Source organism: Miscanthus floridulus, chromosome 9, assembly GCF_019320115.1.
Source record: "Miscanthus floridulus cultivar M001 chromosome 9, ASM1932011v1, whole genome shotgun sequence".
NCBI lineage: Eukaryota > Viridiplantae > Streptophyta > Magnoliopsida > Poales > Poaceae > Miscanthus > Miscanthus floridulus.
This window is the reverse complement of record NC_089588.1, coordinates 138,669,551-138,741,179: the sequence shown is the minus strand read 5'-3', so window position 1 is coordinate 138,741,179 and position 71,629 is coordinate 138,669,551. Positions and strand designations below refer to the sequence as shown.

Below are 71,629 nucleotides of genomic sequence, written 5' to 3'. Positions count from 1 at the left end.
TAGACAGCCAGTTACCAAACATGTGGCTGATTGATCTAGGTTGAGTTAAACTAGTAGCAAAGAAGATAATCCTCCAAATCATTATGGCAATAGGGCAGTCCAGGAATAAGTGTTGAATAGTTTCATTCCCATTGCAACAAACGCAATTCTGACTCCCTTTCCAATTTTTCCTAGACAGGTTATCTTTGGTAAGAATGACACCTCTTTGTAGGAACCAGAGGAAAATTTTTATTTTTAGAGGAACTTTTATCTTCCAAATCTTCCTATGCCGAAAAGATGTATTTGTATCTATAAGGTTGAGATACATGGATCTGACTGAGAATGAACCTGAGCTGGTTAAACTCCATCTAAAATGATCAGATCCATTTATTAGTTCGACATGAGAAATACTTGCTACTAGACTAAGCCATTCTGTAAGTTTATTACCCACCAGAGCCCTCCTAAAAGAAATATTCAGAGGGCTAGTGCTCATTATCTTTGAGACTGTAGCGTGAGGATCTCTCACAATATTATATAAAGATGGATAACGAACTTTCAGAGGCCTAGCACCTACCCATACATCATCCCAAAATCTAGCCGTGGTTCCATCCTTAATATCGAAAGAACCTTTTGCCAGCACCTCATCCTTGATATGCATGAGGCCTCTCCAAAAATGTGAATCATTTGGCTTTGCCGTGACCTGGGATAAACTTTTTGAATTTAGGTATTTATTCTGTAATAGCGTTTGCCATATGCCTTCTGTGTTCATGAGATTCACTAGCCATTTTGCTAGTAGGCATTTATTTTGCAGTTGTAAATTCAGAATACCTAGTCCACCTTGATCCTTGGGACGACAAATGATATCCCATTTGGCAAGGCGGTATTTATGTTTCTCTGAGGATCCTTGCCAGAAGAACCTCGACCTAAAATGATTGAGTTTTTTGATAACTCCTTTTGGGATCTCAAAGAAAGACATCATAAACATGGGTAGGCTGCTTAATACAGAATTAAGCAGTACTAGACGTCCCCCATAGGATAAGTATTTCGCTTTCCAGCATGAGAGCTTTTGTTCGAATCGCTCTTCAACTTTTCTCCATTCAGAATTAAGGAGTTGCCGGTGGTGCATAGGGATGCCTAGATATCTGAAGGGGTATTCCCCTGCTTTACAGCCAAAGAGATCAGTGTAGAAGGATTCCATTTCTTTGGCTGCCCCAAAGCAAAAAATCTCACTCTTGTGGAAATTAATTTTGAGCCCAGATAATTGTTCAAAGGCGCATAGTAAAAGTTTGAGATTTTTCGCTTGTTCTTGATCGTGGTCTAGAAACATGATGGTGTCATCTGCATATTGTAGGATTGATAAACCATCATCAACCAGGTGGGGGATAATTCCACTTATCTGCCCATCCGCTTTTGCTCTATTAATAAGAATAGCTAGCATATCAGCGACGATGTTAAATAAGATAGGTGACATAGGATCACCCTGCCGGAGTCCCCTTCTGGTTTGGAAGTATGGGCCAATGTCATCATTAACTTTAATCCCCACACTTCCTCCAGAGACCATATTCTGAACCCACCTACACCATTTAGGTGAGAAACCTTTCATACGCAAAGTCTGTTGTAAGAACGACCACTTGACCTTGTCATATGCTTTTTCAAAGTCAATTTTGAAAATGACTCCGTTTCTTTTCTTAGAGTGTAATTCATGGATGGTTTCGTGGAGAATTACCACACCTTCCATAATATTCCTACCTGGCATAAAGGCCGACTGTGTTGGTTTCACCACTGTTTTGGCAACCGTATTCAGTCTATTTGTGCCCACTTTTGTGAATATCTTGAAACTCACATTGAGGACGCAAATTGGTCGATATTGCTGAATTTTTGTGGCATTTTGAATCTTTGGAATTAGAGTAATGACTCCAAAATTCAAACTGTAGAGATCGAGTGTCTCCAAATGTAGGTCTGCAAAGAGACAAAGAAGGTCCTCCTTGATAATTTCCCAAAAAACCTGATAGAATTCCGCAGGAAAACCATCTGGTCCTGGAGCTTTATTATGTTCCATCTGGAAGATTGCATCCCTCACCTCAGATTCGGTGAATGGACTAATTAAGATATCATTTTCTTCCGGGGGCACTTGAGGAATATCTACAATATGATCCTCCTCAAGAGTGATAGCAGATTGTTCGGGGGACCCAAAGAGATTCTTATAATAGTTTGTAATATGGCTTTTGAGGCAATCATCACCAATTACAGCACCTTGATCATTTTCAAGTTTGTAGATATGCTGCTTTCGGTGTTTCCCATTAGCCACTAGATGGAAGAAACGAGTGTTAGCATCACCTTCCAATAGTGTTTTCACCTTGGCACGCTCATACCACTTGAGTTCCTCCTCTCTCAGCAGATTAACTAGACGTTCTTTTAAATAATGTTTTAAATTAATTTCTTGATCAGATAACTGAGAAGTCTCAGTTTTCTTGTCAAGAATTTCTAAGCGTCCTAGTATAGTCTTCTTCTCTTTTTTATAAGACCCGGCAGTATGTTTAGCCCATCCCCTCAGATACTGTCTGAGTCTGCGGATTTTGGATTGCCACCGCTCCAGAGAATTTGATCCTGAACAAGGAGATTGCCAGATATTTGCAACCATACCATAAAACCCTTCCCTTAATAGCCACCCTCTCTCAAATTTGAAAGGGTGATTATTTAACTGGTGGGTCGAGTGGCCAGTGCTAAGAACGAGAGGGGTATGGTCAGAGATATTTCTATCTCTAGCCTCAACTGTAGTGAGTGGGAATTGATTCTCCCATTCAGTGGTCACAAGGACTCTGTCTAACTTTTCAAAAGTCGGGTCATCTCCAGGTCCTGCCCAAGTATATTGGCGGCCTGACATGACAATCTCTTTAAGATCCAGAGAATCAATGACAGCATTGAAAAGATTAGGCCACTTATAGTCAAAATCCCCTGAGCTCTTATCTTCTCGCTCTCGCATTATATTAAAATCCCCTCCTATTATATAAGGAAGAGATTCTTTAGAGCAAGTGTTAGCTAGTTCTACCAGGAAAGCATTCTTGTTTTGAATTTGGGCAGGTCCATATACTGTATATAGTACGAACTTGAAGTCATTAGATTTGCACCGTAGGGTGAATTTTACATAAAAATCTCCCTCATCTATTGCTCCAATATCAAAAAAATTCAGATCAACCCCTAAAAGAATGCCCCCTGATCTACCATGGGGGGCCATGGTGTGCCAAAGAAACTCATGTCCCGCACAAAGATCTTTGAGGACATGATCTGGAAAGGATTCACGTCCAGTCTCGGAAATTGCAATAAAATTGATTTGCTCTTCCTTAACTAGTTCCCTCAAGTACCTATGTTTAGCCAAGTCTGCAAGACCTCTGCTATTCCAGAAAACTCCCTTCATTTTATAATGATTTTAGAAGGGGTTTTGGCCTTTTTAAGAAGTTTGACTTTGCCACGAATTTTGGCATTGTTATAAATCTTCTTTGTACTGAGAGGTGGTGCATCAATGATGGAATCCAACTCAGCAACCGGCATATTCTCATTTAGATCTCCACAAGCGTGGCTGAGAATACCCTCAAGGTGGTCCTCTTTCTCAACATCACTCTCTATATCAGAGCACCTAGAGGAAGAACAACCTTTTTTTGTATTTTGACAAAGGCTGACCTAGCTACCTCAATATTTTTTAAAACTGCAACAGTAGAGGATTCTAGGTTGATGCCTACCCTACCAAGGTTTGAAATAATTTTCGAATCTGGAAAGGTATTAAAAGAGTTACCTGAGAATTCGAGGTTCTTTTTCGCCGTCAAACGTTCCGCCTTATGGAGTGTATGAACATCCGCTAAAGTTGCGTTTCTGGTGCTCCGTCGTAGTTCTTTGATGGGAACCACCACAGGTGTGGGATTGGAGGCTCCCTCAAGAGATGGTGAGGTAGCACCCGCTCCTTCCAACAATGCTGCCTCCAAGACGGCCTGAGATGCACCGGCTGGTGCCACCGCTGCCTCTCCCAAGGTCGTAGCAGGGGGAGAGGGTGCAGCAGGCAGTGGCGTCTCCACAGCCTCTCCAGGCTGGGTGGAGAGAGTAGCAGTGGCGGTAGTCCCCGCTACCTCTCCCCAGGTAGCAGAGGCCGGCACCACCACTGTCTCTCCCCCGGTCGGCGTGGACAGGGGGGCGAGTGGCGAAGTAGGGCCCCCCTCCTGAACCTCCGCAGCGGTGGACTCCATCACCTGAGCCACCTCAACATTGGGTGACGACGAGTCAAGCCGGAGCGTCTCCTCCGTCGATGTGGCCGAGCCACCTCCCTGTGCAGCCATCAGGGCGGTGACCTCCAGTGGTGGGGGTGCCGGGCCACGTCCCTGTGCAGCGGGGGCGTACTCTGGTTCCTCCACCGCTGCAGGGACCGACGTCATGATACCGGTCTCCACCGCTGTAGAAGTAGAAGAGAGGGCCGCCTCCGATGAGCCCCCAACGAGGCCGCACCCTATATCAATAGGGGCAGCAAGAGACACCAGCTCCAGCGGTGGCGAGGGGGAGGGCAATGGCGGAGTAAAGCCCTCTCCTCCCTCACCCGAAGCGTCGACAAATGTACTAGCAATCTTTGTCGAAGGTAGTGGCACAACAGCAGAAGAAAAAAGAGTATTATTAGAGTTAAAAAAACGCTAATTCTTCTTGTGTTGGTGGAGAGTAACTCTTCCTGGTAGTCCCCAGGTCAGACTCCAAAGCAACTTTAAGACTGATCTCATCCAAGAGTTGCTCACAGGCCAAGTCCAAAGCTTCATCTACTAGATTTGCCTGTTGCATAGGTGGGACATTTTGAGTATGCTGCGGTGCTTGTTGGGAAGACTTCCTATTATCCTGAGGGTTCTGCGGGTTAGGATCTTCCGCATCTTCCATTTCACGGTCTCCCTCCTCCAGATCTTTATCACTCAACAAGTCCTCATCAGACGGATCAGCACCGGTGTCGGCTTGTAAATCTTCCTCCGCCTTGAAAAATAGGCGGTAGATACTAGTGCCAACACAAACGTCCGCCATACCTGGTAACTTGACTAATGGTATATGCAATAAACATTTAAAGATGCTTTTTAGCAACATGGAACAAGGGGGCTAGAGCATTGGGCTGTTTTATGGTGCTCTAGATTCCTCTCCCTAAGGACTTATCTGTAAGTGATCATCCGGGACTTACAGTACAACTATGAGGGCTACATGGCTCTGGCTTTAGCTCTGTACGAGGACCTTTTCTAGCTTGTTAGTGGTTACCTTTATTGGCGTAAGAACGAATCGGGTATAGGATAGCCTCTGTCCCCTTGTGTATAGGCTGCGTGTCATTGTGCCATCGGGAAGGGGGTTCCTACATCTGTTTGCTGAGTGAATCTAATGGCCCTAACTTGTTAGATCAACCTTTGAAAGGCTTCATAGTGAACCCTGCCGACCTTCCTTGGAAGTGGGTCAAGAGATTAGGTACCTCAGACAAAAGGGTAAATCACGACTCACAGTGAAAGTGTACAACCTCTGCAGAATGTAAAACTGGTATATCAGCCATGCTCACGGTCACGAGCGGCCTTGGAACCCTAACGGAATAGATGATCACTAATGGTCCATGATGATGAACACAGATGATACGGATGATGAACATGCTCATTAATGGTTAATTGTTTATGCTATTCATTATTCATGTTTACCTGATCATGTGTTTATATGGGCTTGTGATAAACTTGTTGCTACTCAATTGCTAAAATCATGACTCATTAAAAGCTAATCGCAGTTAACCAGTGTCAGCCTTTGAGCCTCATGAACCTACTTACGCTTGCTTTATTTTTTCAATTATTTGGATAAAAATCCCGGATGGGTACCAGATTGCTAGAGTTTGGAGGAATTAGGCTTGTGATCAACCAGTCAATTGTCCCTATGGATTTGGAGTACTCGCCTGAAGATCGGAGTTGTCTTTCCGCTGTCTATACTCTGAGGCTATATTCTTTATACTAAGTACGTTATATATTGAACATTGTCTATTGATATTACCGTTATTTGTAGCTATATCTGAGATTTGACTTCCTGGGCTCTCATATGATGTGTATCTGGTTTTGTCCTTAAAACCGGGTGCTACAGCTTATTACTATCTTGGCCACTACCACACACTCCCTTTGTTCTGGATTACAATTCACTTTATTTTTGTGTAAAAGCAAGCTTGTCAAACTTTCAAAAAGTTTTACATAAATTTCGACAATAAAGATGCACTATCAAGACATATGCACTGAAGAATTCAATGAAACAAACTTGATGTTCAAGATTTTTAGTAATTTTTCTAGGAAATATATCAAAGTTAGGTAAGATTACCTTAGGGAAAAGCTAGAGCAAGTAATAAACTGGAGCGGAGGGCGTATATGTTGAACTCTACCACTTGATTCAAATAGATGTACATCTAATTTTCACTAAACTCATACTTAAATTATTTCCATATAGTTAGGACAATGATAAGTTTCAATCCACTTTTGTTCCTTCCACCATCTACGATATGAATCTTCCCTTCAATATACAGATGAAGAGGATCATGGCCAACCTCCTAGCCGTTCGAAAAAAAGTCGTTTGGGCTCAAAGGCATAGATCCATTCAAGAAAAAAAAACAACATGATCATTAACATAAACCATGCTCAGCTATGCTGCAAAAACTCAAGATAAAGGAGACTAAGATGGGGGTTGCATTGATTTTAGGCGAAAAAGACTCGGAGTTCCATGACAACGCACTCTTCCGTGGATTCGACACAAAGATATTTCGGATTTCCCTACACACGACCTGAATCTTGTCCAAAAGAATCTAAGTAACATTGGGATAATAACCTTAATCTCTAGGCCTGGACATTATTTTTAGGCTAAGGAAATTCAATATGGCTAAAAACATTTAAAAATAATAACTTCTGATGACACATAATCAGAGCGAGACCAACAAAATCTTCATAGCTTCATTTACTATGCCTTGTTCATTTACAAAGGAATGTATTTCATGATTCTATAATAATTTGCTTTATGGGTGCTCAAATAGATATGATAAGATATCTGTTCTACTTTTATATAACATGTGAGTTAAGGTTACATTGATTCTAGTGTTATGAGCTACGCCTAGTAAACCGTCATGTCAGTAGTAAACTTCTGGATTTGTTTAGTTTTAAGATTTTATAACATGAACTTTTTCGTATTCTACACATAGATGAAAACTGCAATCCATTGGACTAGGCTAGGTGTCAGAATAGCACTCCAAATGGGTTCTCTCTCTACAGAGAACTGTATGGCGGTGGACGGTTAGTACTTTAATCTCGGGACGTTACTTTTGGGTTTTGATAGCCCCACTCTAAATCATATTTTAGTCGGTGCGGTGCCCATCAGCAAACATCCCATCTTTGGTAATGCTGCCAAGCAGAAAAGTGAGCTACCGTGTTGAGTAGCCAATTTGACGCAAGTTTGGTGTCCCTCTGTAAAAATTTGCTCTAACATTTTCGTGGGATGTTAAACTTAAACGTTGATCTGATTCAAAGAACTGCACTTAGGCCCCCCTCTCATGAAACGGCTCTGCTGCAGTGGATGGCAGTTTGGTGCCGAGTTTTATACTTTGTTGTTATATAGTACTTCAAAATTGTTACTAATAGGGTCTAGTTGATTTAATGCCCTTGGCCTTGTCAAGTTCATGGGCTCTGATTATTTCCTTATTTTTCTACAATATTATGTTGTCTTGCACAATTTTGCTCCAAGATAAAAACACATGCAACAAATATTTACTAGAAACAATAATTAAGAGGTGTGACTTTGCATACCAGCTTTGCACGCACAAATATGTTTACTCATGAACTTCTATTATGTTTTCCTTTGTATACGTGCACCTGACTTGAAGGACAATGGTCAAAGCATATGTGCCCATGACTTTCTTAAAACAACATACAATAGATGCAAGTACTCAACTACACGCACGTACAGTTGCATCTATCTTATGAACACCCACGCACACAGCCAAATGAGACCATTCAAGAGGTCACGCTGGCACATCTTGATATTGATGATGTAATGTGGTATTGTCTACGTATTAATCAAGCATGTGGATGTAGTTATGATTCGATATTTTTCAATTGATTATGTAGGGAGTAAAATTAAGGAATAGACTCAGATAAATCTCAATCAATGTATTGATTATTTCTGGGAAGTTGAACACGGCGACACAAGAACATTGTTATCAAGTACAACTGATTTGTATTCTAGAAGATGGCACCTCCAACGATGGGTTGCTGCCACGACAAGGCAGGGTTCATCAAAGACATCTGGTTGAATGGCAGCAATTGTTGCTGCTGCAGGAAAGCGGCAGCCAATGGGTTAGCCCATGCCAATGGGTTAACTTGTAGCAGCTACTGTTGCTGATGGTAGGCAGCAGCGGTTGCAACAGCCGACTGGGTAAACGGAAGCGGCTGCTGCTGTTGCAGGTATGCAGCGGCGTTCGCCCCAGCCAGTTGGTTGAATGGAAGTAGCTGTTGCTGTTGCAAGTAGGCGGCAGGGTTCGCCACGGCTAGTTGACTGAGCGCTGGCAGGAACTGTTGTAACTGTTGTTGTTGCAGGTATGCAATGGCATTTGCCGCAGCCAGTGGGTTTGTAGGAAGCAGCTGTTGCAGCTGCAAGTAGGCGGCAGGGTTTGCCACAGATAGTTGACTGAGCGCTGGTAGGAACTGTTGCTGTTGCATTTGCGCTACGATGGTCTGAACTAGTAGGTGAGCCGAGGATTGCTGTTGCAATTGGGCAATTGGTTGTTCTAAGATGCTCGCCGCGAGCACCTGTTGTAACCTATAGGCCCGCACAATTGGGTGTTCATACCCCGCAGCAGTAACTGGTGAGCACTGCGGAATGATGAACGCAGTTGCAGCGCTCACCGAAAGAGCAAGGAGTGCAAGGAGGGCAAATATCTTGGCGGCCATTGTTGCTAAGATGTGGCTAGTGCGTTTCACTTGGCAAGTTTTTGATTGCTCTCAATGATACAGGTGCTGGATTAGCTATTGATTTGGGGCCTATTTATACAAGTGAGAGCTCATGTATATATGTTCAGATCTTGGATTTTGCCAAAAAACGGATGAGCTAGAGATGACATGGCACCTAGTCAACTTCGACTTTTAGTTATCGTTGGATTATATGGTATGTGTTGGCAAGATAGTGTCCACTACATGCTATAAAAATGTGCCCTTTTCTATAGGAGTTCTCTAGATACATGAGGAATGACATACGTGATAACTTCACCTTTACACATGACAAAGCTTTAGCCACATCATATTTGTTCCACTTTATAGACATGATGAGTATGTGAAGTTATGACTTGCTCATGTGAATCAACGCCTTTCTCAACGGAATTTATTGTAGCATCGTACTCATGGTTGAAGTATACACAGTAGTTATGTGATATGTTATGAAGCAGCGAGTGAACAAATGCTGCAAGACCGTGGCTAATTGAAGTCCCCGTATGTCTAAAATGCATGCACACACATCTCTACACCTAAAAAATACCTAGGGGTATCGTCAGCGCAAATACTCGCCCCGCTCGACTCTTCTCTCCGTTCCTACATGACTTCGTTTCCTACGTACGTCTGTTACCTACTTACCTACGTGACTCAACCTAGATCGAACAAGGGAGTCTAATATACAAATTGGTTACCTAAGTACGTCCTTTCCTAGGTGTGTCCGTTCATTGTCGCCAGGGGCATCGATCTCCAAGCCGTCGTGGTCGCGCTTATGGTGCTGGAGTCGCCCGTGTTGATGTACAGCATCGGCCATGGGCGGTTTGTTGCACCTGGCCAGGCTCATGGGTGCCGCGCGCACCAGCGCCGCACAGGGCCACATGCAACAAGCCGAACGCCGGCCGAGCTGGGCCATCCTTTGCGCCGCCGCCGGGTGCCATGCCGCTGGCAGCTCCGGTGACGTCCCGTAGGGTGCCATTCTGCTGGCAGCTCCTGCGACCAAGACGTCGAGAGTCCGGCCAGGCGCATTGCGCAGTTCCTTACACCACTTTCGCGCACGTGTGCGCGCAGCGGTGAACACCGGCCCAGCGGTGCCCGTGCTCTGCTCTGCTCTTTCATTTCCAAAAGATGATTTTACATCAATGTAATACATGAAGATGAATATGTCAGCGAAACAAGCACGCTTGGTGTCCCAGAGAATAATAATTAGAGAAGAATTTTGCGTGCACTATGATTTTGCAGTGTGTCCTTATGCTACGACCACTACTCTGCCTGGCGATGCTGGTGTCTTACGTCTTATAGAGGATTCATGTGTTGGGGTTAAGGGTTAATTAGAGAAGTGAAAAAGGCCTCGGGTTTAGAAATAATTTAGGGTTTCCAATAAAAAAATATTTAATAGCCGTGTGGGAAAAATTCATGGCCTCCATGCAATGCACGGGCATATATCTAGTAGAATATAAAAAATTGGCATGCTTATGTAACACCCCAAAATTTGTCACTTTTGAAAATAGAGTTAAAATGATTATTTGTGAATTTTTGTGCACATGAAAACATAGGAAAATAAAAAAATTCATTAATTCAAAATTTATCATAAGGTAGAAACCTGTTTGTTGCATTCATGCCGGTCGCACATCGTGTTTCTGTGTGCAAAGTGTGTGTGTTTTTATACGTTTAGGAGACAAATATCTATCTTCTTCCTGGAATTTAATTCCTGCCTCCTTCACCTTAATCTTTATGTTCCAAGTTCCCAACAATATTTTGTGAGCTCCAAATACTTTATTTGGGTTCATCATATTCCAAAGTGTCTCTAGGAATTATCCCCGAATTTTTAGAGTTTTCGGAGTATTTTTCGCGGCTTAAATTTCAATTCTGGACTTTCCTAGAATTATTTTATCCACGAAATTAATTAATTCTGAAAATAATAAATCTCTCATATTTCCCAAGGGGTCAAAGCCCATGTGCAATAATCCTAATAAATCCTAAAGACACACGTCTTTATTTACTAATGGGCTTTAGTGTTTATTTAGGCCCATTAGTAAATGTGGAGGGCGTGCAACATCAATTAGTACCATATTGCTAGTTGATGTAGATGTGGGGAGTTTTTCTTCCTATAAATTTGTACCAACCCCTTGGGCAAAGCACACCAAAACTACCGTAAGGGAAGCCCCTAGTTTGGGAAATCCCTCGTATAGTAAATCAGATTTTTCTCATCCTTCTCTCGCCGTCGCCGTTGCCGTCGCGCTGCCCGTTGCCGCCTCGTCGAGCTATACGTCATCGTTCTTCTCCTCATCGCTGGGTTTGCATGAAGGTTGGACAACGCCCTGGTGCATCTTGTTCCCTCTCAATTCCTTTAGGTTCTCTTTTTTTTGCTTCTCCTGATTGTTCCTATCGCAGTCCATGTCGAGCGTCGGCCTTTTCCTGCCGCAGTACGCCCAACCGAGAGCCCTGCTGCCATTCAGTCTCGCCTGCGCCCACTTTCCGTGCCTCTATGCCGCCCTGCCGTCGGCTAGCTCATCGTCTCTTCGCCTCAATCGCGAGCAACCATCGTCACTCTACCTGGATGAACTCGCCATCACGTAAGTCGCCCAGCTGTTGGAGTTGTTCACTTTGCTTTCCAAGCTTAGCGTCTCGTGCCTTCACTGGTCCAGACCACGCAAACCTCGCCTGCATCCTCGTCACAGAGCAAGCACCATGCACGGTCGATGCATGCCTAAGTGCAGATGAACATGCAAATCTGCACATATACATAGCACATCTGCCCCACACGTTTGCACGTACAGGTTTTTCTTGGTTTCTGTAATCTACATGTTAGTGACGTATGAGCTTATTAATTTAAATATTAAAATGACTAATATTCATGTAACTGAAACAAGTTTAACCTCGGTGTTTTCACAAGTCAAATGTCAATTCAATTAATACCAAATTAAACATTCTTTTAGCAATAATTCGCTTAGTTTAAACATGTTGCATATATGACAAACACGTTTAGATGCTTTCACATGCACTTTTCTTTTATAAAAGTTAAAGTTTAATCTGATTAAATTATATGATGACTAAAACATGATTAGCTATAACTCGACTTTTGAAAACTAAATATGCTTTGATTAATCAAAATTAATACTATTCATATAGTTTCTTAATTAAAATAAATCAAACCCGTCGTTGCTTCTTTTATAATATAAAACTCTTGATAGTCGTTTCTTTTTATCGATAGTTCCATTATCGGCGTTTCTTGCGTTCTCTCGATCGTAGCAGCGAGTTCTCTCTTAGCACGCTGTTTTAAAGCTCTTGCTCTGCTGTTCTTAGTTGCTTTTATTTGTTGCTTGTATGTTTGCCTATGTGTGGTGCTTGCTACGAGTAGAAACAAGATCCGTTTATGGGTGCTGAAGATCAGAAGGTGATGGCCAGAAGCAAAGTATGAGAAAAATGTGAGCAAGAGTAAAAGGCAAGTATAGCATGTGATCATCCTTGTTACCTATTCATCTTTAATCATTTAATTCATACTGCATGTGTCTACCTTGACTGGCACTAAGGATTTCCTAGTACTTTGTTACCCTGTACCTTGACGCCTTTGGGTTATTGCATTGGGTAGTATGATGCTAGTGCTCAACTACAACCATGATCTTGTAACTTGACTAATGGTATATGCAATAAACATTTAAAGATGCTTTTTTAGCAACCATGAACAAGGGGGCTAGAGCATTGGGCTGTTTTATGGTGTCTCTAGATTCCTCTCCCTAAGGACTTATCTGTAAGTGATCATCCGGGACTTACAGTACAACTGTGAGGGCTACATGGCTCTGGCTTTAGCTCAGTATGAGGACCTTTTCTAGCTTGTTAGTGGTTACCTTTATTGGCGTAAGAACGAATCGGGTATAGGATAGCCTCTGTCCCCTTGTGTATAGGCTGCGTGTCATTGTGCCATCGGGAAGGGGGTTCCTACATCTGTTTGCTGAGTGAATCTAATGGCCCTAACTTGTTAGATCAACCTTGAAAGGCTTCATAGTGAACCCTGCCGACCTTCCTTGGAAGTGGGTCAAGAGATTAGGTACCTCAGACAAAAGGGTAAATCACGACTCACAGTGAAAGTGTACAACCTCTGCAGAATGTAAAACTGGTATATCAGCCATGCTCACGGTCACGAGCGGCCTTGGAACCCTAACGGAATAGATGATCACTAATGGTCCATGATGATGAACACAGATGATACGGATGATGAACATGCTCATTAATGGTTAATTGTTTATGCTATTCATTATTCATGTTTACCTGATCATGTGTTTATATGTGCTTGTGATAAACTTGTTGCTACTCAATTGCTAAAATCATGACTCATTAAAAGCTAATCGCAGTTAACCAGTGTCAGCCTTTTGAGCCTCATGAACCCTACTTACGCTTGCTTTATTTTTTCAATTATTTGGATAAAAATCCCGGATGGGTACCAGATTGCTAGAGTTTGGAGGAATTAGGCTGTGATCAACCAGTCAATTGTCCCTATGGATTTGGAGTACTCGCCTGAAGATCGGAGTTGTCTTTCCGCTGTCTATACTCTGAGGCTATATTCTTTATACTAAGTACGTTATATATTGAACATTGTCTATTGATATTACCGTTATTTGTAGCTATATCTGAGATTTGACTTCCTGGGCTCCCATATGATGTGTATCTGGTTTTGTCCTTAAAACCGGGTGCTACAGCTTATTACTATCTTGGCCACTACCACACACTCCCTTTGTTCTGGATTACAATTCACTTTATTTTTGTGTAAAAGCAAGTTGTCAAACTTTCAAAAAGTTTTACATAAATTTCGACAACAAAGATGCACTATCAAGACATATGCACTGAAGAATTCAATGAAACAACTTGATGTTCAAGATTTTTAGTAATTTTTCTAGGAAATATATCAAAGTTAGGTAAGATTACCTTAGGGAAAAGCTAGAGCAAGTAATAAACTGGAGCGGAGGGCGTATATGTTGAACTCTACCACTTGATTCAAATAGATGTACATCTAATTTTCACTAAACTCATACTTAAATTATTTCCATATAGTTAGGACAATGATAAGTTTCAATCCACTTTTGTTCCTTCCACCATCTACGATATGAATCTTCCCTCAATATACAGATGAAGAGGATCATGGCCAACCTCCTAGCCGTTCGAAAAAAGTCGTTTGGGCTCAAAGGCATAGATCCATTCAAGAAAAAAAAAACAACATGATCATTAACATAAACCATGCTCAGCTATGCTGCAAAAACTCAAGATAAAGGAGACTAAGATGGGGGTTGCATTGATTTTAGGCGAAAAAGACTCGGAGTTCCATGACAACGCACTCTTCCGTGGATTCGACACAAAGATATTTCGGATTTCCCTACACACGACCTGAATCTTGTCCAAAAGAATCTAAGTAACATTGGGATAATAACCTTAATCTCTAGGCCTGGACATTATTTTTAGGCTAAGGAAATTCAATATGGCTAAAAACATTTAAAATAATAACTTCTGATGACACATAATCAGAGCGAGACCAACAAAATCTCATAGCTTCATTTACTATGCCTTGTTCATTACAAAGGAATGTATTTCCATGATTCTATAATAATTTGCTTTATGGGTGCTCAAATAGATATGATAAGATATCTGTTCTACTTTTATATAACATGTGAGTTAAGGTTACATTGATTCTAGTGTATGAGCGACGCCTAGTAAACCGTCATGTCAGTAGTAAACTTCGGTATTGTTTAGTTTTAAGATTTTATAACATGAACTTTTGCGTATTCTACACATAGATGAAAACTGCAATCCATTGGACTAGGCTAGGTGTCAGAATAGCACTCCAATGGGGTTTCTCTCTCTACAGAGAACTGTATGGCGGTGGGACGGTTAGACTTTAATCTCGGGGACGTTACTTTTGGGTTTTGATAGCCCCACCTCTAATCATATTTTAGTCGGTGCGGGTGCCCATCAGCAAAGATCCCATCTTTGGTAATGCTGCCAAGCAGAAAAGTGAGCTACCGTGTTGAGTAGCCAATTTGACGCAAGTTTGGTGTCCCTCTGTAAAAATTTGCTCTAACATATTCGTGGGATGTTAAACTTCACGTTGATCTGATTCAAAGAACTGCACTTAGGCCCCCCTCTCATGAAACGGCTCTGCTGCAGTGGATGGCAGTTTGGCGCGAGTTTTATACTTTGTTGTTATATAGTACTTCAAAATTGTTACTAATAGGGTCTAGTTGATTTAATGCCCTTGGCCTTGTCAAGTTCATGGGCTCTGATTATTTCCTTATTTTTCTACAATATTATGTTGTCTTGCACAATTTTGCTCCAAGATAAAAACACATGCACCAAATATTTACTAGAAACAATAATTAAGAGGTGTGACTTTGCATACCAGCTTTGCACGCACAAATACGTTTACTCATGAACTTCTATTATGTTTTCCTTTGTATACGTGCACCTGACTTGAAAGACAATGGTCAAAGCATATGTGCCCATGACTTTCTTAAAACAACATACAATAGATGCAAGTACTCAACTACACGCACGTACAGTCGCATCTATCTTATGAACACCCACGCACACAGCCAAATGAGACCATTCAAGAGGTCACGCTGGCACATCTTGATATTGATGATGTAATGTGGTATTGTCTACGTATTAATCAAGCATGTGGATGTAGTTATGATTCGATATTTTTCAATTGATTATGTAGAGAAAAATTAAGGAATAGACTCAGATAAATCTCAATCAATGTATTGATTATTTCTGGGAAGTTGCACACGGCGACACAAGAACATTGTTATCAAGTACAACTCATTTGTATTCTAGAAGATGGCACCTCCAACGATGGGTTGCTGCCACGACAAGGCAGGGTTCATCAAAGACATCTGGTTGAATGGCAGCAATTGTTGCTGCTGCAGGAAAGCGGCAGCCAATGGGTTAGCCCGTGCCAATGGGTTAACTGTAGCAGCTGCTGTTGCTGATGGTAGGCAGCAGCGGTTGCAACAGCCGACTGGGTAAACGGAAGCGGCTGCTGCTGTTGCAGGTATGCAGCGGCGTTCGCCCCAGCCAGTTGGTTGAATGGAAGTAGCTGTTGCTGTTGCAAGTAGGCGGCAGGGTTCGCCACGGCTAGTTGACTGAGCGCTGGCAGGAACTGTTGTAACTGTTGTTGTTGCAGGTATGCAATGGCATTCGCCGCAGCCAGTGGGTTTGTAGGAAGCAGCTGTTGCAGCTGCAAGTAGGCGGCAGGGTTTGCCACAGATAGTTGACTGAGCGCTGGTAGGAACTGTTGCTGTTGCAGTTGCGCTACGATGGTCTGAACTAGTAGGTGAGCCGAGGATTGCTGTTGCAATTGGGCAATTGGTTGTTCTAAGATGCTCGCCGCGAGCACCTGTTGTAACCTATAGGCCCGCACAATTGGGTGTTCATACCCCGCAGCAGTAACTGGTGAGCACTGCGGAATGATGAACGCAGTTGCAGCGCTCACCGAAAGAAGGAGTGCAAGGAGGGCAAATATCTTGGCGGCCATTGTTGCTAAGATGTGGCTAGTGCGTTTCACTTGGCAAGTTTTTGATTGCTCTCAATGATACATGGTGGATTAGCTATTGATTTGGGGCCTATTTATACAAGTGAGAGCTCATGTATATATGTTCAGATCTCGGATTTTGCCAAAAAACGGATGAGCTAGAGATGACATGGCACCTAGTCAACTTCGACTTTTAGTTATCGTTGGATTATATGGTATGTGTTGGCAAGATAGTGTCCACTACATGCTATAAAAAAGTGCCCTTTTCTATAGGAGTTCTCTAGATACATGAGGAATGACATACGTGATAACTTCACCTTTACACATGACAAAGCTTTAGCCACATCATATTTGTTCCACTTTATAGACATGATGAGTATGTGAAGTTATGACTTGCTCATGTGAATCAACGCCTTTATCAACGGAATTTATTGTAGCATCGTACTCATGGTTAAGTATACACAGTAGTTATGTGATAAGTTATGAAGCAGCGAGTGAACAAATGCTGCAAGACCGTGGCTAATTGAAGTCCCCGTATGTCTAAAATGCATGCACACGCATCTCTACACCTAAAAAATACCTAGGGGTATCGTCAGCGCAAATACTCGCCCCGCTCGACTCTTCTCTCCGTTCCTACATGACTTCGTTTCCTATGTAGTCTGTTACCTACTTACCTACGTGACTCAACCTAGATCGAACAAGGGAGTCTAATATACAAATTGGTTACCTATGTACGTCCTTTCCTAGGTATGTCCGTTCATTGTCGCCAGGGGCATCGATCTCCAAGCCGTCGTGGTCGCGCTTATGGTGCTGGAGTCGCCCGTGTTGATGTACAGCATCGGCCATGGGCGGTTTGTTGCGCCTGGCCAGGCTCATGGGTGCGCGCGCACCAGCGCCGCACAGGGCCACATGCACCAAGCCGAACGCCGGCCGAGCTGGGCTCCTTTGCGCCGCCGCCGGGTGCCATGCCGCTGGCAGCTCCGGTGACGTCCCGTAGGGTGCCATTCCGCTGGCAGCTCCTGCGACCAAGACGTCGAGAGTCCGGCCAGGCGCATTGCAGTTCCTTACACCACTTTCGCGCACGCGTGCGCGCAGCGGTGAACACCGGCCCAGCGGTGCCCGTGCTCTGCTCTGCTCTTTCATTTCCAAAAGTTGATTTTACATCAATGTAATACATGAAGATGAATATGTCAGCGAAACAAGCACGCTGGTGTCCCAGAGAATAATAATTAGAGAAGAATTTTTGCGTGCACTATGATTTTGCAGTGTGTCCTTATGCTACGACCACTGCTCTGCCTGGTGCTGGTGTCTTACGTCTTATAGAGGATTCATGTGTTGGGGTTAAGGGTTAATTAGAGAAGTGAAAAAGGCCCGGGTTTAGAAATAATTTAGGGTTTCCAATAAAAAATATTTAATAGCCGTGTGGGAAAAAATTCATGGCCTCCATGCAATGCACGGGCATATATCTAGTAGAATATAAAAAATTGGCATGCTTATTACTATCTTGGCCACTGCCACACACTCCCTTTGTTCTGGATTACAATTCACTTTATTTTTGTGTAAAAGCAAGCTTGTCAAATTTTGAAAAAGTTTTAAATAAATTTCGACAACAAAAATGCACTATCAAGACATATGCACTGAAGAATTCAATGAAACAAACTTGATGTTCAAGATTTTTAGTAAATTTTCTAGGAAATATATCAAAGTTAGGTAAGATTACCTTAGGGAAAAGCTAGAGCAAGTAATAAACTGGAGCGGAGGGCGTATATGTTGAACTCTACCTCTTGATTCAAATAGATGTACATCTAATTTTCACTAAACTCATACTTAAATTATTTCCATATAGTTTGGAGAATGATAAGTTTCATGCCACTTTTGTTCCTTCCACCATCTACGATATGAATCTTCCCTTCAATATACAGATGAAGAGGATCATGGCCAACCTCCTAGCTGTCCGAAAAAAAGTCGTTTGGGCTCAAAGGCATAGATCCATTCAAGAAAAAAAACAACATGATCATTAACATAAACCTTGCTCAGCTATGCTGCAAAAACTCAAGATAAAGGAGACTAAGATGGGGGTTGCATTGATTTTAGGCGAAAAAGACTCGAAGTTCCATGACAACGCACTCGTTCATATTCGTTTTAACTAGAACAGTGAGCACATAGGTACACATATTTAGTTCCGTGGATTCGACACAAAGATATTTCGGATTTCCCTACACACGACCTGAATCTTGTCTAAAACAATTTCAGTAACATTGGGATAAGAACCTTAATCTCTAGGACTGGACATTATTTTTAGGCTAAGGAAATTCAATATGGCTAAAAACATTTAAAAATAATAACTTCTGATGACACATAATCAGAGCGAGACCAACAAAATCTTCATAGCTTCATTTACTATGCCTTGTTCATTTACAAAGGAATGTATTTCATGATTCTATAATAATTTGCTTTATGGGTGCTCAAATAGATATGATAAGATATCTGTTCTACTTTTATATAACATGTGAGTTAAGGTTACATTGATTCTAGTGTTATGAGCTACCCCTAGTAAACCGTCATGTCAGTAGTAAACTTCTGGATTTGTTTAGTTTTAAGATTTTATAACATGAACTTTTTCGTATTCTACACATAGATGAAAACTGCAATCCATTGGACTAGGCTAGGTGTCAGAATAGCACTCCAAATGGGTTCTCTCTCTACAGAGAACTGTATGGCGGTGGACGGTTAGTACTTTAATCTCGGGACGTTACTTTTGGGTTTTGATAGCCCCACTCTAAATCATATTTTAGTCGGTGCGGTGCCCATCAGCAAAGATCCCATCTTTGGTAATGCTGCCAAGCAGAAAAGTGAGCTACCGTGTTGAGTAGCCAATTTGACGCAAGTTTGGTGTCCCTCTGTAAAAATTTGCTCTAACATATTCGTGGGATGTTAAACTTCACGTTGATCTGATTCAAAGAACTGCACTTAGGCCCCCCTCTCATGAAACGGCTCTGCTGCAGTGGATGGCAGTTTGGCGTCGAGTTTTATACTTTGTTGTTATATATGTACTTCAACATTGTTACTAAAAGGGTCTAGTTGATTTAATGCCCTTGGCCTTGCCAATGGGTTAACTTGTAGCAGCTGCTGTTGCTGATGGTAGGCAGCAGCGGTTGCAACAGCCGACTGGGTAAACAGAAGTGGCTGCTGCTGTTGCAGGTATGCAGCGGCGTTCGCCCCAGCCAGTTGGTTGAATGGAAGTAGCTGTTGCTGTTGCAAGTAGGCGGCAGGGTTTGCCACGGCTAGTTGACTGAGCGCTGGCAGGAACTATTGTAACTGTTGTTGTTGCAGGTATGCAATGGCATTCGCCGCAGCCAGTGGGTTTGTAGGAAGCAGCTGTTGCAGCTGCAAGTAGGCGGCAGGGTTTGCCACAGATAGTTGACTGAGCGCTGGTAGGAACTGTTGCTGTTGCAGTTGCGCTACGATGGTCTGAACTAGTAGGTGAGCCGAGGATTGCTGTTGCAATTGGGCAATTGGTTGTTCTAAGATGCTCGCCGCGAGCACCTGTTGTAACCTATAGGCCCGCACAATTGGGTGTTCATACCCCGCAGCAGTAACTGGTGAGCACTGTGGAATGATGAACGCAGTTGCAGCGCTCACCGAAAGAGCAAGGAGTGCAAGGAGGGCAAATATCTTGGCGGCCATTGTTGCTAAGATGTGGCTAATGCGTTTCACTTGGCAAGTTTTTGATTGCTCTCAATGATACAGGTGGTGGATTAGCTATTGATTTGGGGCCTATTTATACAAGTGAGAGCTCATGTATATATGTTCAGATCTTGGATTTTGCCAAAAAATGGATGAGCTAGAGATGACATGGCACCTAGTCAACTTGGACTTTTAGTTATCGTTGGATTATATGGTATGTGTTGGCAAGATAGTGTCCACTACATGCTATAAAAATGTGCCCTTTTCTATAGGAGTTCTCTAGATACATGAGGAATGACATACGTGACAACTTCACCTTTACACATGACAAAGCTTTAGCCACATCATATTTGTTCCACTTTATAGACATGATGAGTATGTGAAGTTATGACTTGCTCATGTGAATCAACACCTTTATCAACGGAATTTATTGTAGCATCGTACTCATGGTTAAAGTATACACAGTAGTTATGTGATAAGTTATGAAGCGCGAGTGAACAAATGCTGCAAGACCATGGCTAATTGAGTCCCCCGTATGTCTAAAATGCATGCACACGCATCTCTACACCTAAAAAATACCTAGGGGGTATCGTCAGCGCAAATACTCGCCCGCTCGACTCTTCCTCCAGTCCTACATGACTTCGTTTCCTACGTACGTCTGTTACCTACTTACCTACGTGACTCAACCTAGATCGAACAAGGGAGTGTAATACAACAAATTGTTACCTATGTACGTCCTTTCCTAGGTGTGTCCGTTCATTGTCGCCAGGGGGCAAATCGATCTCCAAGCCGTCGTGGTCGCGCTTATGGTGCTGGAGTCGCCCGTGTTGATGTAGCAGCATCGGCCATGGGCGGTTTGTTGCGCCTGGCCAGGCTCATGGGTGCGCGCGCACCAGCGCCGCACAGGGCCACATGCACCAAGCCGAACGCCGGCCGAGCTGGGCCGTCCTTTTGCGCCGCCGCCGGGTGCCATTCCGCTGGCAGCTCCTGCGACCAAGACGTCGAGAGTCCGGCCAGGCGCATTGGCGCATTTCCTTACAAACCACTTTCGCGCACGCATGCCCCGCAGCGGTGAACAGACACCCGGCCCAGCGGTGCCCGTGCTCTGCTCTGCTATTTCATTCCAAAAGTTGATTTTACATCAATGTAATACATGAAGATGAATATGTCAGCGAAACAAGCACGCTTGGTGTCCCAGAGAATAATAATTAGAGAAGAATTTTTGCGTGCACTATGATTTTGCAGTGTGTCCTTATGCTACGACCACTGCTCTGCCCTGGCGATGCTGGTGTCTTACGTCTTATAGAGGATTCATGTGTTGGGGTTAAGGGTTAATTAGAGAAGTGAAAAAGGCCTCGGGTTCAGAAATAATTTAGGGTTTCCAATAAAAAATATTTGATAGCCGTGTGGGAAAAATTCATGGCCTCCATGCAATGCACGGGCATATATCTAGTAGAATATAAAAAATTGGCATGCTTATGTAACACCCCAAAATTTGTCACTTTTGAAAATAGAGTTAAAATGATTTATTTGTGATTTTTGTGCACATGAAAACATAGGAAAAATAAAAAAATTCATTAATTCAAAATTTATCATAAGGTAGAAACCTGTTTGTTGCATTCATGCCGGTCGCACATCGTGTTTCTATGTGCAAAGTGTGTGTGTTTTTATACGTTTAGGAGACAAATATCTATCTTCTTCCTGGAATTTAATTCCTGCCTCCTTCACCTTAATCTTTATGTTCCAAGTTCCCAACAATATTTTTGTGAGCTCCAAATACTTTATTTGGGTTCATCATATTCCAAAGTGTCTCTAGGAATTTTCCCCGAATTTTTGGAGTTTTCGGAGTATTTTTCGCGGCTTAAATTTCAATTCTGGACTTTCCTAGAATTATTTTATCCACGAAATTAATTAATTCTGAAAATAATAAATCTCTCATATTTCCCAAGGGGTCAAAGCCCATGTGCAATAATCCTAATAAATCCTAAAGACACACGTCTTTATTTACTAATGAGCTTTAGTGTTTATTTAGGCCCATTAGTAAATGTGGAGGGCGTGCAACATCAATTAGTACCATATTGCTAGTTGATGTAGATGTGGGGAGTTTTTCTTCCTATAAATTTGTACCAACCCCTTGGGCAAAGCACACCAAAACTACCGTAAGGGAAGCCCCTAGTTTGGGAAATCCCTCGTATAGTAAATCAGATTTTTTCTCATCCTTCTCTCGCCGTCTCCGTTGCCGTCGCGCTGCCCGTTGCCGCCTCGTCGAGCTATACGTCATCGTTCTTCTCCTCATCGCTGGGTTTGCATGAAGGTTGGACAACGCCCTGGTGCATCTTGTTCCCTCTCAATTCCTTTAGGTTCTCTTTTTTTTGCTTCTCCTGATTGTTCCTATCGCAGTCCATGTCGAGCGTCGGCCTTTTCCTGCCGCAGTACGCCCAACCGAGAGCCCTGCTGCCATTCAGTCTCGCCTGCGCCCACTTTCCGTGCCTCTATGCCGCCCCTGCCGTCGGCTAGCTCATCGTCTCTTCGCCTCAATCGCGAGCAACCATCGTCACTCTACCTGGATGAACTCGCCATCACGTAAGTCGCCCAGCTGTTTTTTTTAGATAATGGATAAACATCCGGCCTCTACATCCGTAGATGTACACAGCCCAAAATTACAGAAAATGATAAAACCAAAAAGAAAGCCAAGGTCTTATAACATGACCAAGACGCTACTTAAACAATAAAATTGTTTCCATCCGTTATTGGATATCTCTAGAGCAATAACTTCTAATTTCTTGCTTATTGTCGAGAGCGCGTCCTTAGCTTGCTCTTCACGCTGCAGCTGGGCCCAGAAGCGTAACCAGTACGCTCCCCTGAAAATGACCTGCATAATAGAGTTAGATTTTATTTTATTAAAAACAACATCATTACGGCATCTCCAAATAGCCCAACACATAGCAGCCACTCCCACCCAAATCAAATTTCTAATCCTTTTATTTTGATTAGACAGCCAGTTACCAAACATGTGGCTGATTGATCTAGGTTGAGTTAAACTAGTAGCAAAGAAGATAATCCTCCAAATCATTATGGCAATAGGGCAGTCCAGGAATAAGTGTTGAATAGTTTCATTCCCATTGCAACAAACGCAATTCTGACTCCCTTTCCAATTTTTCCTAGACAGGTTATCTTTGGTAAGAATGACACCTCTTTGTAGGAACCAGAGGAAAATTTTTATTTTTAGAGGAACTTTTATCTTCCAAATCTTCCTATGCCGAAAAGATGTATTTGTATCTATAAGGTTGAGATACATGGATCTGACTGAGAATGAACCTGAGCTGGTTAAACTCCATCTAAAATGATCAGATCCATTTATTAGTTCGACATGAGAAATACTTGCTACTAGACTAAGCCATTCTGTAAGTTTATTACCCACCAGAGCCCTCCTAAAAGAAATATTCAGAGGGCTAGTGCTCATTATCTTTGAGACTGTAGCGTGAGGATCTCTCACAATATTATATAAAGATGGATAACGAACTTTCAGAGGCCTAGCACCTACCCATACATCATCCCAAAATCTAGCCGTGGTTCCATCCTTAATATCGAAAGAACCTTTTGCCAGCACCTCATCCTTGATATGCATGAGGCCTCTCCAAAAATGTGAATCATTTGGCTTTGCCGTGACCTGGGATAAACTTTTTGAATTTAGGTATTTATTCTGTAATAGCGTTTGCCATATGCCTTCTGTGTTCATGAGATTCACTAGCCATTTTGCTAGTAGGCATTTATTTTGCAGTTGTAAATTCAGAATACCTAGTCCACCTTGATCCTTGGGACGACAAATGATATCCCATTTGGCAAGGCGGTATTTATGTTTCTCTGAGGATCCTTGCCAGAAGAACCTCGACCTAAAATGATTGAGTTTTTTGATAACTCCTTTTGGGATCTCAAAGAAAGACATCATAAACATGGGTAGGCTGCTTAATACAGAATTAAGCAGTACTAGACGTCCCCCATAGGATAAGTATTTCGCTTTCCAGCATGAGAGCTTTTGTTCGAATCGCTCTTCAACTTTTCTCCATTCAGAATTAAGGAGTTGCCGGTGGTGCATAGGGATGCCTAGATATCTGAAGGGGTATTCCCCTGCTTTACAGCCAAAGAGATCAGTGTAGAAGGATTCCATTTCTTTGGCTGCCCCAAAGCAAAAAATCTCACTCTTGTGGAAATTAATTTTGAGCCCAGATAATTGTTCAAAGGCGCATAGTAAAAGTTTGAGATTTTTCGCTTGTTCTTGATCGTGGTCTAGAAACATGATGGTGTCATCTGCATATTGTAGGATTGATAAACCATCATCAACCAGGTGGGGGATAATTCCACTTATCTGCCCATCCGCTTTTGCTCTATTAATAAGAATAGCTAGCATATCAGCGACGATGTTAAATAAGATAGGTGACATAGGATCACCCTGCCGGAGTCCCCTTCTGGTTTGGAAGTATGGGCCAATGTCATCATTAACTTTAATCCCCACACTTCCTCCAGAGACCATATTCTGAACCCACCTACACCATTTAGGTGAGAAACCTTTCATACGCAAAGTCTGTTGTAAGAACGACCACTTGACCTTGTCATATGCTTTTTCAAAGTCAATTTTGAAAATGACTCCGTTTCTTTTCTTAGAGTGTAATTCATGGATGGTTTCGTGGAGAATTACCACACCTTCCATAATATTCCTACCTGGCATAAAGGCCGACTGTGTTGGTTTCACCACTGTTTTGGCAACCGTATTCAGTCTATTTGTGCCCACTTTTGTGAATATCTTGAAACTCACATTGAGGACGCAAATTGGTCGATATTGCTGAATTTTTGTGGCATTTTGAATCTTTGGAATTAGAGTAATGACTCCAAAATTCAAACTGTAGAGATCGAGTGTCTCCAAATGTAGGTCTGCAAAGAGACAAAGAAGGTCCTCCTTGATAATTTCCCAAAAAACCTGATAGAATTCCGCAGGAAAACCATCTGGTCCTGGAGCTTTATTATGTTCCATCTGGAAGATTGCATCCCTCACCTCAGATTCGGTGAATGGACTAATTAAGATATCATTTTCTTCCGGGGGCACTTGAGGAATATCTACAATATGATCCTCCTCAAGAGTGATAGCAGATTGTTCGGGGGACCCAAAGAGATTCTTATAATAGTTTGTAATATGGCTTTTGAGGCAATCATCACCAATTACAGCACCTTGATCATTTTCAAGTTTGTAGATATGCTGCTTTCGGTGTTTCCCATTAGCCACTAGATGGAAGAAACGAGTGTTAGCATCACCTTCCAATAGTGTTTTCACCTTGGCACGCTCATACCACTTGAGTTCCTCCTCTCTCAGCAGATTAACTAGACGTTCTTTTAAATAATGTTTTAAATTAATTTCTTGATCAGATAACTGAGAAGTCTCAGTTTTCTTGTCAAGAATTTCTAAGCGTCCTAGTATAGTCTTCTTCTCTTTTTTATAAGACCCGGCAGTATGTTTAGCCCATCCCCTCAGATACTGTCTGAGTCTGCGGATTTTGGATTGCCACCGCTCCAGAGAATTTGATCCTGAACAAGGAGATTGCCAGATATTTGCAACCATACCATAAAACCCTTCCCTTAATAGCCACCCTCTCTCAAATTTGAAAGGGTGATTATTTAACTGGTGGGTCGAGTGGCCAGTGCTAAGAACGAGAGGGGTATGGTCAGAGATATTTCTATCTCTAGCCTCAACTGTAGTGAGTGGGAATTGATTCTCCCATTCAGTGGTCACAAGGACTCTGTCTAACTTTTCAAAAGTCGGGTCATCTCCAGGTCCTGCCCAAGTATATTGGCGGCCTGACATGACAATCTCTTTAAGATCCAGAGAATCAATGACAGCATTGAAAAGATTAGGCCACTTATAGTCAAAATCCCCTGAGCTCTTATCTTCTCGCTCTCGCATTATATTAAAATCCCCTCCTATTATATAAGGAAGAGATTCTTTAGAGCAAGTGTTAGCTAGTTCTACCAGGAAAGCATTCTTGTTTTGAATTTGGGCAGGTCCATATACTGTATATAGTACGAACTTGAAGTCATTAGATTTGCACCGTAGGGTGAATTTTACATAAAAATCTCCCTCATCTATTGCTCCAATATCAAAAAAATTCAGATCAACCCCTAAAAGAATGCCCCCTGATCTACCATGGGGGGCCATGGTGTGCCAAAGAAACTCATGTCCCGCACAAAGATCTTTGAGGACATGATCTGGAAAGGATTCACGTCCAGTCTCGGAAATTGCAATAAAATTGATTTGCTCTTCCTTAACTAGTTCCCTCAAGTACCTATGTTTAGCCAAGTCTGCAAGACCTCTGCTATTCCAGAAAACTCCCTTCATTTTATAATGATTTTAGAAGGGGTTTTGGCCTTTTTAAGAAGTTTGACTTTGCCACGAATTTTGGCATTGTTATAAATCTTCTTTGTACTGAGAGGTGGTGCATCAATGATGGAATCCAACTCAGCAACCGGCATATTCTCATTTAGATCTCCACAAGCGTGGCTGAGAATACCCTCAAGGTGGTCCTCTTTCTCAACATCACTCTCTATATCAGAGCACCTAGAGGAAGAACAACCTTTTTTTGTATTTTGACAAAAGGCTGACCTAGCTACCTCAATATTTTTTAAAACTGCAACAGTAGAGGATTCTAGGTTGATGCCTACCCTACCAAGGTTTGAAATAATTTTCGAATCTGGAAAGGTATTAAAAGAGTTACCTGAGAATTCGAGGTTCTTTTTCGCCGTCAAACGTTCCGCCTTATGGAGTGTATGAACATCCGCTAAAGTTGCGTTTCTGGTGCTCCGTCGTAGTTCTTTGATGGGAACCACCACAGGTGTGGGATTGGAGGCTCCCTCAAGAGATGGTGAGGTAGCACCCGCTCCTTCCAACAATGCTGCCTCCAAGACGGCCTGAGATGCACCGGCTGGTGCCACCGCTGCCTCTCCCAAGGTCGTAGCAGGGGGAGAGGGTGCAGCAGGCAGTGGCGTCTCCACAGCCTCTCCAGGCTGGGTGGAGAGAGTAGCAGTGGCGGTAGTCCCCGCTACCTCTCCCCAGGTAGCAGAGGCCGGCACCACCACTGTCTCTCCCCCGGTCGGCGTGGACAGGGGGGCGAGTGGCGAAGTAGGGCCCCCCTCCTGAACCTCCGCAGCGGTGGACTCCATCACCTGAGCCACCTCAACATTGGGTGACGACGAGTCAAGCCGGAGCGTCTCCTCCGTCGATGTGGCCGAGCCACCTCCCTGTGCAGCCATCAGGGCGGTGACCTCCAGTGGTGGGGGTGCCGGGCCACGTCCCTGTGCAGCGGGGGCGTACTCTGGTTCCTCCACCGCTGCAGGGACCGACGTCATGATACCGGTCTCCACCGCTGTAGAAGTAGAAGAGAGGGCCGCCTCCGATGAGCCCCCAACGAGGCCGCACCCTATATCAATAGGGGCAGCAAGAGACACCAGCTCCAGCGGTGGCGAGGGGGAGGGCAATGGCGGAGTAAAGCCCTCTCCTCCCTCACCCGAAGCGTCGACAAATGTACTAGCAATCTTTGTCGAAGGTAGTGGCACAACAGCAGAAGAAAAAAGAGTATTATTAGAGTTAAAAAACGCTAATTCTTCTTGTGTTGGTGGAGAGTAACTCTTCCTGGTAGTCCCCAGGTCAGACTCCAAAGCAACTTTAAGACTGATCTCATCCAAGAGTTGCTCACAGGCCAAGTCCAAAGCTTCATCTACTAGATTTGCCTGTTGCATAGGTGGGACATTTTGAGTATGCTGCGGTGCTTGTTGGGAAGACTTCCTATTATCCTGAGGGTTCTGCGGGTTAGGATCTTCCGCATCTTCCATTTCACGGTCTCCCTCCTCCAGATCTTTATCACTCAACAAGTCCTCATCAGACGGATCAGCACCGGTGTCGGCTTGTAAATCTTCCTCCGCCTTGAAAAATAGGCGGTAGATACTAGTGCCAACACAAACGTCCGCCATACCTGGTAACTTGACTAATGGTATATGCAATAAACATTTAAAGATGCTTTTTAGCAACATGGAACAAGGGGGCTAGAGCATTGGGCTGTTTTATGGTGCTCTAGATTCCTCTCCCTAAGGACTTATCTGTAAGTGATCATCCGGGACTTACAGTACAACTATGAGGGCTACATGGCTCTGGCTTTAGCTCTGTACGAGGACCTTTTCTAGCTTGTTAGTGGTTACCTTTATTGGCGTAAGAACGAATCGGGTATAGGATAGCCTCTGTCCCCTTGTGTATAGGCTGCGTGTCATTGTGCCATCGGGAAGGGGGTTCCTACATCTGTTTGCTGAGTGAATCTAATGGCCCTAACTTGTTAGATCAACCTTTGAAAGGCTTCATAGTGAACCCTGCCGACCTTCCTTGGAAGTGGGTCAAGAGATTAGGTACCTCAGACAAAAGGGTAAATCACGACTCACAGTGAAAGTGTACAACCTCTGCAGAATGTAAAACTGGTATATCAGCCATGCTCACGGTCACGAGCGGCCTTGGAACCCTAACGGAATAGATGATCACTAATGGTCCATGATGATGAACACAGATGATACGGATGATGAACATGCTCATTAATGGTTAATTGTTTATGCTATTCATTATTCATGTTTACCTGATCATGTGTTTATATGGGCTTGTGATAAACTTGTTGCTACTCAATTGCTAAAATCATGACTCATTAAAAGCTAATCGCAGTTAACCAGTGTCAGCCTTTTGAGCCTCATGAACCTACTTACGCTTGCTTTATTTTTTCAATTATTTGGATAAAAATCCCGGATGGGTACCAGATTGCTAGAGTTTGGAGGAATTAGGCTTGTGATCAACCAGTCAATTGTCCCTATGGATTTGGAGTACTCGCCTGAAGATCGGAGTTGTCTTTCCGCTGTCTATACTCTGAGGCTATATTCTTTATACTAAGTACGTTATATATTGAACATTGTCTATTGATATTACCGTTATTTGTAGCTATATCTGAGATTTGACTTCCTGGGCTCTCATATGATGTGTATCTGGTTTTGTCCTTAAAACCGGGTGCTACAGCTTATTACTATCTTGGCCACTACCACACACTCCCTTTGTTCTGGATTACAATTCACTTTATTTTTGTGTAAAAGCAAGCTTGTCAAACTTTCAAAAAGTTTTACATAAATTTCGACAATAAAGATGCACTATCAAGACATATGCACTGAAGAATTCAATGAAACAAACTTGATGTTCAAGATTTTTAGTAATTTTTCTAGGAAATATATCAAAGTTAGGTAAGATTACCTTAGGGAAAAGCTAGAGCAAGTAATAAACTGGAGCGGAGGGCGTATATGTTGAACTCTACCACTTGATTCAAATAGATGTACATCTAATTTTCACTAAACTCATACTTAAATTATTTCCATATAGTTAGGACAATGATAAGTTTCAATCCACTTTTGTTCCTTCCACCATCTACGATATGAATCTTCCCTTCAATATACAGATGAAGAGGATCATGGCCAACCTCCTAGCCGTTCGAAAAAAAGTCGTTTGGGCTCAAAGGCATAGATCCATTCAAGAAAAAAAAACAACATGATCATTAACATAAACCATGCTCAGCTATGCTGCAAAAACTCAAGATAAAGGAGACTAAGATGGGGGTTGCATTGATTTTAGGCGAAAAAGACTCGGAGTTCCATGACAACGCACTCTTCCGTGGATTCGACACAAAGATATTTCGGATTTCCCTACACACGACCTGAATCTTGTCCAAAAGAATCTAAGTAACATTGGGATAATAACCTTAATCTCTAGGCCTGGACATTATTTTTAGGCTAAGGAAATTCAATATGGCTAAAAACATTTAAAAATAATAACTTCTGATGACACATAATCAGAGCGAGACCAACAAAATCTTCATAGCTTCATTTACTATGCCTTGTTCATTTACAAAGGAATGTATTTCATGATTCTATAATAATTTGCTTTATGGGTGCTCAAATAGATATGATAAGATATCTGTTCTACTTTTATATAACATGTGAGTTAAGGTTACATTGATTCTAGTGTTATGAGCTACGCCTAGTAAACCGTCATGTCAGTAGTAAACTTCTGGATTTGTTTAGTTTTAAGATTTTATAACATGAACTTTTTCGTATTCTACACATAGATGAAAACTGCAATCCATTGGACTAGGCTAGGTGTCAGAATAGCACTCCAAATGGGTTCTCTCTCTACAGAGAACTGTATGGCGGTGGACGGTTAGTACTTTAATCTCGGGACGTTACTTTTGGGTTTTGATAGCCCCACTCTAAATCATATTTTAGTCGGTGCGGTGCCCATCAGCAAACATCCCATCTTTGGTAATGCTGCCAAGCAGAAAAGTGAGCTACCGTGTTGAGTAGCCAATTTGACGCAAGTTTGGTGTCCCTCTGTAAAAATTTGCTCTAACATTTTCGTGGGATGTTAAACTTAAACGTTGATCTGATTCAAAGAACTGCACTTAGGCCCCCCTCTCATGAAACGGCTCTGCTGCAGTGGATGGCAGTTTGGTGCCGAGTTTTATACTTTGTTGTTATATAGTACTTCAAAATTGTTACTAATAGGGTCTAGTTGATTTAATGCCCTTGGCCTTGTCAAGTTCATGGGCTCTGATTATTTCCTTATTTTTCTACAATATTATGTTGTCTTGCACAATTTTGCTCCAAGATAAAAACACATGCAACAAATATTTACTAGAAACAATAATTAAGAGGTGTGACTTTGCATACCAGCTTTGCACGCACAAATATGTTTACTCATGAACTTCTATTATGTTTTCCTTTGTATACGTGCACCTGACTTGAAGGACAATGGTCAAAGCATATGTGCCCATGACTTTCTTAAAACAACATACAATAGATGCAAGTACTCAACTACACGCACGTACAGTTGCATCTATCTTATGAACACCCACGCACACAGCCAAATGAGACCATTCAAGAGGTCACGCTGGCACATCTTGATATTGATGATGTAATGTGGTATTGTCTACGTATTAATCAAGCATGTGGATGTAGTTATGATTCGATATTTTTCAATTGATTATGTAGGGAGTAAAATTAAGGAATAGACTCAGATAAATCTCAATCAATGTATTGATTATTTCTGGGAAGTTGAACACGGCGACACAAGAACATTGTTATCAAGTACAACTGATTTGTATTCTAGAAGATGGCACCTCCAACGATGGGTTGCTGCCACGACAAGGCAGGGTTCATCAAAGACATCTGGTTGAATGGCAGCAATTGTTGCTGCTGCAGGAAAGCGGCAGCCAATGGGTTAGCCCATGCCAATGGGTTAACTTGTAGCAGCTACTGTTGCTGATGGTAGGCAGCAGCGGTTGCAACAGCCGACTGGGTAAACGGAAGCGGCTGCTGCTGTTGCAGGTATGCAGCGGCGTTCGCCCCAGCCAGTTGGTTGAATGGAAGTAGCTGTTGCTGTTGCAAGTAGGCGGCAGGGTTCGCCACGGCTAGTTGACTGAGCGCTGGCAGGAACTGTTGTAACTGTTGTTGTTGCAGGTATGCAATGGCATTTGCCGCAGCCAGTGGGTTTGTAGGAAGCAGCTGTTGCAGCTGCAAGTAGGCGGCAGGGTTTGCCACAGATAGTTGACTGAGCGCTGGTAGGAACTGTTGCTGTTGCATTTGCGCTACGATGGTCTGAACTAGTAGGTGAGCCGAGGATTGCTGTTGCAATTGGGCAATTGGTTGTTCTAAGATGCTCGCCGCGAGCACCTGTTGTAACCTATAGGCCCGCACAATTGGGTGTTCATACCCCGCAGCAGTAACTGGTGAGCACTGCGGAATGATGAACGCAGTTGCAGCGCTCACCGAAAGAGCAAGGAGTGCAAGGAGGGCAAATATCTTGGCGGCCATTGTTGCTAAGATGTGGCTAGTGCGTTTCACTTGGCAAGTTTTTGATTGCTCTCAATGATACAGGTGCTGGATTAGCTATTGATTTGGGGCCTATTTATACAAGTGAGAGCTCATGTATATATGTTCAGATCTTGGATTTTGCCAAAAAACGGATGAGCTAGAGATGACATGGCACCTAGTCAACTTCGACTTTTAGTTATCGTTGGATTATATGGTATGTGTTGGCAAGATAGTGTCCACTACATGCTATAAAAATGTGCCCTTTTCTATAGGAGTTCTCTAGATACATGAGGAATGACATACGTGATAACTTCACCTTTACACATGACAAAGCTTTAGCCACATCATATTTGTTCCACTTTATAGACATGATGAGTATGTGAAGTTATGACTTGCTCATGTGAATCAACGCCTTTCTCAACGGAATTTATTGTAGCATCGTACTCATGGTTGAAGTATACACAGTAGTTATGTGATATGTTATGAAGCAGCGAGTGAACAAATGCTGCAAGACCGTGGCTAATTGAAGTCCCCGTATGTCTAAAATGCATGCACACACATCTCTACACCTAAAAAATACCTAGGGGTATCGTCAGCGCAAATACTCGCCCCGCTCGACTCTTCTCTCCGTTCCTACATGACTTCGTTTCCTACGTACGTCTGTTACCTACTTACCTACGTGACTCAACCTAGATCGAACAAGGGAGTCTAATATACAAATTGGTTACCTAAGTACGTCCTTTCCTAGGTGTGTCCGTTCATTGTCGCCAGGGGCATCGATCTCCAAGCCGTCGTGGTCGCGCTTATGGTGCTGGAGTCGCCCGTGTTGATGTACAGCATCGGCCATGGGCGGTTTGTTGCACCTGGCCAGGCTCATGGGTGCCGCGCGCACCAGCGCCGCACAGGGCCACATGCAACAAGCCGAACGCCGGCCGAGCTGGGCCATCCTTTGCGCCGCCGCCGGGTGCCATGCCGCTGGCAGCTCCGGTGACGTCCCGTAGGGTGCCATTCTGCTGGCAGCTCCTGCGACCAAGACGTCGAGAGTCCGGCCAGGCGCATTGCGCAGTTCCTTACACCACTTTCGCGCACGTGTGCGCGCAGCGGTGAACACCGGCCCAGCGGTGCCCGTGCTCTGCTCTGCTCTTTCATTTCCAAAAGATGATTTTACATCAATGTAATACATGAAGATGAATATGTCAGCGAAACAAGCACGCTTGGTGTCCCAGAGAATAATAATTAGAGAAGAATTTTGCGTGCACTATGATTTTGCAGTGTGTCCTTATGCTACGACCACTACTCTGCCTGGCGATGCTGGTGTCTTACGTCTTATAGAGGATTCATGTGTTGGGGTTAAGGGTTAATTAGAGAAGTGAAAAAGGCCTCGGGTTTAGAAATAATTTAGGGTTTCCAATAAAAAAATATTTAATAGCCGTGTGGGAAAAAATTCATGGCCTCCATGCAATGCACGGGCATATATCTAGTAGAATATAAAAAATTGGCATGCTTATGTAACACCCCAAAATTTGTCACTTTTGAAAATAGAGTTAAAATGATTTATTTGTGAATTTTTGTGCACATGAAAACATAGGAAAATAAAAAAATTCATTAATTCAAAATTTATCATAAGGTAGAAACCTGTTTGTTGCATTCATGCCGGTCGCACATCGTGTTTCTGTGTGCAAAGTGTGTGTGTTTTTATACGTTTAGGAGACAAATATCTATCTTCTTCCTGGAATTTAATTCCTGCCTCCTTCACCTTAATCTTTATGTTCCAAGTTCCCAACAATATTTTTGTGAGCTCCAAATACTTTATTTGGGTTCATCATATTCCAAAGTGTCTCTAGGAATTATCCCCGAATTTTTAGAGTTTTCGGAGTATTTTTCGCGGCTTAAATTTCAATTCTGGACTTTCCTAGAATTATTTTATCCACGAAATTAATTAATTCTGAAAATAATAAATCTCTCATATTTCCCAAGGGGTCAAAGCCCATGTGCAATAATCCTAATAAATCCTAAAGACACACGTCTTTATTTACTAATGGGCTTTAGTGTTTATTTAGGCCCATTAGTAAATGTGGAGGGCGTGCAACATCAATTAGTACCATATTGCTAGTTGATGTAGATGTGGGGAGTTTTTCTTCCTATAAATTTGTACCAACCCCTTGGGCAAAGCACACCAAAACTACCGTAAGGGAAGCCCCTAGTTTGGGAAATCCCTCGTATAGTAAATCAGATTTTTCTCATCCTTCTCTCGCCGTCGCCGTTGCCGTCGCGCTGCCCGTTGCCGCCTCGTCGAGCTATACGTCATCGTTCTTCTCCTCATCGCTGGGTTTGCATGAAGGTTGGACAACGCCCTGGTGCATCTTGTTCCCTCTCAATTCCTTTAGGTTCTCTTTTTTTTGCTTCTCCTGATTGTTCCTATCGCAGTCCATGTCGAGCGTCGGCCTTTTCCTGCCGCAGTACGCCCAACCGAGAGCCCTGCTGCCATTCAGTCTCGCCTGCGCCCACTTTCCGTGCCTCTATGCCGCCCTGCCGTCGGCTAGCTCATCGTCTCTTCGCCTCAATCGCGAGCAACCATCGTCACTCTACCTGGATGAACTCGCCATCACGTAAGTCGCCCAGCTGTTGGAGTTGTTCACTTTGCTTTCCAAGCTTAGCGTCTCGTGCCTTCACTGGTCCAGACCACGCAAACCTCGCCTGCATCCTCGTCACAGAGCAAGCACCATGCACGGTCGATGCATGCCTAAGTGCAGATGAACATGCAAATCTGCACATATACATAGCACATCTGCCCCACACGTTTGCACGTACAGGTTTTTCTTGGTTTCTGTAATCTACATGTTAGTGACGTATGAGCTTATTAATTTAAATATTAAAATGACTAATATTCATGTAACTGAAACAAGTTTAACCTCGGTGTTTTCACAAGTCAAATGTCAATTCAATTAATACCAAATTAAACATTCTTTTAGCAATAATTCGCTTAGTTTAAACATGTTGCATATATGACAAACACGTTTAGATGCTTTCACATGCACTTTTCTTTTATAAAAGTTAAAGTTTAATCTGATTAAATTATATGATGACTAAAACATGATTAGCTATAACTCGACTTTTGAAAACTAAATATGCTTTGATTAATCAAAATTAATACTATTCATATAGTTTTCTTAATTAAAATAAATCAAACCCGTCGTTGCTTCTTTTATAATATAAAACTCTTGATAGTCGTTTCTTTTTATCGATAGTTCCATTATCGGCGTTTCTTGCGTTCTCTCGATCGTAGCAGCGAGTTCTCTCTTAGCACGCTGTTTTAAAGCTCTTGCTCTGCTGTTCTTAGTTGCTTTTATTTGTTGCTTGTATGTTTGCCTATGTGTGGTGCTTGCTACGAGTAGAACAAGATCCGTTTATGGGTGCTGAAGATCAGAAGGTGATGGCCAGAAGCAAAGTATGAGAAAAATGTGAGCAAGAGTAAAAGGCAAGTATAGCATGTGATCATCCTTGTTACCTATTCATCTTTAATCATTTAATTCATACTGCATGTGTCTACCTTGACTGGCACTAAGGATTTCCTAGTACTTTGTTACCCTGTACCTTGACGCCTTTGGGTTATTGCATTGGGTAGTATGATGCTAGTGCTCAACTACAACCATGATCTTGTAACTTGACTAATGGTATATGCAATAAACATTTAAAGATGCTTTTTAGCAACATGGAACAAGGGGGCTAGAGCATTGGGCTGTTTTATGGTGCTCTAGATTCCTCTCCCTAAGGACTTATCTGTAAGTGATCATCCGGGACTTACAGTACAACTGTGAGGGCTACATGGCTCTGGCTTTAGCTCAGTATGAGGACCTTTTCTAGCTTGTTAGTGGTTACCTTTATTGGCGTAAGAACGAATCGGGTATAGGATAGCCTCTGTCCCCTTGTGTATAGGCTGCGTGTCATTGTGCCATCGGGAAGGGGGTTCCTACATCTGTTTGCTGAGTGAATCTAATGGCCCTAACTTGTTAGATCAACCTTTGAAAGGCTTCATAGTGAACCCTGCCGACCTTCCTTGGAAGTGGGTCAAGAGATTAGGTACCTCAGACAAAAGGGTAAATCACGACTCACAGTGAAAGTGTACAACCTCTGCAGAATGTAAAACTGGTATATCAGCCATGCTCACGGTCACGAGCGGCCTTGGAACCCTAACGGAATAGATGATCACTAATGGTCCATGATGATGAACACAGATGATACGGATGATGAACATGCTCATTAATGGTTAATTGTTTATGCTATTCATTATTCATGTTTACCTGATCATGTGTTTATATGTGCTTGTGATAAACTTGTTGCTACTCAATTGCTAAAATCATGACTCATTAAAAGCTAATCGCAGTTAACCAGTGTCAGCCTTTTGAGCCTCATGAACCTACTTACGCTTGCTTTATTTTTTCAATTATTTGGATAAAAATCCCGGATGGGTACCAGATTGCTAGAGTTTGGAGGAATTAGGCTTGTGATCAACCAGTCAATTGTCCCTATGGATTTGGAGTACTCGCCTGAAGATCGGAGTTGTCTTTCCGCTGTCTATACTCTGAGGCTATATTCTTTATACTAAGTACGTTATATATTGAACATTGTCTATTGATATTACCGTTATTTGTAGCTATATCTGAGATTTGACTTCCTGGGCTCCCATATGATGTGTATCTGGTTTTGTCCTTAAAACCGGGTGCTACAGCTTATTACTATCTTGGCCACTACCACACACTCCCTTTGTTCTGGATTACAATTCACTTTATTTTTGTGTAAAAGCAAGCTTGTCAAACTTTCAAAAAGTTTTACATAAATTTCGACAACAAAGATGCACTATCAAGACATATGCACTGAAGAATTCAATGAAACAAACTTGATGTTCAAGATTTTTAGTAATTTTTCTAGGAAATATATCAAAGTTAGGTAAGATTACCTTAGGGAAAAGCTAGAGCAAGTAATAAACTGGAGCGGAGGGCGTATATGTTGAACTCTACCACTTGATTCAAATAGATGTACATCTAATTTTCACTAAACTCATACTTAAATTATTTCCATATAGTTAGGACAATGATAAGTTTCAATCCACTTTTGTTCCTTCCACCATCTACGATATGAATCTTCCCTTCAATATACAGATGAAGAGGATCATGGCCAACCTCCTAGCCGTTCGAAAAAAAGTCGTTTGGGCTCAAAGGCATAGATCCATTCAAGAAAAAAAAAACAACATGATCATTAACATAAACCATGCTCAGCTATGCTGCAAAAACTCAAGATAAAGGAGACTAAGATGGGGGTTGCATTGATTTTAGGCGAAAAAGACTCGGAGTTCCATGACAACGCACTCTTCCGTGGATTCGACACAAAGATATTTCGGATTTCCCTACACACGACCTGAATCTTGTCCAAAAGAATCTAAGTAACATTGGGATAATAACCTTAATCTCTAGGCCTGGACATTATTTTTAGGCTAAGGAAATTCAATATGGCTAAAAACATTTAAAAATAATAACTTCTGATGACACATAATCAGAGCGAGACCAACAAAATCTTCATAGCTTCATTTACTATGCCTTGTTCATTTACAAAGGAATGTATTTCATGATTCTATAATAATTTGCTTTATGGGTGCTCAAATAGATATGATAAGATATCTGTTCTACTTTTATATAACATGTGAGTTAAGGTTACATTGATTCTAGTGTTATGAGCTACGCCTAGTAAACCGTCATGTCAGTAGTAAACTTCTGGATTTGTTTAGTTTTAAGATTTTATAACATGAACTTTTTCGTATTCTACACATAGATGAAAACTGCAATCCATTGGACTAGGCTAGGTGTCAGAATAGCACTCCAAATGGGTTCTCTCTCTACAGAGAACTGTATGGCGGTGGACGGTTAGTACTTTAATCTCGGGACGTTACTTTTGGGTTTTGATAGCCCCACTCTAAATCATATTTTAGTCGGTGCGGGGCCCATCAGCAAAGATCCCATCTTTGGTAATGCTGCCAAGCAGAAAAGTGAGCTACCGTGTTGAGTAGCCAATTTGACGCAAGTTTGGTGTCCCTCTGTAAAAATTTGCTCTAACATATTCGTGGGATGTTAAACTTCACGTTGATCTGATTCAAAGAACTGCACTTAGGCCCCCCTCTCATGAAACGGCTCTGCTGCAGTGGATGGCAGTTTGGCGCCGAGTTTTATACTTTGTTGTTATATAGTACTTCAAAATTGTTACTAATAGGGTCTAGTTGATTTAATGCCCTTGGCCTTGTCAAGTTCATGGGCTCTGATTATTTCCTTATTTTTCTACAATATTATGTTGTCTTGCACAATTTTGCTCCAAGATAAAAACACATGCAACAAATATTTACTAGAAACAATAATTAAGAGGTGTGACTTTGCATACCAGCTTTGCACGCACAAATACGTTTACTCATGAACTTATATTATGTTTTCCTTTGTATACGTGCACCTGACTTGAAAGACAATGTCCAAAGCATATGTGCCCATGACTTTCTTAAAACAACATACAATAGATGCAAGTACTCAACTACACGCACGTACAGTCGCATCTATCTTATGAACACCCACGCACACAGCCAAATGAGACCATTCAAGAGGTCACGCTGGCACATCTTGATATTGATGATGTAATGTGGTATTGTCTACGTATTAATCAAGCATGTGGATGTAGTTATGATTCGATATTTTTCAATTGATTATGTAGAGAAAAAAATTAAGGAATAGACTCAGATAAATCTCAATCAATGTATTGATTATTTCTGGGAAGTTGCACACGGCGACACAAGAACATTGTTATCAAGTACAACTCATTTGTATTCTAGAAGATGGCACCTCCAACGATGGGTTGCTGCCACGACAAGGCAGGGTTCATCAAAGACATCTGGTTGAATGGCAACAATTGTTGCTGCTGCAGGAAAGGGGCAGCCAATGGGTTAGCCCGTGCCAATGGGTTAACTGGTAGCAGCTGCTGTTGCTGATGGTAGGCAGCAGCGGTTGCAACAGCCGACTGGGTAAACGGAAGCGGCTGCTGCTGTTGCAGGTATGCAGCGGCGTTCGCCCCAGCCAGTTGGTTGAATGGAAGTAGCTATTGCTGTTGCAAGTAGGCGGCAGGGTTCGCCACGGCTAGTTGACTGAGCGCTGGCAGGAACTGTTGTAACTGTTGTTGTTGCAGGTGTGCAATGGTATTCGCCGCAGCCAAAGGGTTTGTAGGAAGCAGCTGTTGCAGCTGCAAGTAGGCGGCAGGGTTTGCCACAGATAGTTGACTGAGCGCTGGTACGAACTGATGCTGTTGCAGTTGCGCTACGATGGTCTGAACTAGTAGGTGAGCCGAGGATTGTTGTTGCAATTGGGCAATTGGTTGTTCTAAGATGCTCGCCGCGAGCACCTGTTGTAACCTATAGGCCCGCACAATTGGGTGTTCATACCCCGCAGCAGTAACTGGTGAGCACTGCGGAATGATGAACGCAGTTGCAGCGCTCACCGAAAGAGCAAGGAGTGCAAGGAGGGCAAATATCTTGGCGGCCATTGTTGCTAAGATGTGGCTAGTGCGTTTCACTTGGCAAGTTTTTGATTGCTCTCAATGATACAGGTGCTGGATTAGCTATTGATTTGGGGCCTATTTATACAAGTGAGAGCTCATGTATATATGTTCAGATCTTGGATTTTGCCAAAAAACGGATGAGCTAGAGATGACATGGCACCTAGTCAACTTCGACTTTTAGTTATCGTTGGATTATATGGTATGTGTTGGCAAGATAGTGTCCACTACATGCTATAAAAATGTGCCCTTTTCTATAGGAGTTCTCTAGATACATGAGGAATGACATACGTGACAACTTCACCTTTACACATGACAAAGCTTTAGCCACATCATATTTGTTCCACTTTATAGACATGATGAGTATGTGAAGTTATGACTTGCTCATGTGAATCAACACCTTTATCAACGGAATTTACTGTAGCATCGTACTCATGGTTAAAGTATACACAGTAGTTATGTGATAAGTTATGAAGCAGCGAGTGAACAAATGCTGCAAGACCGTGGCTAATTGAAGTCCCCGTATGTCTAAAATGCATGCACACGCATCTCTACACCTAAAAAATACCTAGGGGTATCGTCAGCGCAAATACTCGCCCCGCTCGACTCTTCTCTCCGTTCCTACATGACTTCGTTTCCTACGTAGGTCTGTTACCTACTTACCTACGTGACTCAACCTAGATCGAACAAGGGAGTCTAATATACAAATTGGTTACCTATGTACGTCCTTTCCTAGGTATGTCCGTTCATTGTCGCCAGGGGCATCGATCTCCATGCCGTCGTGGTCGCGCTTATGTTGCTGGAGTCGCCCGTGTTGATGTACAGCATCGGCCATGGGCGGTTTGTTGCGCCTGGCCAGGCTCATGGGTGCGCCGCGCACCAGCGCCGCACAGGGCCACATGCACCAAGCCGAACGCCGGCCGAGCTGGGCTATCCTTTGCGCCGCCGCCGGGTGCCATGGCGCTGGCAGCTCCGGTGACGTCCCGTAGGGTGCCACTCCACTGGCAGCTCCTGCGACCAAGACGTCGAGAGTCTGTCCAGGCGCATTGTGCAGTTCCTTACACCACTTTCGCGCACGCATGCGCGCAGCGGTGAACACCGGCCCAGCGGTGCCCGTGCTCTGCTCTGCTCTTTCATTTCCAAAAGTTGATTTTACATCAATGTAATACATGAAGATGAATATGTCAGCGAAACAAGCACGCGTGGTGTCCCAGAGAATAATAATTAGAGAAGAATTTTTGCGTGCACTATGATTTTGCAGTGTGTCCTTATGCTACGACCACTGCTCTGCCTGGTGATGCTGGTGTCTTACGTCTTATAGAGGATTCATGTGTTGGGGTTAAGGGTTAATTAGAGAAGTGAAAAAGGCCCTGGGTTTAGAAATAGTTTAGGGTTTCCAATAAAAAATATTTAATAGCCGTGTGGGAAAAAAATTCATGGCCTCCATGCAATGCACGGGCATATATCTAGTAGAATATAAAAAATTGGCACGCTTATTACTATCTTGGCCACTGCCACACACTCCCTTTGTTCTGGATTACAATTCACTTTATTTTTGTGTAAAAGCAAGCTTGTCAAATTTTGAAAAAGTTTTAAATAAATTTCGACAACAAAAATGCACTATCAAGACATATGCACTGAAGAATTCAATGAAACAAACTTGACGTTCAAGATTTTTAGTAAATTTTCTAGGAAATATATCAAAGTTAGGTAAGATTACCTTAGGGAAAAGCTAGAGCAAGTAATAAACTGGAGCGGAGGGCGTATATGTTGAACTCTACCTCTTCATTCAAATAGATGTACATCTAATTTTCACTAAACTCATACTTAAATTATTTCCATATAGTTTGGAGAATGATAAGTTTCATGCCACTTTTGTTCCTTCCACCATCTACGATATGAATCTTCCCTTCAATATACAGATGAAGAGGATCATGGCCAACCTCCTAGCTGTCCGAAAAAAAGTCGTTTGGGCTCAAAGGCATAGATCCATTCAAGAAAAAAAACAACATGATCATTAACATAAACCTTGCTCAGCTATGCTGCAAAAACTCAAGATAAAGGAGACTAAGATGGGGGTTGCATTGATTTTAGGCGAAAAAGACTCGAAGTTCCATGACAATGCACTCGTTCATATTCGTTTTAACTAGAACAGTGAGCACATAGGTACACATATTTAGTTCCGTGGATTCGACACAAAGATATTTCGGATTTCCCTACACACGACCTGAATCTTGTCTAAAACAATTTCAGTAACATTGGGATAAGAACCTTAATCTCTAGGACTGGACATTATTTTTAGGCTAAGGAAATTCAATATGGCTAAAAACATTTAAAAATAATAACTTCTGATGACACATAATCAGAGCGAGACCAACAGAATCTTCATAGCTTCATTTACTATGCCTTGTTCATTTACAAAGGAATGTATTTCATGATTCTATAATAATTTGCTTTATGGGTGCTCAAATAGATATGATAAGATATCTGTTCTACTTTTATATAACATGTGAGTTAAGGTTACATTGATTCTAGTGTTATGAGCTACCCCTAGTAAACCGTCATGTCAGTAGTAAACTTCTGGATTTGTTTAGTTTTAAGATTTTATAACATGAACTTTTTCGTATTCTACACATAGATGAAAACTGCAATCCATTGGACTAGGCTAGGTGTCAGAATAGCACTCCAAATGGGTTCTCTCTCTACAGAGAACTGTATGGCGGTGGACGGTTAGTACTTTAATCTCGGGACGTTACTTTTGGGTTTTGATAGCCCCACTCTAAATCATATTTTAGTCGGTGCGGTGCCCATCAGCAAAGATCCCATCTTTGGTAATGCTGCCAAGCAGAAAAGTGAGCTACCGTGTTGAGTAACCAATTTGACGCAAGTTTGGTGTCCCTCTGTAAAAATTTGCTCTATCATATTCGTGGGATGTTAAACTTCACGTTGATCTGATTCAAAGAACTGCACTTAGGCCCCCCTCTCATGAAACGGCTCTGCTGCAGTGGATGGCAGTTTGGCGTCGAGTTTTATACTTTGTTGTTATATATGTACTTCAACATTGTTACTAAAAGGGTCTAGTTGATTAAATGCCCTTGGCCTTGTCAAGTTCATGGGCTCTGATTATTTCCTAATTTTTCTACAATATTATGTTGTCTTGCACAATTTTGCTCCAAGATAAAAACACATGCACCAAATATTTACTAGAAACAATAATTAAGAGGTGTGACTTTGCATACCAGCTTTGCACGCACAAATACGTTTACTCATGAACTTCTATTATGTTTTCCTTTGTATACGTGCACCTGACTTGAAGGACAATGGTCAAAGCATATGTGCCCATGACTTTCTTAAAACAACATACAATAGATGCAAGTACTCAACTACACGCACGTACAGTTGCATCTATCTTATGAACACCCACGCACACAGCCAAATGAGACCATTCAAGAGGTCACGCTGGCACATCTTGATATTGATGATGTAATGTGGTATTGTCTACGTATTAATCAAGCATGTGGATGTAGTTATGATTCGATATTTTTCAATTGATTATGTAGGGAGTAAAATTAAGGAATAGACTCAGATAAATCTCAATCAATGTATTGATTATTTCTGGGAAGTTGAATACGGCGACACAAGAACATTGTTATCAAGTACAACTGATTTGTATTCCAGAAGCTGGCACCTCCAACGATGGGTTGCTGCCACGACAAGGCAGGGTTCATCAAAGACATCTGGTTGAATGGCAGCAATTGTTGCTGCTGCAGGAAAGCGGCAGCCAATGGGTTAGCCCATGCCAATGGGTTAACTTGTAGCAGCTGCTGTTGCTGATGGTAGGCAGCAGCGGTTGCAACAGCCGACTGGGTAAACGGAAGTGGCTGCTGCTGTTGCAGGTATGCAGCGGCGTTTGCCCCAGCCGGTTGGTTGAATGGAAGTAGCTGTTGCTGTTGCAAGTAGGCGGCAGGGTTCGCCACGGCTAGTTGACTGAGCGCTGGCAGGAACTGTTGAAACTGTTGTTGTTGCAGGTACGCAATGGCATTCGCCGCAGCCAGTGGGTTTGTAGGAAGCAGCTGTTGCAGCTGCAAGTAGGCGGCAGGGTTTGCCACAGATAGTTGACTGAGCGCTGGTAGGAACTGTTGCTGTTGCAGTTGCGCTACGATGGTCTGAACTAGTAGGTGAGCCGAGGATTGCTGTTGCAATTGGGCAATTGGTTGTTCTAAGATGCTCGCCGCGAGCACCTGTTGTAACCTATAGGCCCGCAAAATTGGGTGTTCATACCCCGTAGCAGTAACTGGTGAGCACTGCGGAACGATGAATGCAGTTGCAGCGCTCACCGAAAGAACAAGGAGTGCAAGGAGGGCAAATATCTTGGCGGCCATTGTTGCTAAGATGTGGCTAGTGCGTTTCACTTGGCAAGTTTTTGATTGCTCTCAATGATACGGGTGGTGGATTAGATATTGATTTGGGGCCTATTTATACAAGTGAGAGCTCATGTATATATGTTCAGATCTCGGATTTTGCCAAAAAAACGGATGAGCTAGAGATGACATGGCACCTAGTCAACTTCGACTTTTAGTTATCATTGGATTATATGGTATGTGTTGGCAAGATAGTGTCCAGTACATGCTATAAAAAAGTGCCCTTTTCTATAGGTGTTCTCTAGATACATGAGGAATGACACGTGATAACTTCACCTTTACACATGACAAAGCTTTAGCCACATCATATTTGTTCCTGTTTATAGACATGATGAGTATGTGAAGTTGTGACTTGCTCATGTGAATCAACGCCTTTATCAACGGAATTTATTGTAGCATCGTACTCATGGTTGAAGTATACACAGTAGTTATGTGATAAGTTATGAAGCAGCGAGTGAACAAATGCTGCAAGACCGGAGCAAATTGAAGTCCTCGTATGTCTAAAATGCATGCACACGCATCTCTACACCAAAAAAATACCGAGGGGTATCGTCAGCGCAAATACTCGCCCCGCTCAACTCTTCTCTCCGTTCCTACATGACTTCATTTCCTATGTACGTCTGTTACCTACTTACCTACGTGACTCAACCTAGATCGAACAAGGGAGTCTAATATACAAATTGGTTACCTATGTACGTCCTTTCCTAGGTATGTCCGTTCATTGTCGCCAGGGGCATCGATCTCCAAGCCGTCGTGGTCGCGCTTATGGTGCTAGAGTCGCCCGTGTTGATGTACAGCATCGGCCATGGGCGGTTTGTTGCGCCTGGCCAGGCTCACGGGTGCCGCGCGCACCAGCGCCACACAGGGCCACAAGCACCAAGCTGAACGCCGGCCGAGCTGGGCTATCCTTTGCGCCGCCGCCAGGTGCCATGCCGCTGGCAGCTCCGGTGACGTCCCGTAGGGTGCCATTCCACTGGCAGCTCCTGCGACCAAGACGTCGAGAGTCCGGCCAGGCGCATTGTGCAGTTCCTTACACCACTTTCGCGCACGCATGCGCGCAGCGGTGAACACCGGCCCAGCGGTGCCCGTGCTCTGCTCTGCTCTTTCATTTCCAAAAGTTGATTTTACATCAATGTAACACATGAAGATGAATATGTCAGCGAAACAAGCACGCGTGGTGTCCCAGAGAATAATAATTAGAGAAGAATTTTTGCGTGCACTATGATTTTGCAGTGTGTCCTTATGCTACGACCACTGCTCTGCCTGGTGATGCTGGTGTCTTACGTCTTATAGAGGATTCATGTGTTGGGGTTAAGGGTTAATTAGAGAAGTGAAAAAGGCCCTGGGTTTAGAAATAATTTAGGGTTTCCAATAAAAAATATTTAATAGCCGTGTGGGAAAAAATTCATGGCCTCCATGCAATGCACGGGCATATATCTAGTAGAATATAAAAAATTGGCATGCTTATTACTATCTTGGCCACTGCCACACACTCCCTTTGTTCTGGATTACAATTCACTTTATTTTTGTGTAAAAGCAAGCTTGTCAAATTTTGAAAAAGTTTTAAATAAATTTCGACAACAAAAATGCACTATCAAGACATGCACTGAAGAATTCAATGAAACAAACTTGATGTTCAAGATTTTTAGTAAATTTTCTAGGAAATATATCAAAGTTAGGTAAGATTACCTTAGGGAAAAGCTAGAGCAAGTAATAAACTGGAGCGGAGGGCGTATATGTTGAACTCTACCTCTTCATTCAAATAGATGTACATCTAATTTTCACTAAACTCATACTTAAATTATTTCCATATAGTTTGGAGAATGATAAGTTTCATGCCACTTTTGTTCCTTCCACCATCTACGATATGAATCTTCCCTTCAATATACAGATGAAGAGGATCATGGCCAACCTCCTAGCTGTCCGAAAAAAAGTCGTTTGGGCTCAAAGGCATAGATCCATTCAAGAAAAAAAACAACATGATCATTAACATAAACCTTGCTCAGCTATGCTGCAAAAACTCAAGATAAAGGAGACTAGGATGGGGGTTGCATTGATTTTAGGCGAAAAAGACTCAAAGTTCCATGACAACGCACTCGTTCATATTCGTTTTAACTAGAACAGTGAGCACATAGGTACACATATTTAGTTCCGTGGATTCGACACAAAGATATTTCGGATTTCCCTACACACGACCTGAATCTTGTCTAAAACAATTTCAGTAACATTGGGATAAGAACCTTAATCTCTAGGACTGGACATTATTTTTAGGCTAAGGAAATTCAATATGGCTAAAAACATTTAAAAATAATAACTTCTGATGACACATAATCAGAGCGAGACAAACAAAATCTTCATAGCTTCATTTACTATGCCTTGTTCATTTACAAAGGAATGTATTTCATGATTCTATAATAATTTGCTTTATGGGTGCTCAAATAGATATGATAAGATATCTGTTCTACTTTTATATAACATGTGAGTTAAGGTTACATTGATTCTAGTGTTATGAGCTACCCCTAGTAAACCGTCATGTCAGTAGTAAACTTCTGGATTTGTTTAGTTTTAAGATTTTATAACATGAACTTTTTCGTATTCTACACATAGATGAAAACTGCAATCCATTGGACTAGGCTAGGTGTCAGAATAGCACTCCAAATGGGTTCTCTCTCTACAGAGAACTGTATGGCGGTGGACGGTTAGTACTTTAATCTCGGGACGTTACTTTTGGGTTTTGATAGCCCCACTCTAAATCATATTTTAGTCGGTGCGGTGCCCATCAGCAAAGATCCCATCTTTGGTAATGCTGCCAAGCAGAAAAGTGAGCTACCGTGTTGAGTAGCCAATTTGACGCAAGTTTGGTGTCCCTGTGTAAAAATTTGCTCTAACATATTCGTGGGATGTTAAACTTCACGTTGATCTGATTCAAAGAACTGCACTTAGGCCCCCCTCTCTCATGAAACGGCTCTACTGCAGTGGATGGCAGTTTGGCGTCGAGTTTTATACTTTGTTGTTATATATGTACTTCAAAATTGTTACTAATAGGGTCTAGTTGATTTAATGCCCTTGGCCTTGTCAAGTTCATGGGCTCTGATTATTTCCTTATTTTTCTACAATATTATGTTGTCTTGCACAATTTTGCTCCAAGATAAAAACACATGCACCAAATATTTACTAGAAACAATAATTAAGAGGTGTGACTTTGCATACCAGCTTTGCACGGACAAATACGTTTACTCATGAACTTCTATTATGTTTTCCGACTCGAAAGACAATGGTCAAAGCATATGTGCCCATGACTTTCTTAAAACAACATACAATAGATGCAAGTACTCAACTACACGCACATACAGTCGCATCTATCTTATGAACACCCACGCACACTGCCAAATGAGACCATTCAAGAGGTCATGCTGGCACATTTTGATATTGATGATGTAATGTGGTATTGTCTACGTATTAATCAAGCATGTGGATGTAGTTATGATTCGATATTTTTCAATTGATTATGAAGAGAGAAAAATTAAGGAATAGACTCAGATAAATCTCAATCAATGTATTGATTATTTCTGGGAAGTTGCACACGACGACACAAGAACATTGTTATCAAGTACAACTCATTTGTATTCTAGAAGATGGCACCTCCAACGATGGGTTGCTGCCACGACAAGGCAGGGTTCATCAAAGACATCTGGTTGAATGGCAGCAATTGTTGCTGCTGCAGGAAAGCGGCAGCCAATGGGTTAGCTGGTAGCAGCTGCTGTTGCTGATGGTAGGCAGCAGCGGTTGCAACAGCCGACTGGGTAAACGGAAGTGGCTGCTGCTGTTGCAGGTATGCAGCGGCGTTCGCCCCAGCCAGTTGGTTGAATGGAAGTAGCTGTTGCTGTTGCAAGTAGGCGGCAGGGTTCGCCAAGGCTAGTTGACTGAGCGCTGGCCGGAACTGTTGTAACTGTTGTTGTTGAGGGTATGCAATGGCATTCGCCGCAGCCAAGGGGTTTGTAGGAAGCAGCTGTTGGAGCTGCAAGTAGGCGGCAGGGTTTGCCACAGATGGTTGACTGAGCGCTGGTAGGAACTGTTGCTGTTGCAGTTGCACTACGATGGTCTGAACTAGTAGGTGAGCCGAGGATTGCTGTTGCAATTGGGCAAATGGTTGTTCTAAGATGCTTGCCGCGAGCACCTGTTGTAACCTATAGGCCCGCACAATTGGGTGTTCATACCCTGCAGTAGTAACTGGTGAGCACTGCGGAATGATGAACGCAGTAGCAGCGCTCACCGAAAGAGCAAGGAGTGCAAGGAGGGCAAATATCTTGGCGGCCATTGTTGCTAAGATGTGGCTAGTGCGTTTCACTTGGCAAGTTTTTGATTGTTCTCAATGATACAGCTGGTGGATTAGCTATTGATTTGGGGCCTATTTATACATGTGAGAGCTCATGTATATATGTTCAGATCTCGGATTTTGCCAAAAAAACGGATGAGCTAGAGATGACATGGCACCTAGTCAACTTTGACTTTTAGTTATCGTTGGATTATATGGTATCTGTTGGCAACATAGTGTCCACTACATGCTAGAAAAAAGTGCCCTTTTCTATAGGAGTTCTCTAGATACATGAGGAATGACATATGTGATAACTTCACCTTTACACATGACAAAGCTTTAGCCACATCATATTTGTTCCACTTTATAGACATGATGAGTATGTGAAGTTATGACTTGCTCATGTGAATCAACGCCTTTCTCAACGGAATTTATTGTAGCACCGTACTCATGGTTGAAGTATACACAGTAGTTATGTGATAAGTTATGAAGCAGCGAGTGAACAAATGCTGCAAGACCGTGGCTAATTGAAGTCCCCGTATGTCTAAAATGCATGCACACGCATCTCTACACCTAAAAAAATACCTAGGGGTATCGTCAGCGCAAATACTCGCCCCGCTCGACTCTTCTCTCCATTCCTACATGACTTCGTTTCCTACGTACGTCTGTTACCTACTTACCTACGTGACTCAACCTAGATCGAACAAGGGAGTCTAATATACAAATTGGTTACCTATGTACATCCTTTCCTAGGTATGTCCGTTCATTGTCGCCAGGGGCATCGATCTCCAAGCCGTCGTGGTCGCGCTTATGGTGCTGGAGTCACCCGTGTTGATGTACAGCATCGGCCATGGGCGGTTTGTTGCGCCTAGCCAGGCTCATGGGTGCCGCGCACACCAGCGCCGCACAGGGCCACATGCACCAAGCCGAACACCGGCCGAGCTGGGCCGTCCTTTGCGCCGCCGCCGGGTGCCATGCCGCTGGCAGCTCCGGTGACGTCCCGTAGGGTGCCATTCCGCTGGCAGCTCCTGCGACCAAGACGTCGAGAGTCCGGCCAGGCGCATTGCACAGTTCCTTACACCACTTTCGCGCACGCGTGCGCGCAGCGGTGAACACCGGCCCAGCGGTGCCCGTGCTCTGCTCTGCTCTTTCATTTCCAAAAGTTGATTTTACATCAATGTAATACATGAAGATGAATATGTCAGCGAAACAAGCATGCTTGGTGTCCCAGAGAATAATAATTAGAGAAGAATTTTTGCGTGCACTATGATTTTGCAGTGTGTCCTTATGCTACGACCATTGCTCTGCCTGGCGATGCTGGTGTCTTACGTCTTATAGAGGATTCATGTGTTGGGGTTAAGGGTTAATTAGAGAAGTGAAAAAGGCCTCGGGTTTAGAAATAATTTAGGGTTTCCAATAAAAAAATATTTAATAGCCGTGTGGGAAAAAATTCATGGCCTCCATGCAATGCACGGGCATATATCTAGTAGAATATAAAAAATTGGCATGCTTATGTAACACCCCAAAATTTGTCACTTTTGAAAATAGAGTTAAAATGATTTATTTGTGAATTTTTGTGCACATGAAAACATAGGAAAATAAAAAAAATTCATTAATTCAAAATTTATCATAAGGTAGAAACGTGTTTGTTGCATTCATGCCGGTCGCACATCGTGTTTCTATGTGCAAAGTGTGTGTGTTTTTATACGTTTAGGAGACGAATATCTATCTCTAGAAATTTTCCAGCTTCTTCGTGGAATTTAATTCCTGCCTCCTTCACCTTAATCTTTATGTTCCAAGTTCCCAACAATATTTTTGTGAGCTTCAAATACTTTATTTGGGTTCATCATATTCCAAAGTGTCTCTAGGAATTTTCCCCGAATTTTTGGAGTTTTCGGAGTATTTTTCGCGGCTTAAATATCAATTCTGGACTTTCCTAGAATTATTTTATCCACGAAATTAATTAATTCTGAAAATAATAAATCTCTCATTTTTCCCAACGGGTCAAAGCCCATGTGCAATAATCCTAATAAATTCTAAAGACACACGTCTTTATTTACTAATGGGCTTTAGTGTTTATTTAGGCCCATTAGTAAATGTGGAGGGTGCAATATCAATTAGTACCATGTTGCTAGTTGATGTAGATGTGGATGTGGGGAGTTTTTCTTCCTATAAATTTGTACCAACCCCTTGGGCAAAGCACACCAAAACTACCGTAAGGGGAGCCCCTAGTTTGGGAAATCCCTCGTGTAGTAAATCAGATTTTTCTCATCCTTCTCTCGCCGTCGCCGTTGCCGTCGCGCTGCCCGTTGCCGCCTCGTCGAGCTGTACGTCATCGTTCTTCTCCTCATCGCTGAGTTTGCATGAAGGTTGGACAACGCCCTGGGCATCTTGTTCCCTCTCAATTCCTTTAGGTTCTCTTTTTTTTGCTTCTCCTGATTGTTCCTATCGCAGTCCATGTCGAGCGTCGGCCTTTTCCTGCCGCAGTACGCCCAACCGAGAGCCCTGCTGCCATTCAGTCTCGCCTGCGCCCACTTTCCGTGCCTCTATGCCGCCCTGCCGTCGGCTAGCTCATCGTCTCTTCGCCTCAATCGCGAGCTAACCATCGTCACTCTACCTGGATGAACTCGCCATCACGTAAGTCGCCCAGCTGTTGGAGTCGTTCACTTTGCTTTCCAAGCTTAGCGTCTCGTGCCTTCGCTGGTCCAGACCACGCAAACCTCGCCTGCATCCTCGTCACAGAGCAAGCACCATGCACGGTCGATGCATGCCTAAGTGCAGATGAACATGCAAATCTGCACATATACATAGCACATCTGCCCCACACGTTTGCACGTACAGGTTTTTCTTGGTTTCTGTAATCTACATGTTAGTGACGTATGAGCTTATTAATTTAAATATTAAAATGACTAATATTCATGTAACTGAAACAAGTTTAACCTCGGCGTTTTCACAAGTCAAATGTCAATTCAATTAATACCAAATTAAACATTCTTTTAGCAATAATTCGCTTAGTTTAAACATGTTGCATATATGACAAACACGTTTAGATGCTTTCACATGCACTTTTCTTTTATAAAAGTTAAAGTTTAATCTGATTAAATTATATGATGACTAAAACATGATTAGCTATAACTCGACTTTTGAAAACTAAATATGCTTTGATTAATCAAAAGTAATACTATTCATATAGTTTTCTTAATTAAAATAAATCAAACCCGTAGTTGCTTCTTTTATAATATAAAACTCTTGATAGTCGTTTCTTTTTATCGATAGTTCCATTATCGGCGTTTCTTGCGTTCTCTCGATCGTAGCAGCGAGTTCTCTCTTAGCACGCTGTTTTAAAGCTCTTGCTCTGCTGTTCTTAGTTGCTTTTATTTGTTGCTTGTATGTTTGCCTATGTGTGGTGCTTGCTACGAGTAGAACAAGATCCGTTTATGGGTGCTGAAGATCAAAAGGTGATGGCCAGAAGCAAAGTATGAGAAAAATGTGAGCAAGAGTAAAAGGCAAGTATAGCATGTGATCATCCTTGTTACCTATTCATCTTTAATCATTTAATTCATACTGCATGTGTCTACCTTGACTGCCACTAAGGATTTCCTAGTACTTTGTTACCCTGTACCTTGACGCCTTTGGGTTATTGCATTGGGTAGTATGATGCTAGTGCTCAACTACAACTATGATCTTGTAACTTGACTAATGGTATATGCAATAAACATTTAAAGATGCTTTTTAGCAACATGGAACAAGGGGGCTAGAGCATTGGGCTGTTTTATGGTGCTCTAGATTCCTCTCCCTAAGGACTTATCTGTAAGTGATCATCCGGGACTTACAGTACAACTATGAGGGCTACATGGCTCTGGCTTTAGCTCTGTACGAGGACCTTTTCTAGCTTGTTAGTGGTTACCTTTATTGGCGTAAGAACGAATCGGGTATAGGATAGCCTCTGTCCCCTTGTGTATAGGCTGCGTGTCATTGTGCCATCGGGAAGGGGGTTCCTACATCTGTTTGCTGAGTGAATCTAATGGCCCTAACTTGTTAGATGAACCTTTGAAAGGCTTCATAGTGAACCCTGCCGACCTTCCTTGGAAGTGGGTCAAGAGATTAGCTACCTCAGACGAAAGAGTAAATCACGACTCACAGTGAAAGTGTACAACCTCTGCAGAATGTAAAACTGGTATATCAGCCATGCTCACGGTCACGAGCGGCTTTGGAACCCTAACGGAATAGATGATCACTAATGGTTAATGATGATGAACACAGATGATACGGATGATGAAGATGCTCATTAATGGTTAATTGTTTATGCTATTCATTATTCATGTTTACCTGATCATGTGTTTATATGGGCTTGTGATAAACTTGTTGCTACTCAATTGCTAAAATCATGACTCATTAAAAGCTAATCGCAGTTAACCAGTGTCAGCCTTTTGAGCCTCATGAACCTACTTACGCTTGCTTTATTTTTTCAATTATTTGGATAAAAATCCCGGAAGGGTACCAGATTGCTAGAGTTTGGAGGAATTAGGCTTGTGATCAACCAGTCAATTGTCCCTGTGGATTTGGAGTTCTCGCCTGAAGATCGGAGTTGTCTTTCCGCTGTCTATACCCTGAGGTTATATTCTTTATACTAAGTACGTTATATATTGAGCATTGTCTATTGATATTACCTTTATTTGTAGCAATATCTGAGATTTGATTTCCTAGGCTCCCATATGATGTGTATCTGGTTTTGTTCTTAAAACCGGGTGCTACAGCTTATTACTATCTTGGCCACTGCCACACACTCCCTTTGTTCTGGATTACAATTCACTTTATTTTTGTGTAAAAGCAAGCTTGTGAAACTTTGAAAAAGTTTTAAATAAATTTCGACAACAAAAATGCACTATCAAGACATATGCATTGAAGAATTCAATGAAACAAACTTGATGTTCAAGATTTTTAGTAATTTTTCTAGGAAATATATCAAAGTTAGGTAAGATTACCTTAGGGAAAAGCTAGAGCAAGTAATAAACTGGAGCGGAGGGCGTATATGTTGAACTCTACCTCTTGATTCAAATAGATGTACATCTAATTTTCACTAAACTCATACTTAAATTATTTCCATATAGTTTGGAGAATGATAAGTTTCATGCCACTTTTGTTCCTTCCACCATCTACGATATGAATCTTCCCTTCAATATACAGATGAAGAGGATCATGGCCAACCTCCTAGCTGTTCGAAAAAAAGTCGTTTGGGCTCAAAGGCATAGATCCATCCAAGAAAAAAAACAACATGATCATTAACATAAACCTTGCTCAGCTATGCTGCAAAAACTCAAGATAAAGGAGACTAAGATGGGGGTTGCATTGATTTTAGGCGAAAAAGACTCGAAGTTCCATGACAACGCACTCCTTCATATCCGTTTTAACTAGAACAGTGAGCACATAGGTACACATATTTAATTCCTTGGATTCGACACAAAGATATTTCGGATTTCCCTACACACGACCTGAATCTTGTCCAAAAGAATCTCAGTAACATTGGGATAATAACCTTAATATCTAGGACTGGACATTATTTTTAGGCTAAGGAAATTCAATATGGCTAAAAACATTTAAAAATAATAACTTCTGATGACACATAATTAGAGCGAGACCAACAAAATCTTCATAGCTTCATTTACTATGTCTTGTTCATTTACAAAGGAATGTATTTCATGATTCTATAATAATTTGCTTTATGGGTGCTCAAATAGATATGATAAGATATCTGTTCTACTTTTATATAACATGTGAGTTAAGGTTACATTGATTTTAGTGTTATGAGCTACCCCTAGTAAACTGTCATGTCAGTAGTAAACTTCTGGATTTGTTTAGTTTTAAGATTTTATAACATGAATTTTTTTGTATTCTACACATAGATGAAAACTGCAATCCATTGGACTAGGCTAAGTGTCAGAATAGCACTCCAAATGGGTTCTCTCTCTACAGAGAACAGTATGGCGGTGGACGGTTAGTACTTTAATCTCGGGACGTTACTTTTGGGTTTTGATAGCCCCACTCTAAATCATATTTTAGTCGGTGCGGTGCCCATCAGCAAACATCCCATCTTTGGTAATGCTGCCAAGCAGAAAAGTGAGCTACCGTGTTGCGTAGCCAATTTGACGCAAGTTTGGTGTCCCTCTGTAAAAATTTGCTCTAACATATTCGTGGGATGTTAAACTTCACGTTGATCTGATTCAAAGAACTGCACTTAGGCCCCCCTCTCATGAAATGGCTCTGCTGCAGTGGATGGCAGTTTGGCGTCGAGTTTTATACTTTGTTGTCATATATGTACTTCAAAATTGTTAGTAATAGGGTCTAGTTGATTTAATGCCCTTGGCCTTGTCAAGTTCATGGGCTCTGATTATTTCCTTATTTTTCTACAATATTATGTTGTCTTGCACAATTTTGCTCCAAGATAAAAACACATGCACCAAATATTTACTAGAAACAATAATTAAGAGGTGTGACTTTGCATACCAGCTTTGCACGCACAAATACGTTTACTCATGAACTTCTATTATGTTTTCCTTTGTATACGTGCACCTGACTTGAAAGACAATGGTCAAAGCATATGTGCCCATGACTTTCTTAAAACAACATACAATAGATGCAAGTACTCGACTACACGCACGTACAGTTGCATCTATCTTATGAACACCCACGCACACAGCCAAATGAGACCATTCAAGAGGTCACGCTGGCACATCTTGATATTGATGATGTAGTGTGGTATTGTCTACGTATTAATCAAGCATGTGGATGTAGTTATGATTCGATATTTTTCAATTGATTATGTAGGGAGTAAAATTAAGGAATAGACTCAGATAAATCTCAATCAATGTATTGATTATTTCTGGGAAGTTGCACATGGCGACACAAGAACATTGTTATCAAGTACAACTGATTTGTATTCTAGAAGATGGCACCTCCAACGATGGGTTGCTGCCACGACAAGGCAGGTTTCATCAAAGACATCTGGTTGAATGGCAGCAATTGTTGCTGCTGCAGGAAAGCGGCAGCCAATGGGTTAGCCCATGCCAATGGGTTAACTTGTAGCAGCTGCTGTTGCTGATGGTAGGCAGCAGCGGTTGCAACAGCCGACTGGGTAAACGGAAGCGGCAGCTGCTGTTGCAGGTATGCAGCGGCGTTCGCCCCAGCCAGTTGGTTGAATGGAAGTAGCTGTTGCTGTTGCAAGTAGGCGGCAGGGTTCGCCATGGCTAGTTGACTGAGCGCTGGCAGGAACTGTTGTAACTGTTGTTGTTGCAGGTATGCAATGGCATTCGCCGCAGCCAGTGGGTTTGTCGGAAGCAGCTGTTGCAGCTGCAAGTAGGCAGCAGGGTTTGCTATAGATAGTTGACTGAGCGCTGGTAGGAACTGTTGCTGTTGCAGTTGCGCTACGATGGTCTGAACTAGCAGGTGAGCCGAGGATTGCTGTTGCAATTGGGCAATTGGTTGTTCTAAGATGCTCGCCGCGAGCACCTGTTGTAACCTATAGGCCCGCAAAATTGGGTGTTCATACCCCGCAGCAGTAACTGGTGAGCACTGCGGAACGATGAACGCAGTTGCAGCGCTCACCGAAAGAACAAGGAGTGCAAGGAGGGCAAATATCTTGGCGGCCATTGTTGCTAAGATGTGGCTAGTGTGTTTCACTTGGCAAGTTTTTGATTGCTCTCAATGATACGGGTGGTGGATTAGCTATTGATTTGGGGCCTATTTATACAAGTGAGAGCTCATGTATATATGTTCAGATCTCGGATTTTGCCAAAAAAACGGATGAGCTAGAGATGACATGGCACCTAGTCAACTTCGACTTTTAGTTATCATTGGATTATATGGTATGTGTTGGCAAGATAGTGTCCAGTACATGCTATAAAAAAGTGCCCTTTTCTATAGGAGTTCTCTAGATACATGAGGAATGACATACGTGATAACTTCACCTTTACACATGACAAAGCTTTAGCCACATCATATTTGTTCCAGTTTATAGACATGATGAGTATGTGAAGTTGTGACTTGCTCATGTGAATCAACGCCTTTATCAACGGAATTTATTGTAGCATCGTACTCATGGTTGAAGTATACACAGTAGTTATGTGATAAGTTATGAAGCATCGAGTGAACAAATGCTGCAAGACCGTGGCAAATTGAAGTCCCCGTATGTCTAAAATGCATGCACACGCATCTCTACACCAAAAAAATACCGAGGGGTATCGTCAGCGCAAATACTCGCCCCGCTCGACTCTTCTCTCCGTTCCTACATGACTTCATTTCCTATGTACGTCTGTTACCTACTTACCTACGTGACTCAACCTAGATCGAACAAGGGAGTCTAATATACAAATTGGTTACCTATGTACGTCCTTTCCTAGGTATGTCCGTTCATTGTCGCTAGGGGCATCGATCTCCAAGCCGTCGTGGTTGCGCTTATGGTGCTAGAGTCGCCCGAGTTGATGTACAGCATCGGCCATGGGCGGTTTGTTGCGCCTGGCCAGGCTCACGGGTGCCGCGCGCACCAGCGCCGCACAGGGCCACATGCACCAAGCCGAACGTCGGCCGAGCCGGGCTGTCCTTTGCGCCGTCGCCGGGTGCCATGCTGCTGGCAGCTCCGGTGACATCCCGTAGGGTGCCATTCCGCTGGCAGCTCCTGCGACCAAGACGTCGAGAGTCCGGCCAGGCGCATTGCGCAGTTCCTTGCACCACTTTCGCGCACGCGTGCGCGCAGCAGTGAACACCGGACCAGCGGTGCCCGTGCTCTGCTCTGCTTTGCTCTTTCATTTCCAAAAGTTGATTTTACATCAATGTAATACATGAAGATGAATATGTCAGCGAAACAAGCACGCTTGGTGTCCCAGAGAATAATAATTAGAGAATAATTTTTGCGTGCACTATGATTTTGCAGTGTGTCCTTATGCTACGACCACTGCTCTGCATGGCGATGCTGGGGTCTTACGTCTTATAGAAGATTCATGTGTTGGGGTTAAGGGTTAATTAGAGAAGTGAAAAAGCCCTTGGGTTTAGAAATAATTTAGGGTTTCCAATAAAAAATATTTAATAGCCGTGTGGGAAAAAATTCAAGGCCTCCATGCAATGCACGGGCATATATCTAGTAGAATATAAAAAATTGGCATGCTTATTACTATCTTGGCCACTGCCACACACTCCCTTTGTTCTGGATTACAATTCACTTTATTTTTGTGTAAATGCAAGCTTGTCAAACTTTGAAAAAGTTTTAAATAAATTTCGACAACAAAAATGCACTATCAAGACATATGCATTGAAGAATTCAATGAAACAAACTTGATGTTCAAGATTTTTAGTAATTTTTCTAGGAAATATATCAAAGTTAGGTAAGATTACCTTAGGGAAAAGCTAGAGCAAGTAATAAACTAGAGCGGAGGGCGTATATGTTGAACTCTACCTCTTGATTCAAATAGATGTACATCTAATTTTCAATAAACTCATACTTAAATTGTTTCCGTATAGTTTGGAGAATGATTAGTTTCATGCCACTTTTGTTCCTTCCACCATCTACGATATGAATCTTCCCTTCAATATACAGATGAAGAGGATCATGGCCAACCTCCTAGCTGTCCGAAAAAAAGTCGTTTGGGCTCAAAGGCATAGATCCATTCAAGAAAAAAAAACATGATCATTAACATAAACCTTGCTCAGCTATGCTGCAAAAACTCAAGATAAAGGAGACTAAGATGGGGGTTGCATTGATTTTAGGCGAAAAAGACTCGAAGTTCCATGACAACGCACTCGTTCATATTCGTTTTAACTAGAACAGTGAGCACATAGGTACACATATTTAATTCCGTGGATTCGACACAAAGATATTTCAGATTTCCCTACACACGACCTGAATCTAGTCTAAAACAATCTCAGTAACATTGGGATAAGAACCTTAATCTCTAGGACAGGACATTATTTTTAGGCTAAGGAAATTCAATATGGCTAAAAACATTTAAAAATAATAGCTTCTGATGATACATAATCAGAGCGAGACCAACAAAATCTTCATAGCTTCATTTACTATGCCTTGTTCATTTACAAAGGAATGTATTTCATGATTCTATAATAATTTGCTTTATGGGTGCTCAAATAGATATGATAAGATATCTGTTCTACTTTTATATAACATGTGAGTTAAGGTTACATTGATTCTAGTGTTATGAGCTACCCCTAGTAAACCGTCATGTCAGTAGTAAACTTCTGGATTTGTTTAGTTTTAAGATTTTATAACATGAACTTTTTCGTATTCTACACATAGATGAAAACTGCAATCCATTGGACTAGGCTAGGTGTCAGAATAGCACTCCAAATGGGTTCTCTCTCTACAGAGAACTGTATGGCAGTGGACGGTTAGTACTTTAATCTCGGGACGTTACTTTTGGGTTTTGATAGCCCCACTCTAAATCATATTTTAGTCGGTGCAGTGCCCATCAGCAAAGATCCCATCTTTGGTAATGCTGCCAAGCAGAAAAGTGAGCTACCGTGTTGAGTAGCCAATTTGACGCAAGTTTGGTGTCCCTCTGTAAAAATTTGCTCTAACATATTCGTGGGATGTTAAACTTCACGTTGATCTAATTCAAAGAACTGCACTTAGGCCCCCCTCTCATGAAACGGCTCTACTGCAGTGGATGGCAGTTTGGCCTCGAGTTTTATACTTTGTTGTTATATATGTACTTCAAAATTGTTACTAATAGGGTCTAGTTGATTTATTGCCCTTGGCCTTGTCAAGTTCATGGGCTCTGATTATTTCCATATTTTTCTACAATATTATGTCGTCTTACACAATTTTGCTCCAAGATAAAAACACATGCACCAAATATTTATTAGAAACAATAATTAAGAGGTGTGACTTTGCATACCAGCTTTGCACGCACAAATACGTTTACTCATGAACTTCTTTTATGTTTTCCGACTTGAAAGACAATGGTCAAAGCATATGTGCCCATGACTTTCTTAAAACAACATACAATAGATGCAAGTACTCAACTACACTCACATACAGTCGCATCTATCTTATGAACACCCACGCACACAGCCAAATGAGACCATTCAAGAGGTCATGCTGGCACATCTTGATATTGATGATGTAATGTGGTATTGTCTACGTATTAATCAAGCATGTGGATGTAGTTATGATTCAATATTTTTCAATTGATTATGTAGAGAGAAAAATTAAGGAATAGACTCAGATAAATCTCAATCAATGTGTTGATTATTTCTGGGAAGTTGCACACGACGACACAAGAACATTGTTATCAAGTACAACTCATTTGTATTCTAGAAGATGGCACCTCCAACGATGGGTTGCTGCCACGACAAGGCAGGGTTCATCAAAGACATCTGGTTGAATGGCAGCAATTGTTGCTGCTGCAGGAAAGCGGCAGCCAATGGGTTAGCTGGTAGCAGCTGCTATTGCTGATGGTAGGCAACAGCGGTTGCAATAGCCGACTGGGTAAACAGAAGTGGCTGCTGCTGTTGTAGGTATGCAGCGGCGTTCGCCCCAGCCAGTTGGTTGAATGGAAGTAGCTGTTGCTGTTGCTAGTAGGCGGCAGGGTTCGCCAAGGATAGTTGACTGAGCGCTGGCAGGAACTGTTGTAACTGTTGTTGTTGAGGGTATGCAATGGCATTCGCCGTAGCCAAGGGGTTTGTAGGAAGCAGCTGTTGGAGCTGCAAGTAGGCGGTAGGGTTTGCCACAGATGGTTGACTGAGCGCTGGTAGGAACTGTTGCTGTTGCAGTTGCGCTACGATGGTCTGAACTAGTAGGTGAGCCGAGGATTGCTGTTGCAATTGGGCAATTGGTTGTTCTACGATGCTTGCCGCGAGCACCTGTTGTAACCTATAGGCCCGCACAATTGGGTGTTCATACCCCGCAGCAGTAACTGGTGAGCACTGTGGAATGATGAACGCAGTTGCAGCGCTCACCGAAAGAGCAAGGAGTGCAAGGAGGGCAAATATCTTGGCGGCCATTGTTGCTAAGATGTGGCTAGTGCGTTTCACTTGGCAAGTTTTTGATTGCTCTCAATGATACAGGTGGTGGATTAGCTATTGATTTGGGGCCTATTTATACATGTGAGAGCTCATGTATATATGTTCAGATCTCGGATTTTGCCAAAAAACGGATGAGCTAGAGATGACATGGCACCTAGTCAACTTCGACTTTTAGTTATCGTTGGATTATATGGTATGTGTTGGCAAGATAGTGTCCACTACATGCTAGAAAAAAGTGCCCTTTTCTATAGGAGTTCTCTAGATACATGAGGAATGACATACGTGATAACTTCACCTTTACACATGACAAAGCTTTAGCCACATCATATTTGTTCCACTTTATAGACATGATGAGTATGTGAAGTTATGACTTGCTCATGTGAATCAACGCCTTTCTCAACGGAATTTATTGTAGCATCGTACTCATGGTTGAAGTATACACAGTAGTTTCTATCTAAAATAGATAACACTTGAATCCTTGAAATAGTAGTTTCCGTCTGAAACGGATGAACTTGGATCCTTAGCATTTACCGGTAAAGCCAAGCAAGTGGGGTCAACACCTACTCATTGGAACCTGAACATAAGAACAAAATTGCACCTCAGGATAAACCAACACTAGAATTGAATGTACAAGAAATCAGGAAACTTGAACTTGAATATAAAAACCAAATTGCACATCCGGATCGACCGAAACAGGAATCGAATTTAAAGGAACACTCAGAACTTGAATCATATAGCACATGAAACAATTGAATCAATTTAAAACTCAATCAATAGGAATAATGACGGACTAGGGTCCTAGGGGTTCCCCATGTGGGTACTACCTAGACGGGCCCTCGGATGGCCCATGATCTGTTGAAGGACGCGAGACAAGGTGGCGTGGACTTCAGGCTATTCCAAATCAACTTAATTGATTTACTATGAAAGCTAGATTCTGTAATAGGACTAGGACTCTTCTCTTGTAACCGACTAGGACTAGATATGCGCCCTTACCCTCTCCCCTATATAAAGAGAGGGACGGTGCTCCCCCTTGTAACCCTAACAATCAGACAATCAATCCAACACAAATGGCTACACGCCGACTGGATGTAAAGGCTATTACTCGACAAGAGGGCCCGAACCAGTATAAATCGTTCGTCTATTTGTATTTACTGTCGAGTTTTGTGTACGTTGAAGCCCTTCGAACATCGTCCTGGGTAACCCCGTGATGAGTTGCCTATCATCAAACATCGACAGCTGGCGCGCTAGGTAGGGGGCTTTCGGCAACTTCGCGATCGAGAGCTCGGCGGACCTCGATGACATGATTTTCTCGGCGGGAATCACCTTCATCTTCGGCTCCTAGATCTACAAGGTAGACAACAACGACAAGCTCCTAAGTCATCTCATGGAGATCCCGGGACCTCAAGCTTCACCAAATGTCTAGACGACCACATTGGAACAACTCGCCGAGAAGTTTTTGCACCTCTCAATTTCTGATTCAACTCGAACTCAGGAGGTCACCATCAACCATGACTCCTGCTTGGACATGTCACCTTTGTCTAGGCTGGAGACCCCATCTGAAGTCCAACTCGAAGACCCTATTCATTTTCCACTCGGCCTCAAGAATTCAGCTTCAATCTATCAAGATACGATCAGCTACCTTGTGTAGTCTGAGCAAGAGATCCCTCTTGCAGGTGCCTAGAGAGGATTGGTTCTATCCATCACACCCAAAGGAGGAATTGTCCAATGGCTGGGTGCTCGACCTGACACTTCTTTAATAGATCCATCTGGTCTAGTCGGCATGGTGGAGCTCTTGCCTTATTAGGATGGCAACACTCTTCTAGCGGACAACAACGATCTTGATTCTACAAAGATCTTGGATATTGCGACGACTACAGAATCTAGAACTCACTCGGCCATGAGGCACTATAGAGAAGTCTTCATGGCTAGGAAACCACCCCCACCCTAGATCCCTATGCCTTACCCACTAGATATCCAAGATGGAGAGGAAGCCTTGTTCGACATCTCCCTGGCACTACGCCACCTAACAGAGAAATCGACGAGCAGAGGACAGATAGGGAAAAGAAAAACAAAGCTCGATAGGCTCAGCGCAACCGCGCCCAACACAGTAGGGAAGAGTGGCAGCAGTATCAATCAGCTTGTCAAGACGTTGAATGACGACGCTTGGCTGCAGAGGCAGCATATGAACAATGTCTACGAGATGAAGAAGCAGAACGACAATGAAAAGACCATGATGCCATTAGAGCTTCCGCATCACACAACCTTGAGCCTAAGTTCATGGAAGTAGCTAGCCATAGGGTCTTTACCATGCTCTACGCCAATGTCTATGCCCTAGTAGAAGACATGGCGGCCATAGAAAACCCTACTCCAGATCAGCAACGACTTAAAGTCATTTTGGAATCAACAGCCCTTCAAATGCAGGCTGCAAAAGCGACATCTCAAGCTAACCCTTCCCGAGGACCAGAGGCGCGGGCACCAGCCCACTCTCATCTTGGACCGCAGGGTAACCAAGGAGAAGAATAGCGAGTACCATCCCACTCCTATCTAGGGCCATAGGTTAACCAGAACAGGAATCAGGGTGCCACGCAGTCGGCCTATCATGGGCACCAGTATAGCAATAGGGAAGGCAGAGGCGAGTCTGAGTATAGAGAGGCTGGTATCTCGCTGGACAGGTTCCCATGTTTCTCTAACAGACTACTCTCTGTTCGGCTTCCCTACAAGTTTAAGTCGTCCAACCATACCAAGTACAACGGGAAGACAGAACCCAACCAATGGTTGCACATCTTCTCTCAATCCATCGAGTTGGCAGGTGGCGATGACATCAAAGTATTGTATTTTCCCATGGCACTCGACACTGTGCCTCTCACCTAGTTTGATAGACTATGAGCCCGCTCCATCGATACTTGGGGATAGCTTAAGCGCAAATTCTATGAAAAATTTTGCGGCGTCCTCACCCACCCAAGTACTCGGAACAAGCTTAGAACTTGCAAACAGAAACTAGATGAATCCATCCAGCAATATTATCACTGCCTTGCTGAAATACGAGCCCAAGTCTTTAAAATCACAAACAGGGAGGTGATAGATCACTTCGCCAATGGGATCAAATACAAGTGGAAGATTGAAAAGTTCTACGATGATAATCCAGAGATCGACGAAGAATTCAAGTGAACAGTACATAAGATGATTGCATCTGAAGAATGTACCAGCGAACGATTCCCACGTGGCCCACAAGACAAAGGTTATGACCCCAGAAGCAATCAGGGTGGACAATCCGCCAGAAAGAGAGGACCTGACAACACCCTTGCTTCCATGGATAGGTCTAAGAAGTCTAACAAGAATAATAATTGTTCGAAGACCTCAAGAATTTACCCTGCCCTTTCCACAAGAATGCCAAGCACACGGCGGCAGACTGCAGACAACTCCAAGAACTGGGTTTCTATGCCAAAAGCAACAAAGGCAAGGGTAAAGCTGATAACAACAAAGATGGAGACGACAACGCTGACCCTGGCTTTCAATAGTCCAAGGGCCAAATTGCAGTAATCTTTGCTGGGCTACCAAATTCATCAAACAAGCGCTTAGGGAAGTTGGCTCTTTGGGACATCATGGCAGGAGAACCCTCAACACCAAAATATCTTAATTGGTCCGAGTACCCGATCCAGTTTTCTAGAAAAGATCAATGGACTAGCATGACTAATGTCGGCCACTATCCACTCGTCCTGGGTCCAACAATAGCCGGCATGACAGTCCCTAAGGTCATGATCGATTGTGGCGCAACATTGAATATAATATTTGCAGATACACTAAAGAAGATAGGTCTGGACTTTACCAGCCTACTCACCCCCATGACGTCCCATTTTACGAGATAGTACCTGGTAAGGCTGCCATGCCACTCGGACAGATCATGCTCCTGGTAACGTTTGGCAACCCAAACAATTTCTGAATGGAGTTCATCAAGTTTGAGGTGGCTGATTTCGAATCATCATACCATGCTATCTTCGGTCGACCTGCTTTGGCCATGTTTATGGCCATACCACATTACCCATACCTCTTGCTCAAGATGTCGGGTCCCAATGGCCTACTTTCCTTTCGAGGTGACCTCAATCGCTCATATGACTGTGACATGGAAGCCATCTAGATTGCAGCCAGAACACAGCAAGTCTATGAAGCACAGGAGATCACCAATATTGCATAGCAGACTAAGCCGGAAGACACAGAGATTTCAACTAAGACAGGAGTCATTGCCCCACCCTCTAAGACGGATACCATCGAGATTGATCTGGGTACTGGTGATCCCTCTAAGACGTCTATCATCAGCGCCCACCTCTCTAATGAATAGGAACTCATGCTCACCAACTTCCTCAGAGAAAACAAGGATATCTTTGCATGGAATCCGACTGATATGCCGGTTGTTCTGAGAGAGTTGGCTGAGCACAAATTGGATTTAAATCCTAGCTCAATGCCAGTTAAGCAACACCTACGGCGGTCCTCACCTGATAAGAAAGCGGCCATCAAGAAGGAAATCACCAAGCTATTGGCAGCCGGGTTCATTAGGGAAATTCTTCACCCTGACTGGCTAGCCAATCCAGTACTCGTCCAGAAGAAGAACTCGAAAGAGTGGCGCATGTGCGTCGACTACACAGATCTCAACAAGCACTACCTGAAGGATCCCTTCGACTTACCTCGCATTGATCACATAGTAGACTCCACGACCAGGTCAGTTCTTTTATCCTTCCTTGATTGCTACTTGGGATACCATCAGATTGCCTTCCATAAAGAAGATCAGAGCAAGACATCCTTCATCACTCTGTTTGGTGCCTATTGTTACATGACCATGTCCTTTGGGTTCAAAAACGCTAGGACAACCTATCAGCGGGCTATCGAGGCATGTTTAAGCGAATAGATCGGTCATAATGTAGAAGCCTACATGGATGATGTCGTCATCAAGACCAAGGATCCCTCTACTCTGATCGTAGACCTGAAGCAAACTTTTGACAATCTTCATGAGTACAAGTGGAAGATTAACCCAAACAAGTGTGTGTTTGAAGTTCCTTCTGGACAGCTATTGGGTTTCCTCGTGAGCCATCAGGGTATCAAAGCTAGCACGAAACAGATTCAAGCAATCACTCAAATGACTCAACCTCACCATGTCAAAGATGTTTAGAAATTGACAGGGTGCATGGTGGCCCTCAATCGTTTTATCTCGTGACTCGAGGAGAAAAGTTTGCCCTTCTTTAAGTTGTTGAAAAAGAGGGGCAAGTTTGAGTGGACAACCGAAGCTGATGAAGCCTTCTAGAAGCTCAAAGAATACCTGTCCACCTCTCCAATTCTTACTCCACTCGAGAAGCACGAACCACTCTTACTTTACATTGTAGCTACTACTATGGTAGTCAGCACGGGAATAGTCATGGAGCGGGCTGAAGAAGGGCACGTATATAAGGTACAATGACCTATCTACTATATTAGCGAGGTGCTGTCAGAATCCAAGGTCAAGTACCCGCATGTGAAAAAACTCCTCTATGCCCTTTTGTTTACTTCATGCAAGCTACACCACTACTTTGACGAACATAAGGTAACAATGGTATCAGACTTCCCACTTGGCGATGTCTTACGCAATCGGGATGCAACAGGACACATATCCAAGTGGTCAGTTGAATTTGGAGCTCAGAACATTGAGTTCGTCTCCCACAAAGCTATCAAATCTCAAGCCTTGGCTGATTTCATAGCCGAGTGGACCGAAGCCCAGCAGCCTACTCCAATACTTATTCTCGACCATTGGAAAATGTATTTCGATGGTTCCCTCAAGCAGGGAGGTGCAGGCACTGGCGTTCTCTTCATATCTCCAAATGGAAAACAGCTTAAATATATCCTACAAATACTTTGGCCTGCTACCAACAATGAAGCCGAGTACGAGGTCCTCCTGTACGGCCTCCGAGTAGCAGTCTCACTTGGCATCAAGCGTTTACTCATCTATGGAGACTCCTCGGTGGTCATCAACTAGGTTAACAAGGATTGGGACTGCACCAAGAAAACCATGGACGCTTACTGCGCAGAAGTCCGTAAACTTGAGAAACACTTCCCAGGTCTAGAAATCCTCCATGTTATGCGAGATCTCAACATTACAACTGATATTTTGGACAAATTGGGATCAGATAGAGCCCAGGTACCCCCTAATGTGTTTATTTAGGAACTCCAAGTCCCTTCAATCAAGCAAGAGGCCTCCACACCCACCAGTACTCCAACTCCTGATGTCTAGGTACTAGTGGTCAACCCGGCATGGACGCAAGTATTTACTGATTACATCCAAGATCACAAGTTGCCCGACAACAAAGTAGAAGCAGAGCAGATCACACGTAGAAGTAAGAATTACGTCTTAGTCGGAGACAAGCTCTACCAATGGGGCGCATCATCTGGTGTTCTCCTCAAGTGCATTACACCTGAAGAAGGGCAATAGATCTTGGAGGAAATCTACTCCGGGTGCTGTGGTAATCACGTAGCCTCTAGGACTTTAGTCAGCAAGGCTTTCAGATCTGGGTACTATTGGCCTACAACATTGAAAGACGTTGAAGAGCTAGTGTGACGCTACAAGGGTTGTCAGTTCTTCGCTAAACAATCCCACATCCTAGCTCACAACCTTATCTGCATCCCTCCATCATGGCCTTTTTCATGCTGGGAGCTCAACATGGTTGGACCCCTCAAACAAGCACCGGGTGGTTTCGAGTACATCTACATGGCTATTGATAAGTTTACCAACTGGATAGAATACAAGCCACTCATCAAGTTCAATGCTACAAAGGCAGTCAAGTTCATGCAAGACATTATGTATCGGTTTGGTATGCCCAATCGAATCATTACAGATCTTGGCTCACCATTTATAGCTATTGAGTTTAGAAGTTGGGCTAAAGATTGTGGCATCAGCATTTACTATGCTTCCGTAGCCCATCCTCCAGCGAATAGCCAAGTAGGGCAGGCTAATGGGCTACTCCTAGCCGAATTAAAGCCTAGGCTATTTGACGAACTTAAAGACTACGTCGGCAAGTGGATATACGAGTTACCCAAGGTGGTTTGGGGATTATGCACTCAACAAAGCAGAGCGACAGGGTACTCACCCTTTTTCCTGGTTTATGGCTCAGAGGCCATCTTACCAGCAGATTTGATATGGAACTCTCCCAGGATATGAAACCCGGCGGCTAGAAATTGATAGTGCTGAAGAAATTAAGCTTAACGCACTCTTCCAGTCTGCCAGGTACCTACAAAGGCCTATGACATCACTACGACAAGAACGTGTGCCCTCATACCTTTCAAGTCAGAGATCTAGTTCTGAAACGTATCCCAAATACCTCAGGACTCCACAAGCTACTCAGCCCTTGGGAAGGCCCTTTCATCGTCTCCAAAGTTACCCGGCCAGGTTCCTTCGAGTTAATCACAGGGGACGGCGATCCCATGCCTAATTCCTGGAATATCAACCATGTACAGAGATTCTATGCTTAATATTATTAAGTAGTTTTCTTGTTTAAGTAAATTCAGTGTCCTAGCATCTGTACTTAAGATTCTTTATTAATATATAATCAATGTTCTTTGCTAAATGAATCTATCTTTTTACATTTTACACAACTTTTTAGTTGTCCCTCTTTGTTAAAGTTTTTGTTACGTCATATATGAGATATACAACTGACTACTTGCGCGGCTACACATCTCTCAATATGATAAATATACTCGACACACAGTTCTCGTTCTGTATACCGAGTACTAAGCTATGTTTCATGAGATACGCCTCCTACCCGGATGGCTTACATCTCCTTGGCCGAGAGCCAATTACCGACATTTAGTTTAACTATTGCATGTCGTCCGGGGTAGGGTGATTCCTAGAATCCAGTACCCTGATTTGTTGGCTACGGGACAGGATCCTAACAACAAACAATCATCACATATGTTCCTTGAACAAGTGACTTCAAGCACTTAACATCAACAGAAGGGTCCAACATGATTTTAATCATAGCGACTACATTGATCACCTTTTTACTCGACTACTCAGTCTTACGCGCCTTTCTAAAGGACTTAGCAAGACAAATTTATAGCCTAAACAGACTACAGTCTTACTTGAAAGATTCCCAAGTCTAAACGATTTGAAAAACCTGTCTTAGGTGCTTAACTACCCGGACAAGATGGATCATATTCACAGCATACATGCTAAGTTTTGTCATTAAACTAACAAGCTTACATAAGAAAAAGAACATTGTTTCTTACAATGTGCCTACCCGACCCATGTGCTCAACAAGTTTTTTCAAACTTACACAACCTATTCATCAGGCTTCTCAATCCTAAGGTCTAGTTCATCAGTTATGGTGGTGGCGAGTCCGTCAAGTTCCTCCTTAGCTCTTTCCATGGTAGCATGATGGCCCTCATCGTCATAGTCCGTGGTTATCTACTGGAGATCGACAGTCGGGTATAGCACTCGGAGTGTAACGAGTATAGTCCAGACATAGACCTTGGCGGCTCCGCGCACATAGCTTTCAAAGCGGTTGGGGATATCTTTTACTATATCTCCCCACCTCTTTTCACTATCTTTTGGCTTACGGAAGAGGAGGGCGAGTGGCTTCATGCTTTCCAAAGCATGCTTCGCTCCGACTACGCTCTCTCCAGTTGAGCCTTCATGTCATTCACTGACTTCAGAGCCTACATCAAATCATGATTAGCTCCTCACTTTATCACCTTAGCTCGAGCGAGTTCTTCACTTGCACATTTAGTTAGTTCTTTAGTTTGGTTGTGCTTCATTCTCAGGGCTTCAATCAACTTCTTCACCTCGCCCTCCAACCGCCGGGTTCTGATCCGCTCTTCTGCAAAAAGGACGACAAATGATCATCATTATGATCACTGACTACTACGTGTCATGAGCTACAGAGAAGTCATACAGTTCTTTTACCTTTTAGCTTGGTATCAAAGAGCTTGGCCTTCTCCATCATCTTCAACAAAGAGTAAAAGGCATCGCTTTTTCTTGTTTCAGCGGCTGCTTTTTGGTGCTCGGCTTTACCAATCTGAGAACGGAGGATACAAAGGGCTTCTTCATGGCGCTTCTATGTAGATTCCCACTCGGCCTCCTTATGGGCCTGCTCCTCCTTCAGCCTGGTGAGCTTTCCCTGGATCTTTTGGACCTCGGTAGAAGTCTTTAGCTCTGCGCCCTGAGCATACGACTGTTCTCGGAATAAGAATTTGGAAGTTTATTATAGCAGGAAATGACAAAATGTGTTTACTTACCCTCAACTAGCCATCGAAGGTAGAAGCTTGGTCCAGCAGCTCGGACCATGACCTCATCAACCCAGCAAACCCTGGGCTATATGCCTAGAGCTAGGAACCCGGTCCAGTAACTAGAATGACGTCACCCTCCTCTGCTTGCTAGGCACTTGTCACCGGTGCTTCTGGAGCAAGAGTACTCGGTGCAGCAACGCTTTGGTCATCCCTTGTGCTTTGCACTCCCTCATCAGAAGTAGCCTCCGCAGGCTCTGGCCCTAACGGCTGGTGTACTTCATCTCCAATAGGCGCTGCTACCTATGGCTGGGGCACCTCCACCCTCTCCATAGTACCTGGTTGCCTGGGTGGAGACACATGCCCACTTAAATAACCTTTTTCCACCCGGTCACCCTCAGTTCATGGGTTCTCTTGAACCCGGGGCTCCTCACTCTGTGCCTGGGTACTTTGTGCCTATTGTACCCTAAAATAAGTAGGAGACAAGTGATGTCCTAAGAACAAAAGTAACATACAGAGGAATTTTTTGACACTTACTTGGCACTGGATCTCTTCTTCAGGGTGGGCTTGCCTAGCGACATCCCACTAAGCAATCGACCTAGCCCTAGACTCGACACTGATGCTAATAGTACTGAGTCTTCTAGGTGACTAGCAGTACTAGCATCCTATCCAAGTGTGATTCCATTACCCTGAGTTGGCACTCCGGTGCTCAACAGATCTGGTGGCGGCATCCTGCCAAGAGCAGTTCAACGTCACCAAATACATCTATGACAAACTTTAGTAATAGAATTTTACTCAAAAAATATACTTACTGTCAGATGGAAAACGAGGTGTCTTCCTCCTCCTCTTCCACCTATTCCTCAATAGCCTCATCTGAGAGTAACTATTCACAACTTGGATTCAAGACAAGATATAATTCAGACCACACGGAGATAATTCAGACATCTTTTACCTGGTCTCAGTGTACAAGACTGACGGGGCCTCTTTGGTTTCGGCCCACTCGCACTGGCAGCGACGTCGGCCTCCAGGGACCGATTCCCGCTCGTGGCTGCCTCCCCAGCACTTAGGTCAACATGGACCATGAAATCGTTCGGGTTCCCCGAGTTGCTGTCACCCTCTGGCTCTGTTGACACAAAATGTGATGCACTGTGCCTCACACACAGCAAGCCGAAAAGCGTAGCTTCAATCGGGTTCCCGGGTGCTTCGTTATCAGGAAGCGTGCCAGTCAGTTTGACCTGAAAACTAACAAGGGATAAAACAATTAAATGTCAAACCGGAACATGTCGGGTAATACCAGACAGTTCCACATATACGGCCCTGAAGCCACTTACAACGACATACAGCTATAGAGAGCTGTCTGCCAATGAGTTCATAAACCGTTCGGCTAATGATAAGATGAATGTACATGGAGACCTGATTGCCGAATATACGTACATGGGAAGACATGTTTGAACAAGTGAAATTAATTATGAGTTAATGCATAACCAAGCTCGGCAATCTAGCCGAGTTGGGGTCCATGAAGCAGGAACGTGCAAATAAATACACTCAAGCTAATCTAAAACCTGCATCTACCGCACGACACCTAGTTTCGTCAAAGCTTAAACGTAGTTAAAATACACGAACCCACGACATGTGACAATCTAGATCAAAATAATTCAGCCATTACGAGCGCATTATCTATTTGCGAAGGTAATACGAAAATAATGATCATTGAAGCGCGAATAAAACCATAAGAGAGGGCCGAACAATATTGATCTAGATTGGGCAGAAGTGTGTTACAAATATATAAAATATTTAAAAACATGCAAACACTGGATAACTTAATGAATCTATTTAGATTTGCCATATCTAATAGAGCCGATAACTATCTTGCTTTCACTAAGCGTATTGAGCAAACGCCTGCCGCACGGTATTTACTCATAAGCAAAGCATAAGCAAA

General features: G+C 42.8%; 3 protein-coding genes and 6 pseudogenes across 3 annotated transcripts; all 9 read right to left on the bottom strand.

The window, feature by feature from the left end:
* Positions 1 to 8,228: 8,228 nt before the first annotated feature.
* Positions 8,229 to 8,936, bottom strand: LOC136483088 (kafirin PSKR2-like; annotated as a pseudogene).
* Positions 8,937 to 15,787: 6,851 nt separating this feature from the next.
* On the bottom strand, positions 15,788 to 16,491 carry LOC136483087 (kafirin PSKR2-like; annotated as a pseudogene).
* A 3,039-nt stretch (positions 16,492 to 19,530) lies between these two features.
* LOC136481082 (kafirin PSKR2-like) lies at positions 19,531 to 20,175 on the bottom strand (annotated as a pseudogene).
* Positions 20,176 to 22,917: 2,742 nt separating this feature from the next.
* LOC136484339 (uncharacterized) lies at positions 22,918 to 28,188 on the bottom strand. The gene is made up of 2 exons (XM_066481591.1): positions 26,508 to 28,188; positions 22,918 to 23,047 (listed from the first exon to the last, which is right to left on the bottom strand). The coding sequence occupies exon 1, from the start codon at positions 28,186 to 28,188 to the stop codon at positions 26,557 to 26,559; it is 1,632 nt and encodes a 543-aa protein (XP_066337688.1). The 3' UTR covers positions 22,918 to 23,047; positions 26,508 to 26,556.
* A 3,207-nt stretch (positions 28,189 to 31,395) lies between these two features.
* Positions 31,396 to 32,103, bottom strand: LOC136483086 (kafirin PSKR2-like; annotated as a pseudogene).
* A 6,861-nt stretch (positions 32,104 to 38,964) lies between these two features.
* On the bottom strand, positions 38,965 to 39,672 carry LOC136483085 (kafirin PSKR2-like; annotated as a pseudogene).
* A 3,605-nt stretch (positions 39,673 to 43,277) lies between these two features.
* Positions 43,278 to 48,423, bottom strand: LOC136481081 (kafirin PSKR2-like). Its single transcript, XM_066478458.1, has 3 exons — positions 47,924 to 48,423; positions 43,926 to 43,935; positions 43,278 to 43,820 (listed from the first exon to the last, which is right to left on the bottom strand). The coding sequence occupies exons 1-3, from the start codon at positions 48,421 to 48,423 to the stop codon at positions 43,278 to 43,280; spliced, it is 1,053 nt and encodes a 350-aa protein (XP_066334555.1).
* A 6,936-nt stretch (positions 48,424 to 55,359) lies between these two features.
* Positions 55,360 to 56,067, bottom strand: LOC136483084 (kafirin PSKR2-like). Its single transcript, XM_066480193.1, has one exon. The coding sequence runs from the start codon at positions 56,065 to 56,067 to the stop codon at positions 55,360 to 55,362; it is 708 nt and encodes a 235-aa protein (XP_066336290.1).
* A 3,672-nt stretch (positions 56,068 to 59,739) lies between these two features.
* On the bottom strand, positions 59,740 to 60,429 carry LOC136481080 (22 kDa alpha-zein 8-like; annotated as a pseudogene).
* Positions 60,430 to 71,629: the final 11,200 nt, after the last annotated feature.

Coding starts and splice junctions, on each gene's coding strand:
- LOC136484339 (XM_066481591.1), bottom strand. CDS start 28,188: ATGGCGGACGTTTGTGTTGGCACTAGTATCTACCGCCTATTTTTCAAG.
- LOC136481081 (XM_066478458.1), bottom strand. CDS start 48,423: ATGGCCGCCAAGATATTTGCCCTCCTTGCACTCCTTGCTCTTTCGGTG.
- LOC136483084 (XM_066480193.1), bottom strand. CDS start 56,067: ATGGCCGCCAAGATATTTGCCCTCCTTGCACTCCTTGTTCTTTCGGTG.